Here is a 72,089-nt window from a genome sequence, read left to right as displayed (position 1 = left end):
CCCTAGCATGATGTCGGTCTTTCCTGCTTCGATCGACCTTGATATGCCTGCTTCTGTCGAGGGCCTGCTCCGTGCTTGCTCTGTTCGAATGTCGGTATTGCCGGATCGACTTTGCTATGCCTGCTTCGGTCGAGGGACTATTGCGCCTGCTTCGAACGTGGGCTTGATGTGCCTAATCGACGGACTGATGCGCCTGTATATGCTTCTACCAAACGGATGTGGAAGTACGCCAGGTGTGACGACGACCTTGGTGGGACATGTAACCATGAACGGATGTGGACCCCACCATGTATATGCTTCTACCAAACGTCACCCTGTTGCACCTGTTTGATAGGCATGTGGGCCCGCCTAATTTTCTCAAACGTGGGACTCATCATGCGCCTGCTAGATCGAACGTGGGCTTGTTATGCCTGCTTCGGTTAAATGTGGGTCCACTGTGTGCGCCTATTATACCGGCCTTATGTCCTGATCAATACCAGCCTTTGTGACTTGATCAATACCAGCCTTGTGAATTGATCAATACCATCCTTGTGACTTGATCAGTACCAGCCTTGTTTGCTAACGAGATATCAGTCTTGCTTGCGTGACAGAATATTATCCTTGCGATCTCGACTAATAACAGCTTCGCGGACTTGAGAAATATCGGCCTCGTTTCCTGACGTGGCCCAATACCAGCCTTGCTTGCTTTGCCCGTACGGTTTATGTGCTTGATCAATGTGGGACCCGACGCGTGCCTGCTTTGCTTGGGGCCGGCTGTGCCTGCTTTGAACAATCTGGGGCTGGTTGTGCTTGATCAATGTGGGACCTGCCGCGTGCCTTCTTTGACCAGACACCAAACCTGTTGCCTCACCCAACACCAGACTTGTATCTTGACCAACACCGGCCTTACCTTGACGAACACCGGCCTTGCTATCTTGTTTCGTTCGAACACCGACCTTGTCCCATACACCAGCTTTCTTACTTCTACCAACACCGGCCTTGTCCCATACACCATCTTTGTTACTTCTACCAACACTAGCCTTGCTGTTGTGACCAACACCGGTCTTGATGACTAATACCGGTCTTCCCTTTGCTCGAACGTGGGACCCAGGCGTACTTGATTTTCCCAAACGTGAACCTTGTATGTTCGAACGTGGTGTGGGTCCCACTGAGAGCATTGAAGCAGCTTCTGGTGGAGGGAGCATTGAAGAATCTCTTGATTGACGGCGGAGGAATGCCTCAGTCCCCAAGCGTGGTCTGAGTGGCTCTATCTTGTATGCCCGATGGGTCTTTTGTACGTAATGGTCATTGATATGGTGAAGCTCTGGACGGTATCAATCGACGAGCAACAACAATTCTTGGTAGCAGCTGTGCTCAGAAGAGACTGGCAGGGAGAGGCGTGATAGCTACGGGCACGAACTTGGCAGTCTTCATATAGTGGTAGAGCTCGTCTGGAACTGATGGATTACTTGACGTTTCTTCATGAAATAGAGAAGAGGGAGACAATCCCCTTCCCACGAGTATCCAGAGCTTTCGACTTGATAGGTGTTGTCACGCTAAATTCATGAGGATGTCTTTGAGATGGGAAATGCTAAGCAGTCCCAGTCATACTCCTTTGGTAACACAACTACTTCTTATATGGGAGAGCATCTCTCATTGATGTAGTTACCATCGATCCAGATATGGAATATCTTGGACGTTGTTTCACCATTACGGCAGTCGTGCATATGGTACTGGAGTTGGAGTTGGAGATTTTGGACACGCAGGATGTTGTATCTCGGTGGATTTCCTCTTGCTGCTTCGAAGATGCTTACGGAAGGGTGAAGGTTGTATGGTGGGATGTATGCTTCCACGAACATCATGAGGCTCTTCATTACTGGCAGGCTTGTTCTTCTAGCAGGGCAGGTGATGTCGCAACTAAGATTTTAACAGCTTTACGGAGTTCAGAGGATGTCTGAAAGCGCAGGTTCTTCGACAAAGCACGATAGACAGGTTCCGTAATATTGATGCACAATTACACCACTTGTTGTTCAGTCACATTTGGATCGTGACCCTCAAGTGTCTTGAAATCGGGACGCTCCAGTAGATCCAAAGATGTCCCTGGCTCGCTCTTTGTCCGGGCTGACATGATAGGTGAACCCTTGTGATGATTTGGAGATGACAATATTCGTTGAATCTTCCGAAACGCTTCCTGTTGTAGTGCGGTCCAGACGAAACTTTCTCGTCTCTTCAGCAAGGGAGTGAATGAAGCAACGAGCTGGGATAAGCCAGGTATAAAACGTCGAATTCACCTTTCCCATGAAGCTGTGGATCCCCTTAACGGTTCGCATCAGCGGAATTGTGAGGATAGCTTGAGTCTTGTTTGACTACTATATCGTCCACGTAGTCTTCAACTTGCTTATGCATCATGTCATGGAAGATTGTCGTCATAGTGCGTTGATACGTCGCACCGGCACTTTTCAAACCGAATGGCATTACGGTATAACAAAAGTTTCCAATAGGGTTTGAAAAGATGTCTTACTTGCACCATGATCATACATCCTTATCTATTTGTAGCCGCTACATCCATCCATGGAGGAGAGCATGCCGTGTTCGCTGGTAGCATCTACCAACATGTCGATGTTGGGTAGAGGAAATCGTCATTGGGTCAGCATTCTTTCAAGCCTCTGGAATCCATGCAACACCTGATCTCGCGCCTGAATTTCCTCGGAGATTGTTTGACCGGCTTGGATCGAAAATTGTATGAATGCTTACACAAGGTCGAGCTGATGGAGATAGGCCTAGGAGATTCCTCATCGTCGAGCTCATCAGTTGTGGAGTTGGTACCATCTTGCAGCTGTCGTGGAGCGTCTATCACTTTTTCTTGTGGTTGATCATTGTTGTAGCATTTCGTTGGGTGGAGAGAAGAATTAAGATGCCTCGTCAGCAAGGATGCATCATGGGGCCTAGCCTTCGATGATGCAGGTCGGTCCTCCTTCTGGATTGATGCTCACGTGGGGAGTGGGATGCAATGGATTTTGTTTGATCCTTCCCGCGGAGCTTCTCTCGGTTTGAACAGTTCCACTCCGCATATTCGTGCGTAAGGAAACAATGATGCAGGAATACGAATGACTTCTTTATTCAGCATAGTCTTCAGGCATTGGTGATATGTTGAAGGGACGATCTCGTATGTGCTGGTCTGGTTTTATTCAAAGTCTGTCATCGTGGTAGGATGCCATACGATCTTGCCTGAGATAACCTTGGCCGTACTGAGAGTCTTGAGAGTAATCACATTCGAAGACGCTCCCGTGTCGATGAGGGCCCTCTTGATCTCTGAATCCTTGATGCGTGCAGTACCGTGTAGGGCCCGGTTGTGACCTTCTTCTGGTTGATTGAAGCAAAACGTCTCTGCCTGTTGATTCTTCGAGAGGTGTAAAAGTTCGCATAAACTTTCCACTAGAGAAACCGCTTCCTGATCCACCGTCCTATGGCTCATAGTGAGACTATTGACTTGAGGAGAATCGTCGTGAGGATCAGTCCCCAGTGTAGGAATCTCCATGACAGGACCGTTCATATCTGATGTCACTTCTTTGATCAGGTCCATGTAGGTCTGCGCCGCTGAAGTACCTTATCCGGGTGCGTTGAATGCGTTCCTTGTTGGCTCCAGGGGATGTCGCGACTCTTGTGGCAATCGATCAGTTAATGTCTTAATAAAAGTGAGTACCTCTTTATGTGTTGTAGCCATATCCGTTTGAGTCTTAGCAAGGACTTCCTGCCTCTCCATGCGATGGTATTGGGAGCTGGTCCTCTTCTTGCTCCTCCAGCTCCTCGTTCTGATGAAGGGGTGGAAGTTGTTGCTCTGGTGACCGCCGGAGGCGTTACACTTGAGGAGATGTAGGGATTTGCGGATGCTCTGTCTCTGGTGATGGGAGGTGTTACACTTACTGGAACATCTCCTGCTCTGCTAGTGCTGATAGTAGAAGAAGCAATTCCACGAGATACATCAATGGTATTGACTGCCTGCACGGTGACACCTGGGATATCAACACCGAGAGTGTTGTCAACGCTAGTCCCGTCAGGATTGGCCGCTGATCCATACCTAAGATCCACCATTTTCGAAATTAGTAAAATTGAATTGGTATTGAAGTAATTGACTTCACAACCGAGAGATTAATCTCCCATTGTGGTCGCCAATTGTTTATGGATGAAAACTATTCCTGCCGAATTTGGTAATTTGGGGTGTGTGGATGAGGAATGAATCTAAACCCTAAACAAATGTACTGCGCGGGAGTTCTTTGTGATTCGAGAAATCAATTTGTACAATTCTGGCTTAAACCAAGAAATGGTCGTTCCAGACTTGCTTCGGTCACAAAGTGAAGGAGATGGGGTTGATCTTAGGGAGGGAAGCGAAGAAGGTGTTGAGATTGTGAAGGTGTTTTCTATGTGCGACTTGTATCAGAAAGCTGAACTGGCTTGAAGAATGTAAGCTATCAGTTCCGGTGTTTGAATACGGTTGTATCAATACTTACTTCTGTTGTCTTGTCTTGTTTGAAAATAGGGGGGAGAACCTATTTATACAATTCATTGAGCCTAACCCACGTCTCTCATGGGAAGTGGAAAAAGTGGAGTGATGGAGTAGTGGAGTTGCGTGTATTAGTGTTACACGATCAGCCTTGCCCACTTCTCCCATCATCACTAACCGTCCATGACTTCCTGACACGTTCTTGTGATGGCGCGCTGTGCGCTGCAAACCTCCATACCAATACCCCAGTATGTATCCCCCAGTTTGTGACATGATTGATGTCTCGAATGTGCGGATCGTGGGACCCACAAAAGCAGCATGTGATGCTATATTAAATAACTAAGTTATTTAGGAAATCGATACTTGTGAAGTATCGTGCGTATTCTATTCAAGTAATTCATCGAATATACTCAGCATGTTTGAAGCATCGCTGTTTGAGCATCTTAAAATAGCTTGATGTCCAGCCTACTTCATGTGATGATTTGGAGGTTGCGCAAGCAAGTCCTGACTTGGACGACCACATGGTGTGGTAGAGTGGCAGATGATAATCACCACGACACCTCATTGACCAGTTAACTCCTAACCAGGGTTGTATAACCAAGCAGGTGAAGTTGAACGGACGAGATGATCTTTGAGACACTCATCTGCGACCGTTAGTGGAATTAGGATTTATGAAGAGGTGCGCAAGCATCACTCTTAAGCTTGGTTGAAACCAATCTCGGGACGCAATTTTGGCCAGGCCGATTGTGCATGCGTGTAAACTGCATGCCGGTATAGGCACCTATACCTTGCTGCCCCATGAATGCGTAATCTGAACCGCTCAATCTGTCTGGTAAAGAGAAGCGGCTAGGATCGATTTGTGACAGAAATTTTGTGTCGCAAAGGCCACGCGACTAGCCTACTTCGGGCGCGCGTTTCGAGACGACCAAGCTTGGTCGGTCTTGGACGATCAGTCCGGCGTGCAGACGGCGGGCTGGTATAAATGCCTATACTTTACTATCCCATAGAAACGTGATCTAAGCCACTCAATTTGTCCGGCAAAGTTGAGTGGTCGAGATTAGTTTGCAATTGGGAGGTGTGACCACGCCTAGTTTGTGCGTGCGAATCGAGGCAACCAGGCATGATAAGCTTTTGCCGATCAGGTATGGAGATAGATGGGTCCACAGTGATCATGTTGATGCTCACCGGACCTGCTTAGTCTACTCCTAAACTCGTGATCGCAACACAAGTCCTAATTAGGGTTTTGCCGGCCGTGCGTCATGCCTTGTTTGGGCGCACGAATTGGGACGACCAACCATAGTTGGTCCTGACCTATTGGTCATGTATGTAGGCGGGACCACGGCGTTTGTGTTGACATGCTCTGGGCCCTTTGAATCTATATCTACACCCTCCATCTATGCCTGCGAAGATGGATGGTTGAGACCGATTTGCGACACATGTAATGTGCCGCAAACCCTAATTTAGGGTTTCACGTCCGCCCTGCTTTGGCTGGACGTATTAGCAAGATATGCTACCCTTCTGGGGAGGCCGACCATGCGGGGCCCCATTGGGTCGGTGGTGAATACTCCAACACCTGCCTGGGGGTTATAGATCCGATCTAAGCCATCCAATCATGCTGGTGAAGTTGGATGGTCGTGATCGTTTCTGAGACTGATACAGACAGTTCAGATGCTCGATCGGGCTAGTATAACACTCCGAGAGTTATAGCACGTATGGGTATTTCGTACGTGCCTCCTTATTTAATGCTTGGAGATTCGTGTTGCTCTGCTGAGAGCAACACTCAGTCGTCATGCCGCACCAATAATGATAAGAGTGAAGCAGTAAGGAAATACAAGGCTGGTCATGCATTAATTGGTAATGCTATAAGTTTATAGTGAAGAAGTATTCTCCACTTTATCAGTGGCTCTATCCTTTGCAGGATGTCAGCGCATAATTTTGGCTTTTACAATTTTAGCCCTGAACTAAAATCCACCATCAACAGCCGTGAAGTCTAAAACTCAACTACACTTTCTATCCTAATTCGAGACTTATCTATAAGTGGACTCGAAATCAAGACTTATAGTTTTGGCAACTAAACTTGACAAACAAGCTTGAGATAGCAATGCTTGCGAGTTCGACCGAGCAGTGCTCTAAAAATCTCCCCCTTTGTCAATTTTAGTGACAAAATTATCAATACATATGGATTACAAAATAAATAAACTCTGTAACTTCTCATCCAAATGCTTGATCTCCTTGGTTCTTCAACATTACTCGAAATCTTCGTCACTTCCAAGTACTCCATGATTCTAAAGGTGTTCTACTCAGCATCATAGTTGTTGAAGATCCGTAGCTGTAACAATGTATTAGAGCATAGCTTGGTTGAACCCACCAAGCGTTGGTATGTCAAGTTTGGTTGTCATATTTTAGTGAATCAAAACTCAATTTAAAAGTCGCTTGATTATATACTAGAGACGACTTCGTATAGGTTAGGATAGAAAGATTAGGATAATGAGACATACAAGTATTACTCGAAGACTTCAAGATGTGAAGAAGTAACAAGCTACATCGACGACATCATCCTTCCTCTTGAGGTTAGTAATATTTTGACTTGAACAGTTACATACCCAACGTATCTTTCAAGTCGTGCTTTATTGAAAACATAACTGCGAAGCTGTGAATGATTATACTCTAGTAGATATAGTGTTAAGGTATTAGAATACGAAGTATAACGCTTATCTTTTGAACTTCGTATATAAGACATCGACATAATCGTATGAATGCTATTATGATTATGTGTATATGTATGGGTGAAGATTTCGTCCTAGGAAACAATGTTTACATTCGTTTAAAAGAAGTACATTCATGAACTTTTTTTATGAATCGAAAGGGATATCGCTAGGCTAATTGGTATTGTTATTCATTACATATCTTTGGATTACCAATATGTGTGAGTTAGTAGAACCGATCATAACTTGTTATGTATCTTGGTAAAACTAGTCACAATGCCTGACTTATGTATTGGTATGACTTTTATTAGTGTAACCGATCCTAAGTAATCACCTAAGATGGTATGATCGATATATGTAATTGGTGTGACCGATCCTAGTAATTGGTGTGACCGATCCTAGTAATTGGTGTAACCGATCACAAAAGAGTGTGTAATCGATCCTTCTAATTGGTGTAACCGGTCCTGGTAATTGGTGTAACCGATCCTGGTAACTAGTGGGACCGAATCCGGACGTCATGAATGCTCAAACGTCCAGTACCTCGAATGCCCGATAATTTCAGCCAAATGCCTTAAGCCAATTCTCGTGAATTACTGGCAGGGTTCTGCCATCTGTGTTGATCAATTTTTAGTATCCTCCGGTTATGGATTTAGCAACCATAAATGGTCCTTCCCAATTGGAGCTCCTTGCAGAATAGAGATAACGTTTAGTCGCCTTGAGAACCAAATCTTCTTCCTCGAATTTGTTCGGTTTAGTAGTTCGCGCCTTGAATATTTTCTGCTGATTCCATGGTTGTGGTACATATGGACACTCACGCAAAGGGGAGTATTCAGCATACTATCGGTCATGCATAGCCATATATTCAACAATAAACCTATTGATAGAATGATCAATTTGGAGAGGCTCTGAGTGGTGTAATATTGCTGAGGTGAGACTATCCATTCGTAGCTTTTGGTAATCGCTAAGTTTTTAGTAGGGAGAAGTCCCCGGACCAGAGTAGTATATTTCAACATAGGTATTATTGACGCATGAAGAAGAATAAGACTTGCCTGAGTACGGAACCTCTTGACGAAAGAATGGACACTCTCTCCAGATTTCTGTGTGAGTTCTGTCAAGGCTTTAACTTCCTCCAGATGCTCGAACGGGGAAGTATCCTCCATTTTTTCTGAGTCAGATCCCGCTTCAACATCAGGACGTATTGAAGGCATTGGAGCCCTCTTTACAGCGTGAATCCAAGCTCGTCCAAGGATCATGTCATATCCTGGGTCTTCTCGGATTATGTAAAACTTGGTCTCAGTGCAGACCAAATTTTCTTTGACTTTGAGGATGATATATCCATACGTGTCTTTGGAAACCCCTTCGTGATCTCTGATTGCCATGGGATCATGAGTAGCCTCTTGTTGAGTAATGCCAGCGGTTCTGAGAGTTTTCAAAGGAATGATGTTGAAGGCAGTGCCGACATCAACAAATGCTATCTTGAATTTGTTTCCTTTAATATGCATTGTGGTGAGCAGTTCCCAGTCATACATTTCTTTGTAAGTGGCTGAAGGTTCAGGAGGTACTTCTGAAATCAACAGGCGTTTTCCAGATACTATGTAGTTCAAAGTTATGAACATGTCTCCCCTTTGCGCCTTTGACAGATAGATTAATTCACAGACATGCTCTATCAATGACTGGACTGCTTCCTTGACTGGTTCTTCAGAGATGGAGAAAGTTCTGACTGGGAGGGATCTCTGTGTACTCCTTCAGCCCCCAGATTAAGTTCTCCTGACTCAAACTTTTCCCTGAATATGCGTTTCAAAACTTTGCAACTACTTGTGGGGTGATTGACGAACCTGTGGAAACGACAGTAACGAGGATTTTCCATGTCCTCCTTAGTTGGTTCTCTCCTGACATATGGCAATTTGATTGCACCATCTTGGATCCAGGCATCCATTAGTTCGAGCACTTCTCCAATGGGGAGAGGAAAGTCAGGTGCCTCTTGATCAGGAGTCTCTGTACGTTGGACATGGGCCTGTGCCTCTGGTTTGTCCTTATTTTGTGTCTTTGGAGGAGCTGGGGTATGCTTACTTGGAGGTTCGGCCTTGCGTTTGCTCCCTTCTGCAACAACGTTTGTGGAGGGTTGCAGGTTGTACTGCTTGTTCATCAAACGTCTGCTTCCTCGAGTGTCTCGTGATTCTTCAGTCTTTGTAGGTTTTTCTCTTTCCAACAGAGCAGGTGTAGTAGTCCCCGATCTCTTCACAGCTTCGTGAAGCTCTGAGAAAGTCTGAAAACGGAGATTTTCCAGTAAATCTCTGTAGACCGGGATCATGCCATTGATGCATAAATCTACCAGCTGCTGCTCCGTGACATTTGGATCATGGCAGTCCAGATCCTGGACTCTGAATCTTTTCACGTAGTCATTGGGATTTTTACTAACCCTCTGAAACATTCTCCCAAGATCAGAGAGAGTGACTTGTTCTGACACAAAGAAGTACTTCCTGTAGAAGGCGTTAATCATTTTTCCCTAATTGTTGATAGTCCATGGTGCGATGTTGTTGTACCAGGTGTATGCCCTGCCTTTCAAATATTTTGAAAACTCCTTGAGGCGAACGACATGGTTGTGTTCATGTTCTCCCAAGGCTTCCAGGAAACGAGAGACATGTTCTCGAGCATTGCCAGTTCCATCATACAGAGTGAAAGTCGAAGAAGTGTAACCTTTCAGAAGAGGGATCCTTTGCTTAGCATCATGATATAGAGGCTGGTGACGATGGACATGTGATGTCTTATTATTTCCACGATTCTCCAAAAGGCGCTCCAAATATTCCCGAGTAATGAAATTTGATGGATCCTTTGCTGATGGATCGTCTGTGGCTTTGCATACTTCGTCGTCATCCACCGTATGAATTGGAACCACCTCAGGATCAACATTTGAGGATTTCTCCTTTTCCTTTCCTTTCCTTTTTCTTGAGTTCTCTCTGACATTTTGTCAGTGAGAGTCTTCAGATAATTAAACAGCTCATTTTGTGTAGTATCCATATCGGTTTGATTCTTTGTAAGAGTCTCTTGCACTTTGATGAGATCAGCAATGGTAGGTGGTGGGTTTCCTCTGACTTCCTCAGGGTGTCGGCCGAACAGAGGATGACCTTCCGTGTTAGCGTGAGGAGGAGTAACATCATCACCGCCAGTGTTAGAGGCTGGAATTGTTTCCGGGATATCCTCATTTTTGTTGTTGCTAGTGCTAGCATCGTTTGTGTTGGAACCTGTAACTAACCCAGACCTAAGACAGCCATCTTGTGAAATTGTGAGATTACAACCGAGAGATTAATCTCTCACTGTGGTCGCCAATCTGTAGATGGGGAAAAACGATTTGCTGGTTTTTACGGAATTGAGGAGACTTCCGTGTGGAGACCCCTTGAACCGAGCGAAATGTTGAACCTCACACAGATGCACTGCAATAAAGAAGTGCTTTAAGTTCGAAAGATCAATCTGTAGGACTCCGGCCTAAACCAAGAAAAATGGCCGTTCCAGAGTCAATCCGGTCACAAGAGAGGATGGGTTGATCTGTAGGAGGGAAGCTGAGAAATGTGTGGGATCAATGGTGATCAGAGATTGTAGGTGTTCTGTGAATTCAGCGTAAGAACGCTCTGAATGATTGAATTTTACTCAATTAAGAGTGATTGCTCAGACGATGAGTTCGTGTAGACGAAGGATTGTCTGTATGAACTTGCCGAGAAATTGTTTGTTTAGACGAATGTTCGAGTATTCGAATCTTGTCCTTTGAATCATGATTCAGAGGCCTTTTTATCTTACTAAATTAAAAACACCATGATCCCATGAAGTGTGACAGTTGCTGGAATCAGAGAGTGGGGAAGTGGGAAATCGTGTTAAAACCAGTTGCTCATCATTCGGAGACTTGGTTAATTTTCCACCCACTACTTTGCTGACTCTTCCAACTGATTCCACGACTTGCTCACATTCTCGTCATGGGTAAACACACGTGCTATAGACCGCCAGACCAAAACCCTAGTTAATATCCCCCCATGTGACACGATTGATATCTCGTGATTGTGGAGTCAGTTGCTAACTTTATGGGACGATGAGTCCATGTATTGCTGAGTTGAACATGATTTACAAATGTTCTGAAACTCATGAATTAAATATGTCTGCTGAGACGAGGTATTAATATGTTGATTACCTAAGACGAGCAAACTGTGTTGCTGAATTGTTGAATATTGATAGTTGAACCAATATTCTTGAATCTGAGCAAACATTGCTGGTTCGAGCAAATATTGCCGGTTTGAGCGAATATTGCTCATCTGATGAATTGTTGGTAGTAGGACCAAATAAAAATATTAATTTAAGAATATGAATGCTGGGTCGAGCATAATAAATAAAAATGTTGATCATGGAATCAACATAAAATTATTAGTTTTTTAATCTGCTCAGAATCATGTTTTTGCAGAGCCCTGGATTCAAAAACCCTAATTTTAATGAAATGATGATTTATTCAAAATCAACCGCCGAGTGAAGAAGGGACCGGCTACATGGGATGATGACTCCACCATGTAACGCCCAGATGCTCGAATGAGCAAAATACCAAAGTCTCTTGAGGACCAGTTGGTGAAAGAATGATTAAATGCTGGTTTAATCATTTATTAAAATAATGCTCGTGTGGGCGACAGATAACAAAACCTAGCCATGAAAAGATGAGGGACCGACCAAGAGGTGATGGAACCGGCTCTTGGTGACCGTGGGACCAATTGATGGTCGTTTGAGCAAACCCCCAATTGTTTGGAAAGAGTTTGAACCTAATATGAGCAATTGAGAAAATTAGGTTAAAATCATTAAAACGTGTGGGACCGGATGTTTGCAAGCCTTAGGGTCACCCTTGGTTGGTCAAGGGGATGTGCCCGTGTCACCATAGTGTCCATGTCTCAGTCCTGAGAGTTTCAATATTTTCCGATGCGCGTTTGAGCAACATTTTGAGAAAATATGCAGAATCCAGGGTTTTGCTGAAACTAGGAAAAATACATAAGATGATGAAAAATAATAAATAAAACAGGGAATTGCAAGGTGTGGGACCGGCCACGGCTAGGGCATGTCCGGCCGGCTGACAAGCACGGTCCCACACTTTTCCCAGTTTTATGTAATTTTGCGTATTTTCTCTGAATTGAGGGAAATCCCATGAAACCGGAGAGTTTTATGAAATTAGGGAACTTCCATGAGATGAGAGAAATAAAATAATAATAAAATAGGGAATGATGGATTGTGGGACCGGCAATGGCCAAGGCATGGCCGGCCGGCCAACGGGCACGGTCCCAGGGCACTCTTCCCATTTTTATGTAATTTTCATGATTTTAGAGATTTTTCATAAAATCAGAGAGATTTGTTGAAACCAAGGTATTTTGTTGAAATCAGGGAGTTTTCATGGAATGAGGAAAACAAAACAAATAACAATAATAGAATAAGAGGCGTGTGGGACCGGCTAGGGCCCGGTCCCACGAGTTTTCTTAATTTTATAATATTTTTCATGGGTTTAGGGAAAATTCATGAAATCAGGGAATTTTCATGGTTTTAGGGAAAATTCATGAAATAAGGGAATTTCCATGGATTGAGAGAAATAATAAAATAATGGGGACGTGAGGTGTGGGACCGGCCACGACTAGGGCATGGCCGGCCGGCTGGTGCTCGGTCCTGTGACACCTTTCCCTAATTTTATTATTTTCTTGACATAAAGAAATATCATGAGATTAAAGAATTTCCTTGAATCGAAGGAGATTTGCTCGAACGAGAGAATTTTCATGAGATCAGGGACAAATAATAAAATATGATAAAATATAAAATTGGGTGTGGGACTGGTCATGTCATGACCGGACGGATGGTGAGCCCAGTCCCTGGCGCCTTTGCTAATATTTTATTATTATTATTTTTCCTTCCTATTTTACATAGGTTCATCGCTCATTCATATTTTTGAGATGCTCGTTTGCGCATTCAAATGCTGGTTTGTGCATTATTGCTAAGTACACTTGCACTATTTTAGTCAGGGCTTATTCGATGCTCAGATGGCTGTTTCGTTGAATATTTATCACTAACCCGTGGAATTCTTCTGGGAAGAACCATGAATTGAAATGACGAAATATAAAGAAGAATCGTAGAATATTGCTGGATATTCAGGCGATTAGAGATAATTAACTGATGGATCTATACTAGCAGGGCTTCCTATCTAGGAACATTAATTATCTGAGAGTTGAGCAATATGAACTTGCTGGAGTATCATATTTCTCCTATATAGTCATGGAAAACCTGGTTGCATCCTGAAGACGTTGTCGCTCTATACTAGCAGGCATGCTGTCTAGGAGCCGTCCAATCTTTCTATTCTATAAAGAAATAATTACTGAAATTCCTCAGTATTCATGAGATGTGCCGTGGCCTCAGCTGGGAGACTACACATCTACAGATACTCTGAGAGACAGCCTTCTCAGTCAGAGATTTTATGGCATGAGCTTTCACGCTTTGTTGAGAGACACGAGTCTCAATACTCATCCGATTTCCGGATCCGGAGTATGTATAATTATGGTTTTACGATTTTGCCCTTGTCGAAAATCCACCATCTACAACTAAGTAATATTCAAACAACGTAGCATTGCCCTACTAAACTTAGCAAAGAGCTATGGGGAATCACAGACAATCTTCGCGGGGAACCACCCAACGCATATCACACAACATACCCATTCAATAACAAACAACATGCTCACAGAAAATAAGAACTCATCATGCTCGAAGATAAAGTAACTTAATGATTGTAGATGGGGAAAAACAATTTTCTAGTTTTTAAGGAATTGAGGAGACGACCGTACGGAGGAGACTCCTCGAACCGAGCGAAATGTTGAACCTCACACAGATGCACCGCTGCAAAAGGGGTGTTTTAGATTCGAGAGATCAATCTGTAGTACTCCGGCCTAAATCAAGACAATGATCGTTCCAGAGTAAATTCGATCACAAGAAAGGATGGGTTGATCTGTAGGAGGGAAACTGGGTAATGTGTGCAATCGATGGTAATCAAAGATTGTGGGTGTATGAATTCTGAATATGATAAGCTCTGAATGATTGAAATTTCTCAATTGAGAGTAGTTTATCAATTGATGAGTTGATGATCTCGTGTTGTCGATGAGACGTGAGATTGATGATACTGTTGATGCCGATGATTCAATCATGATTCAGAGACTTATTTATATTGCTGGAATTTTAGACACCATGATTCCGTGAAGTGTGACAGTTGATGGGATGAAAGAGTGTGGAAATGGAAATCGTGTTTGAGACCAGTTGTTCATCATGCGATGACTTGGTCGATTTTCCATCCACTACTTTGTGAACTCCTTCAACTGATTGCACGACTTGCTCACATTCCAACGTGTGTATGAACACACGTGCCGTAGACCTCAAGACCAAAACCCTAGTTGATATCCCCCCAAGTGACACGATTGATGTCTCGTGTGATCATGGAGTCTGCAGGGCAAACATGAATTTAGTTAGTCAGTTGCTGACTTCATGGGACGATGAGTCCATGTATTTGATGAGTTGAACATGAAATGTTCTGAGGCACATGACCTTAAACGTGTCTGTTGAGACAAAGGTATAGTTCTCATGACGAGGTGAGCAAGTATTTCTCGTTAGATGAATTATTGAACATTGATAGCTGGACCAATATTCCCTGATTTGAGCAAGTATTGCTCGTATGAGTGAATGTTGCTCATTTGATGATTTATTGGTAGCGTGGCCAAAATAAATATTAATTAAGATACTGGCAGCTGAACCGAGCATAATTAACAAAATACTGACCATGAGGTCATCGTAGAATTATTAGCGTTCGAATCTGGAATTATGATCCTTGGACTCAGAAACCCTAATTTGATCAATTGATGATCAACCGATGGTTAATTGAAGAATTAACCATGGAATGAAGGAGGGACCGGATACATGGGACCGTGGATCAACCATGTAGTTCCCATATGCTCACGTGAGAAAATACCAAGACCTCTTGAAGGATTGGTGAAGAGATGATCAAATGCTGGTTTAATCATTTATTCAAAAATGCTCGTCTGAGCCTTAGGTGAAAAAACCTAATTAATTATGAAGAGGTGAGGGACCAACCAAGGGGTCATGAAACCGGACCTGGGTGGTCACGGGATCGAATGACGATCACTTCATCAAAATCCAAAGTGTTTGGAAGAGTTTTGGACCTAATACGTGCAATTGTGCAAATTAGGTCAAAACTGTGAAAATTGATGGGACCGGCTTCTGTAAGCCAAAGATACAATCTTGGTCGATCAAGATAACATGCTCGTGTCCCCAAGACGCCCGTATCTCAATTCTGAGAATTTTGATATTTTCTGACGTGCAGTTGAGCGTCCATTCGAGAAAATATGCCAAAATTAGGTTTTCGCTGAAACTGAGGAAAACACCATGAGATGATGGAAAATAATTATAAAATAAAGGAATGAGGAGGCATGGGACCGTGAAACCAAGGTATGGTCGTCCAGTCGTGACCACGGTCCCGTGGTGCCTTTCACTTAATTTTATAATATTTTTTCATGATTTTATGAAAATATCATGGATTTAAAGAGTTTTGATGAATTTAGGGAGTTTCCCTGAAGTGAAGGAGTTTTCATGAGTTCAAGGAAGCAAAAAAATTAAAATAAAAAAAACAAGGGCGTGTGGGGACGTGGGAGGCATGGCTGGGCGGCTAGGGCCCGGTCCCACAAGTTTTCATAATTTGATATATTTTTAATGTATTTTTCATGATTTGAGGGAATTTTTCCTAATTTGAGAGAAATACCATGAAATCAAGGAATTTGATAAATTCAAGGAAAATAAAATAAATAATAATAAAATAAAGGGGCGTGTGGGACCGGCTAGGGCATGGACGGCCGGCTAGGGCCCGGTCCCAAAAGTTTTTCATAATTTTATATTATTTATTTCCTAATTTTTGCAAAATACCATGAAATCAAGGAGTTTTTTCATGAAATCAGAGAAATAATAATAATAATAAAATAATGAGGAACCATAAGGTGTGGGGCCGGCTGGGACCAAGGCATGGCTGGTTGGCCTATGGTCACTCTCCACACTATTTTGCCTTAATTTTATATTATTTTCATAGGTTTATGAAAACACCATGAAGTCGAGGAGTTTCCTCGAGAGGAAGGAGATTTGTTCAAATGAAAGGATTTTCATCATATGAAGGAAAATAATAAAAATATGATAAAATATAAAACTGGCGTGGGATTGGTCATGGCACGGTCGGCCAGTCAGTGAGTCCAATCCCTTGGCGCCTTGGTCAATATTTTGATTATTTATTATTTTTCTTCCTATTTTGCAATAGGTTAATCGTTTCATCGTATTTTGAAATACTCGTTCGTGCGGTAACTGTTTGTGCATTGTCGTTGAATACACTTCCACCATATAAATCGCGGCTTACTTAGAGGTAGCTCAGACGCCCGGTTGTTGATTATATATTATTAATTTATGAAATTCTGTGGAGAATAATTCATGAAACTGAATAATAAAATAAATAGACGTTTACTATTAATTCATAGGATCAGCTGAGGATTCGACTACGAATAATAAAGAGATCATTACCATTCCATGGGATCATAGATTCGATCACGGAGTAATTAAGATTTATCTATTACCATTTATGAGACCAGTTGTGGATTCGATCATGAAATCGGAGTAATGAGATAATATAGTTGTTTCATTATTATTCTATGAGATCAAGCCGTGGATTCGATCATAGAATCAGAACAATTGTTTATTGCCATTTCATGGGATCATGTCGTGGATTCGACCACGAAATAGGAGCAATTGTCATTGCCATTCCATGGGATCAGGCCGTGGATTCGACCATGGAATATGAGCAATTGTCATTGCCATTCCATGGGATCAGGCCGTGGATTCGACCATGGAATAGGAGCAATGATAGATTATTCTGGGAATTCAGTAGTGAATGTCACGGATGAATCCAAGAACTTTAGGAATAATTAACTTTGTGGCTCTATACTAGCAGAGCAAGCTGTCTAGGAGCATTAATTATCCCGATATGAGCTGCCGGTAAGTCATATCCTTTATATAGTCAGGGTAAACTCGTTGTTTGTTCCTGAAGTCGTTATCGCTCTATACTAGCATAACAAGCTGTCTAGGAGCCGTCCATCTCGTGATACTATATATAAATAATCACTGAAAGTGTTTAGTATTCATGAGATATGCCGTTATCCAGCTGTGAGACTACATATCTGCATGTACTCTGTGAGAAAGTATCCTCAGTCAGAGAATTCGATGAGAGACCCGGGTTTCAATACTCACGTCTGATTGCTGGACCAGAGGTTCGTATAATTATGGGTTTACGATTTTATCCTTTATCGAAAATCCACCATCTACATTAAGTCCCATGCTTAGTGAGGAAAGCCGTGTTCCTCACTCAGCATTGAATGGTGATTTTATGGTCATAAACAATATAAGTAATTGAACTTAGTTGTAAGTTAAGACGTTACCGGATTTCGATTGTACGAGTGAACCAGGACTTGAATGAAGGTCTCAATGGCATGATAGAGCGTCGTTTGATGGACATAAATTGGTGTTGAACCGCTGTTTGGACGATGGGACCATGGTCGTTTATGATTTGCGGGCCGGGCCCAATAAGGAAATCCTTAGAAAATTAGGTTTTAGAAATAAAATAGATATAAAAGGAATTAATCCCTCTTTTTTTTCACGACCAGTGCTTTGATCCCTTCATCATCTTCACGCTCGTTCACAGGGGAGGAGGAAAATTCCTAACGCCGGAGTCGCCGCCGATCGCCGTCCGATCAGCCGAAGTCCTGCCATTTTCCGGCCGACCGACCAGGTATTTTTTTTTGATGTTTGCTGATGCTTGCATGAATTTCATGGAGTGATCATGTTGAAATCATATATTTGTGTACGTTTTGGTGTGAGTTTTTTATGAAAAACCCTCGTTTTGAAAACGTATGTTCGTTCGATTGAGATTTTTTTTTTAATGTATGAACCTAGGTCCAATGATAAAACTTAGTTTATGAGCTTTCATGTGTACCAAGGTTTTATCATAAAAGAAGTGAATTTTCACGAAATCGACATAAACCTTCGTTTTAAAGACAAATAACGACGACACGAAGGAAAATATATATTATGAACATGTGTCCAGTGATAAAATTTTGTTTATGATCTTTCATGTAAATACAAAACTTTATCATATGTATAAATTGTGATCTTTCACAGTATTTCGAAATAAACCTTCGTTTTAAAGACAAATAACGACGATACGAAGGAAGATATATTATTTATTTATTATTATTATTTATTTTTTTATATATGCAGTCGTGACATATATTGTGAAAAATATGATGATATATTTTATTTGTATGAGTTTGTTTTCATTAGATAAAATCTTTGAGAATTTATGTGATCAACGATGCATTAATTGCTGTTTTGGAAAAATCAAAACGTGTGTTTTGAGGAACCTTCGAAGATAGACAATATATTTATGATGAAATATTTTATTGTTATAAACTTCATAGGTCAGTTTTGTGAATGTTCACATTATGAAAATTGTGTTCGCTATTTCATGAAAATCAGTTTCGGAAATTAATAAAGTCTCGTTCATTATCGCAGGTTTTAGGAAACGAACTAACTTTATCGTGTTAACTCTTACGGCATAAATACTACCATTAGTAGAATTGTAAAGAGGTAAGAGTTCAGATTTACCTTTTTTTTGCTGATGTTGGTTTGTTTACATAGTAGTAATCTTTGATCTTCCGGTTCCAGAAAATGTCGACCAACAACAACAGCAATTACGACTACTGGTATTCCTCTTCTTCCTCCGGCTCTTCTGATGAGGATTCCGACGCTCCTGTAGCGAAATCAAAGGCTAGGGTTTCCCATGAAGGGGAGAAGCCTAATGGTCCCTTAGGTGAGCGAAGAGTCTCTTTTGCTGACTCAAGAAAAGAGGAGTTGAAGACAAAAAAGAGGATGCCCGTCAACGTGAGAAAGATCGCACCCGACGTAAGAGACAGAAGGTTGAGGAGAAGCGTCGATTGTTGGATGGAGTGCCTTATGATTCTGATGCTGATGCTTCTGAAGGAGAGATCACATGGGAACCATCCGAGCGTTACATTAAGCCTGATCGATATGAAAGAGAGCATCAGAGGATGATGAAGAAAATTGAAGCTGAAGCTGCAGCAGAAGATGACTCGGTTTCAGATGATGATGATATTATCTTCCGTCCACCGGACTTCACCAATGATTCTGACAGTGACTCTGAAGAAGATGATTCCGAGAAGGATAGTGATGATGAATCTGACAATTCGGATGAGTCCGACAAGTAGTTTTACTTCTATCTTCTTTAAACGTTAGAGTATTCCCTTTTAGTCTTCATAGTGGATATCTTTCTTTTGACTGTTTAAATGACTTTACTTCAATTAGACTTTTCTTCTGAATGATGAACATTTTGTTAACGTCGATTTCTTCTAATCCATGACATGGACCAATGTACATACATCCAAATTCATCATGACTTGTCGATTTTCATGAGAAGTAACATAACACAAGGCTGAGAATTCATGACGTGTACAAGGCCGCGTGGCCTATCCTTTGACCCGTGATGGTCAGTCCCCAGTGCGTTATTTTCCTCCGCATCTTCAGTATCGATCTTTGAATCCTAGGGTTTCAGTGAAACTCGTAACTGAATTGACTATTCGCGAGCGATGACTATCGCCTGATATATATATCTTCAAGACTCCAAATCTATGATCAACGCAAATATTTCTTCCATTCCTGAGTCAGTTTCATCGTGCAGAGAAGTTTTGATCCTACCTCCTTGCCGTCATGTCGAGCAATAGCATTTCTTCTCAAGATGATCTTCAGTCGAAGCGTGAAATAGCAACGACTATCTCAGTAAGTTGTACACTTCTTGTTCTTATCCTTTCTTGTCTCTGTTCGATCGAGATTGTTGATCACAAGAGAATGATTTGTCGTAGGACTGTAAGAAGAATGCTACTCCTCATAATGCAAGGCGTAAGCGGACTATTAGAGCTCCTTCCCGGTATGGATCGGCTCTTGCTGAAGCTGGATCATCTGTAAGTAAACCTATAACTCTTGAGATTGTACTGAGTCCCGGGATTAACACTCCTTCGTTTCATCATAGGCGGATGTCTTTGTCGTCGTCGATGCTAGACGAAGAAAGAATGGAAAGTCTGTGACCGCGGTTGAGGTTGAGGAAAGCAGCAACCAGACATGTGAAGATTCTGCAGGATCCGTGGAGACTGGAGACAGTGTCCATGTTTGTGAATACCCAACCGCTGGACTCTTATTCGAAGCTCCATTGATTAATACCTTCCCAGACAATGAAGTGGTCGGTGGATTCGTGATTCCCAAATGTCATGCGCCTCTGTACACCAAGATTGGAAGAGTATGGTCACATTGCTACCACAGAAGTGTGGAAAGGTTTTTTCCAACCTTTTAACCACGGTAGCGGGGCTATTGCCGATCATCGAGGAAATGAATCAGATGCATTGCGAGACGTCAAAAACCATGAACTGCACAATGGGATGAAATGATCTCGAATTGTGAGATATTGCGATTCAATGTAAGCTGGCTCCGTCGTCGTCTTGAGATAATCAAGGTTCATAAGGCGGCAGAGGCTGCTGATGCAATTTCCATGAATGCCTTTACTGGATGAGGAGAGGATACTGGCTCTGGAGTCAGCAAGGGTTGAGAAAGCGGTCGAAGACTTGAAGGCAAAGACCAAGATTTTTCAGAAGAAGCTTGACGAGGCTTCTTACAGGGATTATCCGTTGCTGGATGGTTTGCTCTGAGTGAGCATTTGTGGTTGTTGTTTTTGAGTAAATCTGAGTTTCTAGTTAGGTGAAACAGTTGATCATGGTATGAACGAATTTTGCTCATTTATGAAATGTTTAATGAACAAAGGAGCATTCGCATGCTCTTTGGAGGAATGAAATTACATTTTTGAAAATGCTTGAAATGATGAAGAGGTAGTTTGTTTCATGGATCAGGCATAATAAGCTTTGAGCCATTTTCCATTGATGATGTTTCCTTCCTTTCCTCCATTGATTGCTAAAATTTTGTAGTATCCGCTAGACACTGCTTTGATAACAACATATGGCCCTTCCCATTTAGGAGAGAACTTAGGAGCGACATGTCTTGTTGAATGTGCTTTGCCGTCTTTAATACCAAATCTCCTACTTGAAATGTTCGAGGTCTTACCATTTTGTTGTAGGCTCTGGAGATCCTCTGTTTGTAAGCTTCCACATATTTTTCCACCTTGGTCTCCTTGATTCAGCATATCTAGCTCAGCGATTCTTGATCTGGAGATTTCGCCTCATCCCATTGTACACCACTGGATGCTGCAATCCTGGCTGAGGGAACTTTGATTTCTGCTGGAAGTATGGCGTCGGCTCCATAGACAAGGGAATATGGCGAAGTACCGATCGAGCTCCTTGGTGCAGTTCTGTAAGCCCATAGAGCCATGGGTAATTGCTCATGCCATGATCGAGGATTGTCATGAATCGTCCGACTGATAATCCTGACAAAGTCTTGTTGGTACTTTCTGCTTGACCATTTCCTTGTGGATAGTAAGGCGTGGAGAAGATTTGTTTGATCCCATATTTATTGAGCAGCTTCTCAACATCTTGATTGGCAAAAGGAGTTCCGTTATCTGTGATGATATGCTTAGGAACTCCGAATCTGCATATTATGTGCTCTTTGATGAAGGCAATCGTAACTCCAGTGGTGCTTCGAAGAGGAATAGCTTCGACCCACTTGGTGAAGTACTCTGTCGCAGTGATGATGTATTCATGTTGTTTTGAAGATGCTGGATTGATCTTCCCAATGATATCTAGTCCCCAGCTGTAGAAAGGCCACGGACTATTCACAGAATTCAACGGGAGACAAGGAGTGTGGATGAGATTACCATGGGTTTGGCATTGGTGACACCTCTGAACGTGTGCGGCTGCATCATCTTCCATGGTTGGCCAATAATATTTCTCATGAATTTGAAGAAATAGTTTCCTCTTTCCTTGATGTTCTCCATCATGTACTTCCTTCAGGATTGTAGGGATTTCATGTTCGGCTAAGCACCTCAGTAAATTTCCACCAAAGCTTTTGCGGTATAAGATCCCATCGAGATAGACGAATCTCTAGCTTTCTGAATGAGTTTGACTGCTTGCTTCTTTTCCAGTGGTAGTTCGTTGTCCCGGAGGTATTTGATGTAAGGCTCCCTCCAGTCCCCAGTGTGGTGGACGTCAAAACCTCCAAGTGATGAGGAGGTGTTTGGCATCAGGACAAGATCCTTGTAAAGCTCTTGACTGAGTCTCCATGGATGGCCAGTAGTACCCCATTCTTTGAAGCTTTCTGTAAAGTGTTACCACTAACGTTTGCCCGCAGATTCCTCATGTATGCGCTTGAGTTGTTCTTCTTCCGCTTCGTCGCTCCCAAGACATCGTGATAGAGATCCATCAGGGTTTCGATAGTATAGCCCTCCATGAAGCAAGAAGTAGTTTTCAATTCCTTGAGGCTGACTTGGCCTTCTGAAAGAGCTGCTCAATTCATGAATGATGGGTGCTCGCCAATCGTTCGCTGGAATGTCTTCGATCTGAGTGAGCCAAGTTGAAGATACGTACGCCTCTGTACAGTGATCGTTTTTCTCTCCTTCGAATTGCAGCTTGGAGGCGAGAGTTGCTAGGCAATCAGCATGCCTATTGTTAGTCCGTCCAGTATGGACGATCGTTGCGTCAGCAAAATAGGTCAACAGTCGCTGAGCTTCGGTTCTGAATGGAGCAAGTGTTTTCTTTGAGAGAATACGTTCCATTCATCTGGTTGACCAATAATTTTGAATCTCCCCTTATCTCGAGGTGTGTTGCTCCTGCTTGCTTGGCCAAGGATAATCCTAATAGGAAGGCTTCATATTCCGCTGAGTTGTTGGTGCAGTGGAAATCCAACTTGAACGAATGTGAGAAAACTTCACCAGATGGAGACACCAGCACTATGCCCGCTCCTCCGGTGTCACTACTAGGGGTGGCAGATCCATCAAAGTATAGAAGCCATGTTTCTTCCTTGATGACCAAGATGTCTGGGAATTCGCCGGGCACTTCTTCATGTAGTGTTGTTGTGTCTTCCCCTGGAAAAGCAGCGAGCAAGTCTGCGACCGCTTGACCTTTGATGGCTTTAGGTGGCGTGCAAGCTATGTCAAATTCTGACATCTGGAGTAGCCACTTCGCTGGTCTCCCTATCAAGGCTGGCTTTGATAGCAAGAACTTTATGGGATCAGCTTTGGAGATGAGTACGACCCTGTTAGATAGTAATAATGTCTGAACTTCTGGATTGCATGTACCAATGCCAGGCATGCCCTTTCGGCCTTTGGATATCGGAGTTGAGCATCTCTCATTGTGCGGCTGAAGTAGTAAATCGGTCGTTCGACGCCTTCGTCGTCTTCCTGAGCGAGGAGTGCGCCGATGGCGACGTCACTGGAGGCTGTGTAAAGAATCAGAGGTCGTCCCTGCACTGGAGACCTCATGACGGCCGGTGACAATAATATCTGTTGTATTTTATGGAAAGCTTCTTGTTGAACAGCTGTCCAGGTGAAGCTTGCTCCTTTCTTCAGCAGAGGTGTGAACGAAGCAATGAGTTGAGCTAATCCAGGAATGAAGCGTCGAATATAATTTACCTTGCCCATAAAGCTCTGTAGTTCCTTCACGGTACGTGGAGGAGGCATGGTGGTAATAGCTTTTTCCTTGTCTGGGTCGACTTTGATCCCTTCAGCCGTGACCAGGAATCCTAAGAATTTTCCGGAAGAAACTCCGAATGCGCACTTTAAAGGATTCATTTTTAATTTGTATTCTCTGCATCTTTCAAACACCTGCCTTAGAACTTCGAGATGAGATGCTCGAGTCTTCGATTTTACCACCACATCATCAACATAGTCTTCTACTTGCTTGTGCATCATGTCGTGGAATATGGCAGTCATGGCTCGTTGATAGGTGGCACCAGCATTCTTTAATCCAAAGGGCATCACAGTGTAGTGAAAATTCCCAATGGGAGTACGGAACGCAGTCTTGTTGGCGTCATGTTCATACATCTTGATCTGGTTGTACCCACTATAGCCGTCCATGAATGAGAACATACCGTGACCACTGGTTGCATCGACGAGCATGTCAATGTTGGGTAGAGGAAAATCATCCTTTGGACAACATTTATTCAAGTTCCTGAAGTCGACACAACATCTGATTTGACCATTTTTCTTCTTAACAGGTACCACATTTGCTAGCCACGTTGGATGAAGAATAGGCTTGATGAACCCTGCTGCCAACAGTTTCTGGATTTCGACCTTGATTTGCTCCTCGACTTCGTGTCTAAATTGTCTGGGCGGTTGTTTGACAGCTTTGGAACCAGGGACGATGTGCAGGTGATGGGTGACGAGTTTGTCATCCAGACCCGGCATTTCTTCGTACGTCCAGGCGAAGACATCTTGATATTCTTTCAATAATTTTACAGCTCGGTCCGCTCCTCTGGTGATAGCGCTGAACTGATCAGGATTGGCCTTGGATCGTCTTCAGTCCCAATGTTGATTGTTTCAAGATCGTCAGTGGTAGAGTCAGTGTCGTCCTGTAGTTGTCGTGGGGATCTTGGACTTCTTCTTCAAGTGATAGCTCACTCTGACACGATTCTTCATGGTGGGGAGACTTTTCATCGTTCTCCCCGATTAATTGCTAATCTTTCCGTCGGATAAATGACTCTCCCTTCTACGTCTCGATCGGTCGTGAAGTTTGACCCTGGAGTTGAGACTTGATCATTATGGCGTTTAGTCGTGTAGTAGGTGACTTGATCATTTTAGCAGCTGAGGATGACGGATCGTTATCAGCCTTCTCGATAGTCTTCCATCTTGGAAGTGGAGTACTGCGAATCCTGCTTGGAGGTTCCGGGACCCTTTTTGAGATTCAAGGAACTCAGTATCATAGACGGGAGCATAAGGAGATGATGAAGCCGGAATGCGAACGATCTTGTTGTCGAGCAGGCCTTCATGCATTGATGGTATGTTGAAGGAACCACCTTGTTATCATGGAGCCATGGGCGTCCCAGTATTATGTGGTAGTCAGGTTCTTGCTCGATCACATGAAACTTTCGCGATCGATCGGCCCCACCCTCAAATCTATGTATGCATATCCATATGTATGGCTTTGACTTCCTTCAAATCCTTTTATTAGGATGGGATAGCGAACGATTTTACCTTGTGGGAATCTGGCCATCCCAAGAGTCTTCATAGTGACAATGTTGGTGGAAGCACCGGTGTCGACAAGAGCTCTTCTAAATTCGGTGCCTTTGATGAAACCAGTGACATACAACGCTCGGTTGTATCCTTTATCCGTCATGCGATCTTCTTCTCCAAAAGAGATGTTGTCGATCGAATGCCCAGGCACTAGGGAGACTTCTTCAACTGATGGTGTTGGTGGCGTTATTTGGACGCTGGATGATATCTGGTTGAGTGCTGAAAATGTGTTTGTGCGCTGATCCCTGGAGAAGTGTAGGAGTTCACATAGATTTTCGATCAAATGTGTGACTTCTTGGTCCACCGGCTTTTCGTAAGTAGTGAAGCTGTTGGTTTGAGGGGTATCGTTGGAAGTAGCACTGGGATGATCTACCACTTCTGCTCCCAAGAGTTTTGTTAATTCCACCATACAGTTGAAGAGTTCATCGATTGATGCTCCTAATCATAATTTCTTGTCTCCGTGCCAATTCAGCCAATGATGGGATTTCTCCGTCGAACGCATCAATAGAGGGAAAAGGAGTAGTAAAGTAGGAGTGACGGATATTACCAGAGTCGCTCGGACGAGTATGAGGAATGTCTCCATTTGAAATACTCTGGTTAGGGTTTGGAGTTTCTAATGAAGACCTAAGACCAACCATCTTGTGAAAGCTTGAGATTACAACCGAGATATTAATCTCTCACTGTGGTTACCAATCGTAGATGGGGAAAAACGATTTGCTGATTTTTAAGGAATTGAGGAGACGACCGTACGGAGGAGACTTCTCGAACCGAGCGAAATGTTGAACCTCACAGATGCACCGCTGCAAAGGGGGTGCTTTAGATTCGAGAGATCAATCTATAGTACTCCGGCCTAAATCAAGACAATGACCGTTCCAGAGTAAATTCGGTCACAAGAGAGGATGGGTTGATCTGTAGGAGGGAAGCTGGGAAATGTGTGGAATCAATGGTAATCAAAGATTGTGGGTGTACGAATTCTGAATGTGATAAGATCTGAATGATTGAAATTGCTCAATTGAGAGTAGTTGCTCAATTGATGATTTGATGATCCGTGTTTTCGATGAGACGTGAGATTGATGATACTGTTGATGCTGATGATTCAATCATGATTCAGAGACTTATTTTTATTGCTGGAATTTTAGACACCATGATTCCGTGAAGTGTGACAGTTGATGGGATGAAAGAGTGTGGAAATGGAAATCGTGTTTGAGACCAGTTGCTCATCGTGCGATGACTTGGTCGATTTTCCATCCACTACTTTGTGAACTCCTTCAACTGATTCCACGACTTGCTCACATTCCAACGTGTGTATGAACACATGTGCCGTAGACCGCCAGACCAAAACCCTAGTTGATATCCCCTCAAGTGACACGATTTATGTCTCGTGTGATCGTGGAGTCTGCAGGGCAAACGTGAATTTAGTTAGTCAGTTGCTGACTTCATGGGACGATGAGTCCATGTATTTGATGAGTTGAGCATGAAATGTTCTGAGGCACATGACCTTAAACGTGTCTGTTGAGACAGAGGTATAGTTCTCATGACGAGGTGAGCAAGTATTGCTCGTTCGATGAATTATTGAACATTGATAGCTGGACCAATATTCCCTGATTTGAGCAAGTATTGCTCGTATGAGCGAATGTTGCTCATTTGATGATTTATTGGTAGCATGACCAAAATAAATATTAATTAAGATACTGGCAGCTGAACCGAGCATAATTAATAAAATACTGACCATGAGGTCATCGTATAATTATTAGCGCTCGAATCTGGAATTATGATCCTTGGACTCAGAAACCCTAATTTGATCAATTGATGATCAACCGATGGTTAATTGAAGAATTAACCATGGAATGAAGGAGGGACCGGCTACATGGGACCTTGGATCAACCATGTAGTTCCCATATGCTCACGTGAGGAAATACCAAGACCTCTTGAAGGATTGGTGAAGAGATGATCAAATGCTGGTTTAATCATTTATTCAAAAATGCTCGTCTGAGCCTTAGGTGAAAAAAACTAATTAATTATGAAGAGGTGAGGGACCGACCAAGGGGTCATGAAACCGGCCCTGGCTGGTCACGGGATCGAATGACGATCACTTCATCAAAATCCAAAGTGTTTGGAAGAGTTTTGGACCTAATACGTGCAATTGTGCAAATTAGGTCAAAACTGTGAAAATTGATCGGACCGGCTTCTGTAAGCCAAAGAGCCAATCTTGGTCGATCAAGATAACATGCTCGTGTCCCCAAGACGTCCGTATCTCAGTTCTGAGAATTTTGATATTTTCTAACGTGCAGTTGAGCGTCCATTTGAGAAAATATGCCAAAATTAGGTTTTCGCTGAAACTGAGGAAAACACCATGAGATGATGGAAACTAATTATAAAATAAAGGAATGAGGAGGCGTGGGACCGTGAAACCAAGGTATGGTCGGCTAGTCGTGACCACGATCCCGTGGTGCCTTTCCCTTAATTTTATAATATTTTTCATGATTTTATGAAAATATCATGGATTTAAAGAGTTTTGATGAATTTAGGGAGTTTCCCTGAAGTGAAGGAGTTTTCATGAGTTCAAGGAAGCAAAAATATTAAAATAATAAAAACAAGGGCGTGTGGGGACGTGGGAGGCATGGTCGGCCGGCTAGGGCCCGGACCCACAAGTTTTCTTAATTTTATATATTTTTTAATGTATTTTTCATGATTTGAGGGAATTTTTCCTAATTTGAGAGAAATACCATGAAATCAAGGAATTTGATAAATTCAAGGAAAATAAAATAAAGGGGCGTGTGGGACCGACTAGGGCATGGCCGACCGGCTAGGGCCCGGTCCCACAAGTTTTTCATAATTTTATATTATTTATTTCCTAATTTTTGCAAAATACCATGAAATCAAGGAGTTTTTTCATGAAATCAGAGAAATAATAATAATAATAATAAAATAATGAGGAACCATAAGGTGTGGGGCCGGATGGGACCAAGGCATGGCCGGTTAGCCAATGGTCACGCCCCACACTATTTTTCCTTAATTTTATATTATTTTCATGGGTTTATGAAAACACCATGAAGTCGAGGAGTTTCCTCGAGACGAAGGAGATTTGTTCAAATGAAAAGATTTTCATCAGATGAAGGAAAATAATAAAAATATGATAAAGTATAAAACTGATGTGGGATTGGTCATGGCATGGTGGGCCAGTCAGTGAGTCCAATCCCTTGGCGCCTTGGTCAATATTTTGATTATTTATTATTTTTCTTCCTATTTTGCAATAGGTTAATCGTTTCGTCGTATTTTGAAATACTCGTTCGTGCGGTGACTGTTAGTGCATTGTCGTTGAATACACTTCCGCCATATAAATCGGGGCTTACTTAGAGGTAGCTCAGACCCCCGGTTGTTGATTATTTATTATTAATTAATGAAATTCTGTGGAGAATAATTCATGAAACTGAGTAATAAAATAAATAAACGTTTACTATTAATTCATAGGATCAGCTGAGGATTCGACTACGAATAATAAAGCGATCATTACCATTCCATGGGATCGTAGATTCGACCACGGAGTAATTAAGATTTATCTATTACCATTTGTGATACCAGTTGTAGATTCGATCATGAAATCGGAGTAATGAGATAATATAGTTGTTTCATTGTTATTCTATGAGATCAAGTCGTGGATTCGATCATAGAATCAGAACAATTGTTTATTGCCATTTCATGGGATCATGCCATGGATTCGACCATGAAATATGAGCAATTGTCATTGTCATTCCATGGGATCAGGTCGTGGATTCGACCATGGAATATGAGCAATTGTCATTTCCATTCCATGGGATCGTGCCGTGGATTCGACCATGGAATAGGAGCAATGATAGATTATTCTGGGAATTCAGTAGGAATGTCACGGATGAATCCAAGAACTTTAGGAATAATTAACTTTGTGGCTCTATACTAGCAGAGCAAGATGTCTAGGAACATTAATTATCCCGATATGAGCTTGCCGGTAAGTCATATCCTTTATATAGTCAGGGTAAACTCGTTGTTTGTTCCTGAAGACGTTATCGCTCTATACTAGCAGAACAAGCTGTCTAGGAGCCGTCCATCTCGTGATACTATATAGAAATAATTACTGAAAGTGTTCAGTATTCATGAGATATGCCGTTATCCAGCTGTGAGACTACATATCTGCATGTACTCTGAGAGAAAGTATCCCCAGTCAGAGAATTCGATGAGAGACCCGCGTCTCAATACTCACGTCTGATTGCTGGATCAGAGGTTCGTATAATTATGGGTTTACGATTTTACCCTTTGTCGAAAATCCACCATCTACAATGATTACAAAAAGGTTCCAAAGTTCCCACCTGAATTGATGACAAGCCATGCCATGCCTACCTCGAGATCCATGATCCACGGGTTCATCCTTTGAATCGATCATTTTTAATAAAGACTAACTGTTAATCACACAATCACTCTAAGAGATTAGCCAAAAGGCTTACACAAGGCTCATAACATAATTCCATACAAGTCTCTAGTTAAAGACTAAATGAACTATCTAATTATTTTAAGCCCATTTATGGTTCTACACCTTTCCATTATCTGACTTTAACATAGATAAGGTATACTTATTGAATTGGGTTGGTTCTATAGTCCATTCGATAGGTCTTACAAATATCTACATCTGTGTAGAAGGAATCAAAGGTCAATTCGGCCCATAAGGGTCTGATACATCAAAATAAGAAAACTAGGCCTAAGCCCAAGTCCACTAACCAAGTCCATTACACAAGATCTAGTCCATTCAGGTCAACAAACGGTCCAACAGTCAAAGGGTCAACTGAAGGTCAACGTCCAGAGTCAAGTCAAAATCCAGGGTCAAAAGTCTAGGTCAATCCCACTGAGTCGACTCAGGTCAAGATAGGGAACTCAGTGAGTTAACACCAATTCAACTCAATTAGATTAACAGAGTCAGCTAGACTAAATCAGTCTGACATCTAACTGAACAGAAAATCTCAAGGCCAGAGCTTTTGCTCAGGCCAAACTTCTAATGCACAATCAAGATGCAATACAAATGCAAACACCCAAACACCCAAACCGTGTAACTCTATTACAACCTAATCTACCACTGTAGCATCTACCATTTCAACTACACAAACATTCTTATCTGCAAGACCTTTATCTCAAATGAGTATCATCAACAATTCCAGTTTAGACCCATTAAAACTCTAGCAAGCCACCTCCACCTAATTCAGATTCAAACACCACCAGATTCCTTAACAACATCATTACAACAATCATGCAACACCAGTAAACATATAGCCAATACATCTTCATATATATACATTCCCTTGCACTAGCAACAACACAATTCTTCATCTCCGACCAAGCATTCAACATACTTAATTCAACAATTGTAACCAAACCATGAATATGTTAGTTCCAGGGGACTGTTTTGGGTTGCAGAACTGAATAAGAGAATTGAGATAAGTATTAGATAGAACTGCGGTTGTGAATTAGGGTAGAGTTAGATCACATGAAGGAAGGAAGAATGGTGTTATTAATGAATATATTGAGTTTTAGATGAATACTAGGTGGTGGTTGGGAGCAGAGTGTGTTTGGGGTTGGAGATGAAATGAGATAATGATGATGTTGTTGTTGCAGCTGGAGAAACAGTATGTGGTGTTGATTCTACAGATGATAGTTTTGAGAATAATGGTGGAGATGTTGATATGGCGGAGTCGCAAAGGTATTGATTTAAAGAAGTTGAAGTTGCAGGGATATATGTATGAACTAAGATGGTGTTGATTAGGATGTGTGGTGGCTTGATGTTATGTGGGTGGAGGTCTTGACTTGAAGTTGTAAAGGAGTTAGGCCATGTTTAAGATGAGCTGGTGGTATTGGGTGAACAAAATTAGAACATAGGCACAAACTAATTCTAACTCAACTCTAGTTCCATTCACTTGAATCATCACTTCTTCTTTTTATTGACTCCACCAACAGTACAACCTCAAATTATCTCAGGTCACCCTTGAACCGCAACCCCTTCAACTCTGTAATTAAGTTTCATTCCCAAATCACCAATTCTGCTTCCTTATAATATTAATCGACTGATTCTCATATATAAACTAAAATCCTAATTTCTATTCGATTAGGGAAGAACAGAAAACCCTAATCTTCTAGAAAATCAAATTAAACTTCATGCAATCAACTTTGGTTCAATTAAAAACGAACCCACCCAAAATCAGACGAATCACAACAAATTCATGAAGAATAATCAAGCAGTTCAAAACCTTTTAACTTACCCTTTTCTTTTTTTTTCCTATAATCAAACAACTTCAGCACCATCACCTTCATCTTCTATCAAACAAGTTATCACGCTTTCAAAGATCTGCTCACAAGATTTAACTCAATCCTCTGATTCGAATTCAACAGAGAGGCGAAGAAGAAAAAACAGAGAAGAATAAGAGAGAAGAAAGGGAAAGAAAGGAAAGAAAATGGTTCTCTTCGATCTGGTCTGGGAGATAAGACCAAGGAAAATTATAAAGACACCCATCATTTGGATATGGGCAGCCGAGCGGTTAAGTGCAAGAAAACTATTTTTCACTTCCTACAAATTTGATGAAGTCTTCTTCGTCCGACATTCAAATGACGCGTGCGAGCATTCTATATCACATAACTTTTCGAGATCTATCTAGTGATACTAGTTTCGTATCTAGATCGTTGTTAGATTAATTTCTATTATTTAAAATCTATATTAACTAATTGAGTCATTAGCGGCTAAATCGTCTCTTGATCATTACTATACCAGTCAAATAGCATTGACGAGCTTGAGGGTCCTTACAATTGTTGTCAACTCTATACCTTTTATCCGAACATGGCAAGAAGGTATTCAGGTACGGATATAGAATCAATTCTTAAATCACTTGTTTGTTAACCTCAAATGATCTTGTACCAATCATAGTACGAAACGTACATCCTTCAAAATTCATCTCATGCATGTTAGCATAAAAAAGCTTTACAAGGTCCGGAGTAGCCTTGAATGAGCTTTCATGGATAATACCCCGTTCGTGATTTTTCACAAAGTTCATATAATTTCTTTCCGAAACTTTGACAAAAATCATCTCCATGATGGGTTCTTTGATTGAATCGAATTTCATAAGGCATTCATCATTCACAAAATAATTTTGAGAATTAACATCATAGGTGAGACTAGACATGTTTTCATAATCGATATTCCTAGTTGTGTAGAGCATATTATTCCTATTTGAGCTTTCTCCAATATTGGAATTTCTTCTACTCCTATTAGCCATTGAATCAACAAAAAGAGTAGAGAGCCACTTACAATCGATATTCCCTGTTGAGTGTTGATTCTCCTTGCTTGAGTTTAATTGGAACGATTTGAGAGAAACCTTTGTTCTTGTTGCAACTTAGGATTGATTGAAGCAAAAATTTCCACTTGAATCGAACATGCAAAAATCACAAGTGAAGAATTTTCGAACCCTTGTTTGTTGTAGAGTTCTCTTTATGGGCGAAGAAGATAGAGAAAGAAATATTCCCAACTTTCTTTGTTTTTTATCACCAACACTATCTTGTATTCGGATGTGGATCCGGATCCAAATAGGACCAAACACCAAGTACCGAAACTTGATAAGGGATAGCCAAAAATTGGTCTTTTGACCAATATCAAATTATCCAGGTCTTGACAATTTGGACATTCTAGGTATCGACATGAAGTTATCAGTTAATGATATTTCACTGGACAAGTCAAGACCAGTTTTAGTAGGCTCACAATTTATATCTGAGACATTATAACTTTCAAGAGAAAGTTCTTCTGAAGAGTTATATAAAGTGTCTTCTTGATAGATATCAATTTCTTCTGATGTATAATTCATCAAATACTCATGAATGAGATGATTCCCTTTGGAATTATTAGTTTTCTTTGAGTTTCAGTTCTTTGAGAAACTCATCAACCTCATTTTGAACTCTACTAGAGTCTTTAAGGATCGATCTTGAGTGTTTTAGATAGTGACTCATCTTCCTTGTGTTCATATATATTAATCTCATTTTTCAAGCCAGAAAGTTTCCTTTCCATATAAGCAAATTATGATAATTTTCTGTTGATTTTGCTAGAAGCATCTTCTGTGAGATTAAGATATAAGCGACATTGATCGAACGTCCAAAATTCTTTGGATCGAAGAGACTCAACAATTTCTGTGTTTGTTTTTGATTCAAACAACTTTGAGTCATCTAATCATGCAAACACGTTAACTGAATCCGTCATAGATTCAATTTCTTATAGGTTGGATCGCACCAAACACAGTTTGTTAGATCTTTTCGTGTTTGTCTGCTCTGATACCAATTGAAAAGACGAGGGCACCCAAATATACCTCAATCTAAAACTTTTCCACCTATAAGTCCTTTCTCCGAAAATGATTGTCTATGGACTGAGTCGAGAAAATACAACTAATTGGTTCACACTTCGTGTGATCGTCTGTGGATACGAGATCGAGACAATACGACAACAAGATAACTTGCGTGATTGAACTATAGATACAAGATCAAGACAATACAGCAACAAAGTATGTTTACTTGATAAATGGTTTGGACTTAACTAAACACAATAGGATTGCTATCAAGTAAATAGGAATTAACGTTTGTGTAATTTAATTTAAATTATAATAACAATAATTATAATTGCGGAAAATAAAAGTAAATGACACAGCAAGATTTTGTTAACGAGGAAACCGCAAATGCAGAAAAACCTCGGGACCTTGTCCAGAATTGAATACTCTCAGGATTAAGCCGCTATATAAAATCTAAACCAACTTCGTATAGTTGAGACCAAGCAACTAAACCTATAGTTCACCTAGTTCCGTCTGTATCCCTGCGCCTCCAACTTGCAATAAGTCACGCACTTGGAACAATTCCTTTGATTCGTATTCCAAACAGTAAAGGAACAACAAATCTGTTCGGTAAAAACTCTTTTCAAACAACGTGATATGAGTTTGACAAAAGGCTCTTCCGTTTATCCTAATAAACTCCTTTGTCAGGTCCTTAGATCTATCTTTTCAACAACTACCAAAGTAATTGTTAAGATTATGCAATCAATACTTTGAATAACAAAGAAACGTATTGATGTCGATCTACTCAACTAATCAATCCAATCTATCACAAAGATAAACCGATTATAGTTGGATCCTTTTCAGCCGAAACAAGTTTTGTGCACACCAAAGATTATGAACCCAAATATCTTCTTTGTTTTCAAATCTTCTATGATCTTCAATAAACACCTGCACACAAACAACTTGAATTTCTTGTCATCAATCACACATGAAACGGAGTCTGTTAACAATGGACTATCACAAGACGTCTTTAGATCTAAAAACAGTCTAAAGATCCCCGTCGAAACTTCGATCTAGTTTGAGTGAATCTAATATCAGAAGAGAAGATTCTCAAGCATAAACAAACTAGGTGCAATCAAAGTTCAACAACCGTTAGTTAATCAAATAAATCGAAAATTAATAATACACTGCAATTATCTAGTTTCCTACCAACGGTACTAATAGAGCTTTTCAATCCCAAAGAAGTCTTTAAACCGAGTGGCCGTAAGAGATTTCACCTAATTAGGGTACTTTCCTCTCCGAATAGGCGGCTCCACCAGTAACGACATAACTAGGTAGTTTTGCTGGATATGCAAACTTTAATATTTATAGACCAAGGAAGTTTGAACACCAAGGAATTTCCAAAACCGAATATTCTCAAAGATATGAAATAAAGCCAAAATCGGTTTTCATAATTCCTGGAAATGCTTTGTCCAATTAATGACGAAAATCTCAGTAGAAAATCTCCAACTAGTAAATGCACATTACTAATTTTTATTTTCTAAAGATATGCATTTTAATTGCTGGAAACTAAAAGCATATAAAAACTAAAAATCTTAATTAAGATTCTCAATTTATTTCGATCCGGGATTCTCCTTTAGATATTAAGGAATATCTTTGAACAATAAAAGATAAGAGTTACTGCACATGTTCAAAGTATGTCGACATCTTTACTTTGTAAATCCTTTTTCATATTTACAATGTTGGAACCGATTTTCCACACTTCCAAACAAGTTTAGAATTGGTTCATCTGACTTCCAAGAACTATGTGATTGATTGTCCTATCAAATCACCATTAATGGGTTTCACGGTTCTACCTCAACATAAAGTTTCGGTTCTACCTCCAAGTGGGTACTAGGATCGGTTACACTAGTTACCATAAAATGGCTAACTAAGTACTAGGATTGGTTACCACTTCTTATGGTAAAACTTGTGATAGGTTGACCAAGTTATAGGATCGGTTACACCAACTTACTAAAACTTGTTAAACCTCTTACAAGGATCGATTACACTCTCTCTTGTTATCGGTAACACCTATTACTAGGATTGGTTACCCAATGGCTAGTATTTAGTCACACCGAATTCAAGATATCGAACTTACCATCTTAGGTGATTACTTAAGATTGGTTTCACTAATAAAAGTCATACCAATACAAAAGTCAGGCCTTGTGAATAGTTTTACTAAGATACATAAACAAGTTATGAGCAGTTATACTAAACACACATATTGGTAATTCAAAAGATTTGCAATGAATAACAATACCAATAAGCCTAGTGATTTCCCTTTCGATTCACAAAACAAGTTTATGAATTTACTTCCTTTAAACGAATGTAAAACATTGTTTCCTAGGACGAAATCTTCATCCATACCCATACATAATCACAATAGCATTCATACGATTATGTCGATGTCTTATATACGAAGTTCAAAAGATAGACGTTATACTTCGTATTGTAATTCCTTAATACTGTGTCTAACTAGAGTATAATCACTCACAGCTTCGCAGTTATGTTTTCAATATGCACGACTTGAAAGATGCGTTAGGGAATGAAACAGTTCAAGTCAAATATTACTAACCTCAAGTGGAAGGTGATGTCGTCGTTGTAGCTCCTTACTTCTTCACATTCTTCAAGTCTTCATGTAATAATTGTAATGTCTCATATCCTAATACTTTCAAGCTAACCTATACGAAGTTGACTCTAGTAAATAATCAAGCAACTCTTTAAATGAGTTTTGATTCACTAAATTATGACAACCAAACTTGACATACCAACGCTTGGCGGGTTCAACCGAGCTATGCTCTAACAAATATCCTTCAACTGTTAGATGGTCTTGGCTTGTTACACACAAATGAAATGTACCTTCATCTAGATATAGGTAACTGTACCTAACCGTGTACAGTTAGTTGGATCAACAATAGTTAACCGAAGTTAGTCATATGAACACTTTCATATCAACCTTGCTTATCTTAATCACAACTAGTTCAAATGACTCAAATGAAACTAGTTATAGAGTTGTTCAATTTTTTATATTCTCATAGAAGTATACAAGACGCAATTAAAGCAAAATTGGTTTTGCTTCACTCGAATCAATTCATGAACATTATAGCCACGGTTTGCAAAGATTGCATTCCTTATTATATAAATGTATTTGTTCATGAGTATGTAAACATACTTAACCGATTTTAGAACTTAAACCACTCAAGTATGCAAACGGGTACGCATATTTAAGTTCCCGGACTTGGTCTTGTTCACCAATATGCAAACGGGTACGCATACTGTCGTTCATGACCGAACTCAGTTGAAATCAGTATGCATACGGGTATGCATACTATAGTTCCCGGACTTCAACTGTTGAATCAGTACGCATACGGGTATGCATACTAAATTACCGGACTTGGAATACACTTGCAACAGTTAGCATACAAGTACACACACTGTGTTATATCCAATCAATAGTTAATTGTTCTAAACTCCCATAAGTAGAGTGCACGTGCGTTGCACGTAAAAAACCTTAGTTTTTCATACGAATTATTCATTTTCCAAAAATTATGACGCTCTACAACAAAGTTCATTATAGCATTCATGTGTGGGTACCATATTTTTTTCTCAAATATTCTAGTCTTTCTCTTTTTTCTATATCTATAAACTCTGCTTCCATCTACTGGACTTATTCGTAATGGTATTTGAACTGGATTACTTGAGAAGTGATCAAATGTTCTGGTTGCAGGTCTAGTGTAAAAAATCAAGATATAACTCATTCATATACTGGCAAAAATTGATGATACTAAAACCTGATTTTACAAAACAAATAAGATAAACAACAATATATAAGCATAATCTAAAGGAATATACTAATGTTAAGTATTGTGGCTGATGTGCACTCGAACATTTTTACAATCTAAAAGGTCACAAAACAAGTATATTTTACAATCTAATGAATAATGATATCTAAACCAAGAAGCGAAGACCGCGAATAGGTCCTAACTATAGTAATGACCTATTATTTCACCATGTAATTATCAAAATAGCAATGACAATACAAAATCTCTCAACTCAAACAACTGTCTACTGACAACTGTTCTTGAGAATCCATCTCAGTTTTCTTCAACAATATGGGTTTGTTCTTAAAATGCATAATTTCTCCAAAACAACTATTCTTAACATGAAGGGCCGGACTTTTGGGGTGACATGAGAAAACAACTCTCTCGGCATTGAAAGAGCAAAACACATTGGATAAGAAAAAAAAATAAAAAATCTAACTTGTCAAAATCGAACGGAACCTGATGATAATGTTGATGAATTGGTGAATTGAAATTGAAACTCTAACTTGGGTGGAGATGAAAATCATTGTTGTTGCCTAAAATAAGTTTGTGGGAGAAGAACGGGATACTATTAGGAGTGCATCGTCATCATCATATCTTATTTCAACTAATATTACATCTTCTCTTCTATCTGTAAGTAGAATTTGGGGATTCATAGGGTTACCAATTCCTCACCTCTCTCTTTAATACAATTCCGTTTTTCTTTCCCCCTTTTTTTTAGTCTTCCATTTTGGATTTTCAATCGATCAAATCCCAAACCAAACTCTAGAGATTTCAGGTTGTCTCCCTATTTTTCTGATCTCTAAGAGAAGTACGAAAATTTTTCGATTTTGGGTGAGCAGAAAATCGATTTGGTATGTTGTTTAGATGAGATATCTAATGGCTGATTTTTAATTATTGTTTAATGGCCGAGATTAAATGTGCTGACTTTGAAAATATTCGGTGAACGAAAAATTGGTTAACGAATTTGGGTTGTGACTCAGTTTCCTTGTTGTTATTAAAAGGGGGAGATTTTAATCATTGAAACATTCTTAGAAGACGAGAATAACTGTCTCACACAAACTATTAGCTTCAAAGCAATTTTCAAGTGATCAAATGATCAATACGAAACATTCCGAGTCTACATCAGATGATTGTCTCACAGAATTCATATAAGATGTTACCAGGCGATTTTCACATGATCATCTTTTGACTTTCGTCCAGAATAAAAGATGAACTTGGTTAAAGCGAAATCTTACCAACACATATTTCGATAAATATGTAAGCGAGTTAAACTCAGCTCGAAATATCAAATGTGTATAAAGTAAAGTCTATATAGCTATACGACTTTTGTCTCAATAGGAGATAGAATAGAAATAGACTTCTAAGTGATAGATGAGTTCAAGTTTCCACATACCTTTTGTTGATGAATTTCCACAGGCTCCCCTTAGTAGTTCTTCCTCTTCAATCGATGAACGCCGTGAAGTCTAAATCTCAGCTACACATTCTATCCTAATCCGAGACATGGCTATAAGTATACTAGGAATCAATACTTATAGTTTTGACAACTAAACTTGAAAAACAAGCTTGAGATAGCAACGCTTGCGAGTTCGACCGAGCAGTGCTCTAACACAAAGAACCAAGCCAATCCATGTGCAACTGAGTGCACGACCTATGAACAACCATATGTCCATATACAATTATCCAAACCGCAACAATGCCTTTCCTTTTTTTTTTTTTTTTTTTTTTTCTGAATCACATATTCATTAATAAGAAAAATTAAGGATTACAAGGAAAAGGCACACAAAAAGGCAGCCTACAAATGAAATCCCAGAAAATAAGAGAAAACCAAACCAAAAAAGCAGCCCACTAAGGCATGCTCAGAAAAGGAATGAAAGAATGAAAGTTCAATTACAAATGAAACATAAAGAACAGAAACTTCTCATTAGCAGGATCTGTAACAGCAACTCCTCATTAGCAGAATCTATAATATGCCACCTCTGGAAATTCAATTTTAGTTAAGAATGAAGGTCTTCCCATGATGATCTTCCTTTCACTAGTTGCTAAAGTGGAACCTTTCTTAGCTGCAGTATCAGCAGAAAAAATTGTTTCTCTGAAACTATGCTTGTATATGATAGATTCAGTTTTACTAGTGGCTTGCCTCCATCTCATGTAAACAAACCAAGGAACCTTCCCTTGAGCAAAGTCTTCAATTACTGTTTTTGAATCTGAGCATAATACAATCTTATTCATTCCCCATTCCACTGCTAGTTCTGCTGCACTTACCACACCATACACTTCTGCAATGTAATTTGTTCCAATACCTATACCCCCAGATAACACTCCAAGCACTTGACATTTGTGATCTCTTACAACAACTCCAAAACCAGCTGCTCCTGGTTACCAAAGGATGAGCCATCACAACAGAACATAATATATCCAAGATCAGGAGGATTCCAGTAACAAGTGATAATGCTCTGAAATTTACTGTGTCTTACACCAAGATTGAAGAAGTTAATTATTTGCATATCATAATTTTGGTTCCACATATTACTCTTCATCCTGTATCCTCCCTCAAGAACCATCTTCTTTATCTTAGATTTGAATTGATTCTCATTTGGTTTAATGTCTTCAAAGAGCCTTTTATTTTTTGAAAACCATAATTCCTTAATAACTGAACAAGCAACCGTTATCCAAATCTCTCTAATTAGAGGACTGCAATTCCTGGCTCTTGTCCAAATATCATCAAAATTACTGGCAAACTGAAACGAAATATAGAACAGATCCATCTCCAAATTTTGATACTAAAATTAGAGTGCAATAGAAGATGGTTCATGTTGCCTTGTTCATTTTCACAGATACAACATCTTGATGCCAGACTGTAACCTCTATCTACCATAACTGAATCATCAATAAAGATACCCTGTACTATTTTCCAAATGTTGCCTCAGGTACTTGGATGCAAATAAGAATTCCATATCTTTGTAGAACAATGCATTCTGGGTTCTTTATGTCTTATCATGGAAATTGCTGAAGAAGTAGAAAAATTACCATTTAAAGTGCTTTTCCAAAAGAGCTTATCTTGTCCTCCTCCTATGTCAGGTAGATTGAAATACTGAATTAATGGTTGTAATTCTTGTGGTATGCTCCAGTTGCCATCCTGAATTATATCAGCTACCTTCATTTGCATATTATTTCTCATATACTGAGTCAATTCAGTTTAGTCACTTAAAGGGGTCTCATGAATCTAATTATCAAACCAAATACTCACATTTTGCCCGTGCCAATGCACCATTTGATGTTATCTTTTAGCACACTCCAAGCACACTTCAAACCTGGCCAAATAGAGGATAACTTCCAATTTTCCTTCCATTGCCCATTTGAATTTTTTTATTTAGCTTTAATAAATAATGCCCACTCTTCTTCTGAATTAATGATTCTCCACATCATTTTCATTACGAGAGCTTTGTTAATTACTTCTAATCTCTGAATTCCAAGCCACCTTCATAAAAGTGAGTACACACTTTCCTCCATGCTAGAGTTTTATTTTTCCTCACTTCTCCATCCCTAGACCAAAGAAAATTTCTTATGATCTTTTTCACAGATCTCAATTGCAGAAGAAAGCCATTTATAAACTCCCATATTATATATTGGAATGCTGCATAAGACAGACTTTACAAGTACCAGTCTATCTTGAAATGACAATAACTTCCCTTTCCAAACTGCTAACTTCTTCTGAAACATCTCCATCATAGGCCATATTGTAGATAATTTAACTTTTCCAGGAGAAAGAATTACTCCTAAGTATTTGTCAGAAAACTCACTCAATTCAATTTGCAGTAAATCTCTAATTTGAGTTTTTCTAAGAGATGAAGTACCTTCTATAAAGAGTCTGCTCTTATTTTTGTTAATTATTTGCCTTGTACCCTTCTGAAGTACCTTTTTTTTCAAAAGATTTGTAACATTTTTCTTTGCACCATTACAGAAAATAAGTACATCATCTTCAAAGAACAAATGAGTAGGATGAATACCTTTTCTAAAAACCATTGGAGTTAAAGATCCATCCTCCACCATTTTATGAATGCACCTACTAAGAACATCTTCCATTAAAACAAAGATAGTTGGAGATAGAGGACCTCCTTGTCTGAGTCCTCTACCAACTGAGAAAATACCATGTGGACCTCCATTAATCATCACTGAATTTTTTTGCAGAAGCAAAAAGAGTATGCATCCATTGACACCAAGAATTTGAAAAACCATATTTTTGAAGTACTTGAAAAAGAAAACTCCAACTCACTGAATCATAAGCTTGAGAGATGTCAAGCTTGAGAGCTACATTTCCTCCTCTTCTCTTTTTCTTCATTTAATTAACTAATTCAGATGTCAGAAGAATCTATTCTTGTATGCTTCTACCTTTAATGTAAGCCACTTGTTGAGGAGTGATAAGCTTATTCATAAGAGAACTCAATATGGTATTGATGATTTTTGTAAAGATCTTATAACTTACATTTCTTAGGCCAATTGGTCTAAAGTGATTTGGAGTTTTTGCACCATCAATCTTAGGAAGTAACACCAAAAAATTTGAATTGAGACCCTTTGGTATAAATCTTCTTTTCCAGCATAATTGCACAGCTTGAATTACATCATGTTTTATTATGTCCCAACATGACTTGTACAACCATCCTGAGAAGCCATCAGGACCAGGTGAGCTGTCTGGATCCATATGAAAGATTGTACTTTTTATTTCTTCTTCATCTGGAATAGCATCAAGCATTTGTTGGTCTTCTTCATTTATCACTTTTTGAATAGCTTCAAGAAGAGTGTCATCATTTACTACATCTTGAAATTGAAACTTCTTTTGAAAATGTTGAATTAAGGTATCTGCAATTTTTGCTTGATCTGTTGTAATATCACCATTATGATCTTGAAGTTCACTAATGAAATTCCTTGACTGTCTGATCTTAAAGTTTGTATAGAAGAAACTTGTATTTGCAGACCATTCATTTACCCATTTAACTCTTGCTTTTTGCTTGAGCATTGTACTTAGATGAACTTCTTTTGAATTTAAGTTATTTTCAGCAGTAACTAATCTGTCCAAAGCTGCAGTGTCAAAGGGATTGAGATCAGAATCTATCATTGCTTCTTTAACTTCTTCTTCAGCTTCTTTCAATTTCTTATGAACATTACCAAAGACATTCCAGTTCCAGTCTTTGAGAATATTTTTTAATTTTTTAATTTTTGCTGGTAGATAAAAGCTGGATCACCAATTACTTCTTCACTCCAACATTGTAAGACAACTTCCATGAAGCCAGGATGAGATGACCACATTTTTTGGAACTTCCAAAGGACATTTTTTGGCTTAGGAACTGCAACATTGCCTCCAAGTAATGGAGAATGATCTGAAGCAATTCTCAAACCAACTTTATAACTCCAATCTTCATTTTTTTGAAACCACAATTGGTTGTATACAACTCTATCAAGATTACACAGAATTCTTCTATTTCCATGCTGACAATTTGACCATGAATGCTGCAACCCATTTTTAGGAGCTTGTATCAATTCACAATTTGCTAAACAAGTGTTAAATTCTTGCATGGATTTTCTATTAACTGTTCTTCCACCAATTTTCTCTTCAGAAGAAGTAATGGAATTAAAATCTCCAATGGTCATCCAAGGTTGTTTCAAATCACTTATAAGCTCCATCTTTGTCCATAGAAATCTCCTTTGAACAACACCTACATGAGCATGAACACCAGAAACAAGAAATCCACCTACACTTACTGTGATCATCTGACTTGACATTGAAACCACGGTTGGTTCAGGAAGAGTCTTACTCCAAAAAAGCCATATATTGCCTTTCTTATTTGAAACTGAATTATGAATAACTTTATTTTGCATGCCAGGTAAATTTAGTTTATTGCAAAAGGAAGAACTACAAAAAAAATTTAGTTCAACTATAAAAACTAATGAAGGCTAAAACTGATTTATTAAGGACCTTAATTTATTTTGAGCCCTAACTCTGTTAAGGCCCCTCAAATTCCAATAGAGAACTTTCATTGTTGAGGTTGGAGACCCTTAGTGCCTCCTTTATTTTGATTTTTCCTAAAATTATATTTGACAGGATTTTGTTGAGATGCTACCTTTGAAGCTGCCACAGTTTGTGATGCAATAGAAGAGGATCCTTGTTTTGTTGTTGAAGGCTTTGAGATGATTTTAGACCATGTAGTAGTTGGAATTTGCTCTTCAGTCATTGTACCATCCTTTCTATTGATGTACTTGATAACACTATTTTCCATAGCATTTTCCTCCACAATTTGTAATACTTTTGCTGGAGATAAAGTAACACTATCTTCATGTATTTCAATAATATTTTCAACAACAGTTGTATCTTGTAAAGAACCAAACATCCCTGTAGTAATATTAACTGGATTCAAATGATGACCCACTCCAACAGACTCATTAAAATACATAATAGGAGTTTTACAATTTCCATCTTCTCTTGAAGATATATCTGAAGTAAAACCTTTTGCTTGACTGCTAGAGCTAATTGATGGATCACAAATATCAAACTTCATACTGTGTGGAGTATTAGTGCTTTTTGGTGTAGTCTTAACTGATTGTTTTGGAACTGATTCCTTTGGAAGAGAATTCTTGACCCTGCACTCAATCTTCAGATGCCCAACAATGTTATAGTGGTCACAAAACTTTTGAGGTTTTATTAAGATCACACTTTGCATAAATCCTCCAAACTTGGTTTTAATCCATAGTTTGTTTGGGATTTTGTTTGCAAAATCAATATTCACCAAAACTCTAGCATAATAACCATTATCATAATTCAGAGTTGCCTCATCAACCTTTACTGGAGTTCCTAGAGCTCTGTAGATTGTAAAAAGAGTTTTCTCATTCCAATATTCCAAACTCAGTCCAGGAAGATGAACCCAGACCATTGCTGATGAAGTTCTATGATTTTCTGGCCTAAAATCAGGGATCCAATTTCGAATCCAAAGAACTTGATCTCCAACTTCCCATTTACCAGCCTTAATACTCATTCTATCTTTCTCATTATGAAGTTTAATAGTAAAGAAACCTTTACCTAATGGAATCATTTTACAAGTACCTTCAAGTTTCCATTGATTCTTCAGATTTGAAATAGCTTCTGAAAATTTCAATCGAGCTAAATCCAAACGACCAATTAATGAGAATTTCCAAGCATCACAACGTTCTTCAGTATTATTTATTAGATCAATAGATGGACGATCCACTGGAGAATTACTCAAATCAACAACTGATGAATCCATTTCTGGATTTGAATTTTTTCCGTGAAAGATTAGAAAAACCCTAACTAATGCTTGAATCAAAGAAAAAAGAAGACCGAATGATTTTAATGATGAAGTAAAACACCAATCATTAGATCAAAAGAAAAAACACCTGAAAATTCACCTGAATTAATACTTGGATGCACTGAAAATGAAGATTGACGAAGAAAAAAATTTAACTGAGTCGATCGCCCGATTCGCAGAGCTCCGAGTCAGTCGATTTAATCAATTTCGTTTGAACAATGCCTTTCCACCTGCTAGCTTTTGTGTTGGCTTGCAGAATTATGCCACACATGTCCTCAACGGTTACTGAATGGAAAACTCGGTTAGAAAGCCACTTTATAACCGTATCAACCAACTCCTTTGCTCTGACATGCGTGTGATGCACACAACATGTAACTGACAACCTGAACCAATATACAGTTAACATCGGCCTGAGCCAATGTACAAATATGATGCCGCTACAATCAACTCGGCCTCTGCCAATGTCCAGCTATGATGGTGCTACAATTTTCTCGGCCATGTACTTAGCTCATTTGGATGCCGACATCCGAGTAAAGTCATGCCAATCAAGTCTTGCCTTACTGCTTGGTTCAGCTTCATACTTTAGGTGCATCATTTGCATTCTTTTTACCGAGAAATATACAACAATGTCGCATTTGGCAACGCCACTGTTGCATATGCATTGTCCAAGCCTTGGCCAATGCTTGGGACAATGTCTAAGTCATTCTATGACTATCATTGCATCCCTAATTATTTCCTTGAGCTGGGCTAACCCTGAATCAAGGATATGCATCACTATCACATAATATTGCATGTGCTAAGTAGCATTACTTGTCTCATGGCGCTACATTGCCGTGTTATGCAGATTTATTAACCAAGCCACTGACTTCAGTAATGCGTCATCTTGGCGCTTCACTGTTGGGACCATTAACAAACCTCCCCCATCCAATCTATTCAACGTCCTCGTTGAATGTAAAATCAGCTCAGGGTCTATTGAAGTACTTGTCCTTGTACGCATCTGAGTCATTCTTAGAAATCATAAAACTTGTTTGACCTACATTCTTGCAAAAGCTTTCTTCCTAGTACCATATGACATCACTTAGCTTATGCGCCTTGCCATTAAGCCTATGAATTCCATCTTCACTGTTGCATCGTCGACTATGCTTCAATTCCACTTCCTCGATATCTTAACACCCAAAAGCTATTACAAATATGTTATTATGCCCTTGCATCAGCACACAAATATTTTCTCAGGCATTTCGTGCCTAAGTGTACACGCAAAATAACCAACATATCATCCTGATATGCATGGCTTAGTTTACTGCCTCTAACTCCGACTTATGTTGCAATCTCGCAACTCAAGATGCCTTATTGTAGACTAAGCATTCTTCAATCACTTAGCAACTCACTTATGAAAATACAACTGAAATGAATGATTTTAGACATGACTTAGGATACAATCCACCGTCACTTTGGACAAGATATACTCTTAGCGCGCCTTTAAAACTAACAAGGCTTCACTTGTTCGTTTAAACTGCTACACTTTAATGTAGGGGAAAATCAATATCATGTTCTTCCTAAATACGAGTAAATTTTAACTCATATTCTTGATGGACTTAAATCTTCATTCTTGTTGTGTTACTCCATGCTATCGGTGCCAAATGTTGTCACACTTCCACGTAACTCTCCCATCAGCAAACTCGCTTATGCCACCAACTTCTCTTACTTTGTTTTTGCTTTCAGCGTCTCTTATTATATACTTTGTCTTAGTATACTTGAAGTGCTTCCATAATGAACTAGTTTTATGTTAAGCAAAGAGAGACAAGGTTTTTGCTTAAACACCACATTCATTCATTGTACTAACCTTACATAAGAGACTTAGGACTCTTTCCAATTTACACCATAGGCCAACACATAGCCTTACTGAAATCACACCAACAAACAAAGCAAATACATCAACACTCACTTCTCTATCTTTTAAGACCATAATGTTAGTAACACCCAACTTAAACTTCAAACAGATAAATGCTAAAGCTTCCATACTTCAGTAAACCTTGCAGGTTCAGGCACTTGCAAACAACACTGCAATGCCCCTGCTTTGTAGATAAATCATTCACGACGAACAATGGATACTAAGATCCATAGGATATCCAAACTCCTAATGAGTCTCATCTAAGCTTTCTTCGAATGAGCGGACAAGGGAAAACTCACTTGCTGTCACACCCCACTAATTCTGGCACTAGAACCTAGCACAGAATCACGGAGCGACACTATTGTAGGTCCAGATTTTTCCTTTTAAAATAAGAATACTTTAGAACTAAGAAAGAAAATTCAATAAATATTTTTAATAATTAAAATACCTACAAAACAATTTTAAATGATTACAATCCATAATTAAAGTAATAAAAAATTCAATTAAAACACATCGACGATATAAAAATACTAATCCCCAAATCCCCGTGATAAATTATACGTTCTTATCTTCAGCTAGTATTTATGTGGAATGAGAGGGAGAAAGGGGTGAGCACAACATCCCAGTAGGAAATCTCCAAAACTAATATAGTGCATCGGAAAAACAAACCAAACAATGCATCAAAAGCATAATTAAGTAGCTGCATTTTTTTAACAATTAATTTACTGATTTCTGTTTCGATCTTTTACTCATTCAACACTCCAAATTTAAGTACTAAATATCTTAAATTATTTTAGAACATTTTATTAATTTTCGTTCAACCAAATATCACTTAGCAGTGTCTTTATGTGTGTTCCAAACTTCGTAACTTTTAGATATTTCTCACATTATTGTCTTAACTAGACTTTTCCAACAAATCCTTAGAATTATGATTTCCGGAATGTCAAAATAGTGCACATTATTTCTAGCAGCGGCACACACTATTTGAATAGCTATGGTCCTGAACTCAACAAGCTCGAAAACCCCAATTTTTATCCATGGACCGCATCCCAAATCATAAACCTTTAGAGAACTCCATATCATTATCCATTGACCGCATCCCAAATCATAATCAACCTATAATTTTCCGCCGGTGCTCACAAGGTATTTCTTTCGATTGTGGTCCTGATCTCTTGGCTCTAATATCATCTACTCCACCGATGCAACGAACTATTTGAATAGTCGAGGCCCTGCTCTCTTAGCAAGTAGATTACCCAAAATTTACTATACTAACGACCAACTATTATTCCTCATACCAAAATATTACCATTAATTTATATTTTACTTGAAATTAATATCTCATCTAATTTTCCATAAGTAATTTTCTCAACATAGGCCCAATTTTTAACTCTTTTAGCTTATTTACTTTTGTTATTAAACCTGACTTTAATTATTAGTGCATTGTTACTGTTAAGCAACATGATAGTGGATCATGCTATACCTGCTAAGATCAACTTTTTTTTCTTGTCCTTGTTTAACAAATTAAGATGCACATTCCAAGTACATTTGTAAATCAAAATTTCTTTTGTATTTACGTAAAAGAGTCGGTGGTTGAAACGACAAGGTAGAGAAATCAGAGGATTTTCTTATTATGAAAAACTTGGTTACAAAATCTTATTCTCTTAGGCTAAATAGGAAGATGACTAAAAACATATTTGCTAGCATTAACTCAAAATAATATCTTTCCTAACTATTGTACTTCCTAACCATATAAACAGTATATACATAAATATACAATATCTCCTAATACTCCCCCTCAAGTTGGAGCATGGAGATCGCGAATGCCCAACTTGCGAAGAAATAGCTCAAACTGAGGACGACCCAAAGCTTTGGTGAAAATGTCTGCAAGCTGAGCGGTTGTGCGAACATGAGAAGTAATAATAGCGTCAGACTGAATTTGATCTCGTACATAATGACAATCAATCTCAATATGTTTTGTGCGTTCATGAAAAACAGGATTAGCAGCAATATGAAGTTCGGATTGACTGCAACAATAAAGACGCATAGGCTGAGAGTGAAGCACACCTAGAGATTTCAATAATTCCTTTAACCACGTGAGTTCACTACAAGTATGAGCCATATAACGGTACCCGGCTTCAGCAGAAGAACGAGGTACTGCTTGCTGCTTCTTTGTCCTCCAAGATGTAGGTGAGCCTCCCCAAAAAATAAAATAACCAGTAAGCGAATGACGACTAAGTGGGTAGGAGGCCCAATCAGAATCACAATAAGCAGTAAGTTGGAGAGCACTATCCTTATGTAAAACAATCCTTTGACCCGGATGTCCCTTTAGATAACAAAGAACTCGAAGAGCATCTTCCCAATGAGATACCCGAGGATACTGGATAAATTGAGCCAACACATGCACCGAGTAACACAATTCAGGACGTGTAATTGTCAAATAAATCAAACGTCCAATAAGCCAACGATACTGAGATGAGTCAGAATAGAGATGTCCATCATCTAGAGCTAGACGATGATGTTGATCAATGGGTGAAGAAGCTGGTTTGGCTCTAAGAAGTCCAGTCTCAGACAGAATATCCAAGGTGTATTTCCATTGAGATAAAAACAAACCATCAGCTCCTCGAGACATTTCAATACCAAGAAAATACTTGAGATTGCCCAAATCTTTCATATGAAAGTAACGACTTAAATATGCTTTAAAAACAGTAACAGCAGCGGAATTATTCCCAGCGATAAAATCATCCACATAGACAAGTACATTAATTGAGTTCTCACCTCGTCGTAGGGTAAATAGAGAGTAATCAGCATAAGACTGTACAAATCCAAAAGCCTTAAGAGCACATGCAAGCTTAGCAAACCAATTACGAGGAGCTTGACGAAGACCATACAAAGATTTATGGAGTAGACACACTTTACCAGGATATTTAGTCGAATATCCTGGAGGAAGTCGCATATATACTTCCTCATCAAGATCCCCATGTAGAAAAGAATTATGAACATCTATTTGATGTAACTCCCAATCACGAGCAACTGCGACTGCTAAAAATGTTCTAATATAAACCATTTTAGTTACGGGAGCAAATGTTTCATGATAATCCATCCCTTCAACTTGTTTATTACCAAGAACAACCAAGCGAGTCTTGTACCGCTCGACACTACCATCGGAATTATATTTAATTTTGTAAACCCATTTACAACCAATAGCTTTCTTCCCTGGCTGCAGATCAGTAATAGATAACGTACCATTCTTATTAAGAGCACCAATTTCCTTAGACATAGATACGCGCCAAACCGGAAGACGAACAACTTCTGCATAACTCGTAGGTTCTTTAAGAGTAGTTATCGCCGCCAAAAAACGAGTATGATTAGCAGAAAATTTTGCACAAGACACGTAATTAGATATGGGATAAGACGTACCTGAGGACGTTGAATAATGGGAATGGAGGATCCGGGGTCTATATATTTGACAGTATTACGTATATAATCCTTTAACTGGGTATTAGGAAGCCGAGACCGAACACTTCTTCGGATTGTTTTATCATAAATGTCACTGATAGCAGCCTGTCTGTCGGTAGAAGGCAATAAAACTTCATCGGAAATATTATCAGGTATGTGTGCACTGTCAGGCACTAAACCTGCATCAGAAGACCACCCTGCCAGTGACTCCATCAGGTGAGTTAAAAACATCACCGTCTGACCCCGTCGGTGAAGGTACAACACGCGGGACAGTATCATAATGTTCTGCACATGGGACGACATCAGAAGTGACCTCCCTTGTCACATTTTGTGATGGTATAGCAGTGACGCCTGGACTCCCGTTAGAAGCAACGCCACCTGTCACGTTTTGAGAAGGAATAGTAGTGACTCCTGGACTTCCGACAGAAATGACTCTGCCCGTCACGTTTTGAGAAGGTGTAGCAGGGACGCTTGTAGTTCTTTCACCCGTGACCTGTTGAATGTTAACAGTTTCTGAAATATTAACTCTATCAGACGACAGTAAATCTGTCTGTGTTGCTATCTCATGAACCTTCTTATTCGGTCTTGTACAGTCTCCCGAAGCTGATATCCCTGCAGTTCTGCCACGTTCTTGTAGATGGTGGATTTTCGACAAAGGGTAGAATTGTAAAACTATATTCCAGATTCGGCAACCGGATGAGTATTGAGGCTCATGTCTCTCATCAAAGCATGAAAGCTCATGCCATAAAATCTCTGACTGAGAAGGCTGTCTCTCAGAGTACATGTAGATGTGTAGTCTCTCAGCTGAGGCCACGACACATCTCATGAATACTGAGCAATTTCAGTAATTACTCCGGATCTGGGAATCGGATGAGTATCGAGACTCATGTCTCTATGCATGAAATCTCATACCACCTCTGATGGAGAAAGTCTCTCAGAGAAGACGTAGATGTGTAGTCTCTCAGCTGAGGCCACGACACATCTCATACTGTATAGATCGAAAGATTGGGCGGCTCCTAGACAACATGTCTGCTAGTATAGAGCGACAACGTCTTCGGGATGTAACCAAGTTTTCCCCGCCTATGAAAGAGGAATAGGACACTCCAGCAAGTTCATATTGCTCAACCCTCAGATAATTAATGCTCCTAGACAGGAAACCCTTCTAGTATAGAGCCACCAATTAATTATCTTAAATCGTCTGAATATCCAGCAATATTCTACGAGCCATCGCCTGAATATCTAGCAATATTCTACGAGTCGTCAATCAATCGCCTGAATATCCAGCAATATTCTACGATTCCTCGTTATATTTCGTTACTTCAATCTGTGGTTCTTCCTAGCAGAATTCCACAGGTTAGTAATAAATATTCAACGAAACAGGCATCTGAGCATCGAATAAGCCCTGACAAAAATGGTGCAAGTGTAAATAGCGGATAATGCACAGACCAGCATTTTGAATGCACGAACGAGCATTTCAAAAAAAAAAAACGAACGAGGAACCTATGCAAAATAGGAAGGGAAAATAATAATAATAAAATATTAAGCAAAAGCGCCAGGGGACTACGCTCACCAGCCGGCCAGTCATGCGGTGACTAATCTCGCGCCCAATTTTATATTTTATCATATTTTTACTATCTTCACGATCTCATGAAAATCCTCTTGTTCGGGCAAATTTCCTTTATTTCAAAGAAATTATCTAAATCACATGATTTTATCAAAAATAATAAAATTAGGGAAAGGTGTCGCGGGACCGAGCACCAACCGGCCATGTCTTGGCCGTGGCCGGTCCCACACCTGACGTCCCATTATTTTATTATTCCTTCACAAATTATGAAAATTCTTTGATTTTATGAATTTTCCCTAAAATCATGAAAATTACCTAATTTCATGTATTTTTATCTAAATCACATGATTTTATCAAAAATAATAAAATTAAGGAAAGGTGTCGCGGTACCGCCGGCCGGACGGTCATGCCTTGGCCGTGGCCGGTCCCACACCTCACGTCCCATTATTTTATTATTCCTTTTCAAATTATGAAAATTCCTTGATTTTATGAATTTTCCTTAAAATTACCTAATTTCATGTATTTTCTCTAAAATCATGGAAAATATTAAAAAATTAGGAAAACTTGTGGGATCGGGATCTAGCCGGCCGGCCATGCCCTAACCGGTCCCACACGCCCATTATTTTATTATTATTTGGTGTTTTGTTTCCTGATTTCAACAAAATATCTTGGTTTTCAACAAATCCCTTTGATTTTATGAAAATTATCTAAAATCATCAAAATTACATAAAATTGGGAAGAGTGCCTTGGGACCCGCGCCCATTGGCCGGCCGGCCATTGCCGGTCCCACACTCCCATTCCCTATTTTATATTTTCATTTATGTCTCTCATCTCATGGAAGTTCCCTAATTTCGCCAAACTCTCCAGTTTCATGGAATTTCCCTTAAATCAGAGAAAAATACATAAAATCACATAAAACTGGGAAAAGCATGTGGGACCACGTGTCAGCCGGCCGGCCATGCCCTAGCCGTGGTCGGTCCCACACCTTGTGATTCCTTGTTTATTTATTATTTTCATCATCTCATGTATTTTTTCCAGTATCAGCAAAGCCATGGATTTTTCATATTTTCTCCAAATGTTGCTCAAACGTGCACCACAAAATATCAAAATTCTCAGGACTGAAGCACGGACATCATGGTGACACGGGCACGTCCCCTTGACCGACCAAGGGTGACCCTGAGGCTTGCAAACAGCTGGTCCCGCATGTTTTAATGATTTTAACCTAATTTGCTCAGTTGCTCATATTAGGTTCGAACTCTTTCCAAACAATTGGAAGTTCACTCAAACGACCATCTACTGGTCCCACGACCACCATGAGACGGTCTCATGACCTCTTGGTCGGTCCCTCATATTTTCTACATCAGGTTTTATGATTTGTCGCTCACACGAGCATTATTTCAGTAAATGATTAAATCAACATTTAATCATTCTTTCACCAACTGGTCCTCAAGAGACTTTGGTATTTTTGCTCATTCGAGCATTTGGGCGTTATATGGTGAACCCGTCATCCCATGTAGCCGGTCCTATGTGATTTGCAGTAAATCATCATCTCGGTAAAATTAGGGTTTTGAATCCAGAATTCTGCAGAAACGTGATTCTGATCGAACACTCTGATAATTTTATGTATTCCATGATTAACATTCGTATTTATTTTGCTAGACTCAACAGTCAGTAACTTAAATTAATATTTTATTTGGTCCAGCTACCAAAAATTCATCAAAAGAACAATATTTGTTCAAACTAGCAATATTTGCTCGAACTAGCAATATTCGCTCGAACCGGAAATATTTACTCAATTAGCAATATTCGCTCAGTCTAGCAATATTTGCTCAAATCAAAGAATATTGGTTCAACTATCAATATTCAACAATTTAACAACACAGTTTTGCTCGTCTTAGGTTATGATGATACCTCGTCTCAGCAGACACATTAAATTCATGAGTTTCGAAACATTTGATAATCATGTTCAACTCAGCAATACATGGACCCATCGTCCCATAAAGTCAGCAACTGACTCCACAATCACTAGATTTCAATCGTGTCACATGGGGGATACTAACTAGGGTTTTGGTCTTGCGGTCTACGGCACGTATGTTCACCCACGATGAGAATGTGGGTAAGTCGTGCAATCAGTTGGAAGAGTCAGCAAAGTAGTGGGTGGAAAGTTAACCAAGTCTCCGCACGATGAGTAATTGGTTTTAACACAATTTCCCCATTTCCACTCTCTGATTCCAGCAACTGTCACACTTCATGGGATCATGGTGTTTCCAACTACGGCATTATAAAATGTCTCTGAATCCTGATTGAAAAGACAGAAGTTTTCGAACACTCGAACAACATTCGCCAAGACGAGAAATTTCTCATCAAAGTTCATACATACAATCTTGCGTCTACACGAACTCATAGAAATTACTCTCAATTGAGCAAAATTCAATCATTCAGAGCATTTTCACGCTGAATTCACAACACACCTACAATCTCAGATCACCATTGATCTCACGTATTTCTCAGATTCCCTCCTACATATCAACCCATCCTCTCTTGTGACCGAATTGACTCTGGAACGGCCATTGTTCTTGGTTTAGGCCGGGGTCTTACATATTGATCTCTCGAACTTAAAGCACTCCCTTCTTGCAGTGCTTCTGTGTAAGGTTCAACATTTCTCTCGGTTCAAGGAGTCTCCACACGGTCGACTCTTCAATTCCGTAAAAGCCGGCAAATCGTTTTCCCCCACTCACAGTTCTGTACTGGCTGGTACCCCATCAGAATTTTCCGTCCTTGCACTTTCCGCAGAAATCACCGACCAGTCTTCCAACCTTAATTGGCATTGTTCATTATTATTATCTTCATTATTGTCATTATTTTCCGAGGAAATAACCGTGTAAGGAAACTTATCTTCAAAGAAAATAACATCACGAGACACAAAAAATTGTTTCGTTTCCAAATCAAATAACCTCCAACCTTTTTTTCCATGAGGATAACCAAAAAAAAATACAACGACGACTTCGTGGATTAGACTTATTTCGATCACGAGGTATAATACTTGCATAACACAAACATCCAAATACTCGAAAATGAGTATAAATAGGGGACTTTACATGTAACAATTCATACGGAGTTTTTCCATTGAGCAAGGGAGTAAGCGTGCGAATAATAAGATGAGCAGCATTTAAGATACATTCACCCCAAAACTGAAGAGGTAAATTTGCTTGAAATCGTAAAACACGCCCCACATTCAATATATGATGATGTTTACGTTCAACTCGCCCATTTTTCTATGGTGTATCCACACATGAAGTTTGAAATTCTATACCATGTTTAGCAAAGAAAGGAATTAATGGAAGAAATTCCGTACCATTATCACTGCGCACCTTCTTAACTTGTCTATCAAATTGTGTCTTCGCTATAGCACAAAAATTCTGAAAATTTTGCACCACCTCAGTTTTCTGTGCCACTAAATAAACCAAAACACAGCGAGAATAATCGTCGACAATGGGAAGAAAATAATGTGCGCCACAAGAAGATGGAGTACAATAAGGTACCCACAGATCAAAATGAACTAAATCGAATAAGTCGTCAGCTTTATTCTCACTAACAGGAAAAGTAGTCCGAGTTTGTTTAGCCTTAAAGGAAATATCACACGGTTCATTAAGAAATTTCTGACAATCAACTTTATTCATACCCGGAAGTAAAGAAACCACCTTATTAGACGCATGACTTAAACGTTTATGCCACAAACAACAATCTTCTCCAATAGATATCTGATTTTCCATGATAGGCGTTCCACTGTGGTAGATATAGACCTCATATCGTTCCTCACCCACTCCAATCACCGTCCTCGTAGTGCGGTCATGTATCACACAAAACTTATCAGTCAAAGTGACAATACATCTCAAATCTATTATTAAACATGCTAAAGAAATCAAATTGCAGTGGAGATCAGGAACGAATAAAACACGAAATAATTTTATATTTTTTTCAAACACCACGGTGCCTTCGCATGGAGCATGACAGTATGTGCCATTCGGAAGCTTCACGGAAGAAAAACCTATTTCATGAGTCTTAAACAAAAACTATTTACTTCCTGTCATATGTCGTGAAGCTCCTGTATCAAGTATCCATTTACCAGAAATCTTCTTCTTCGAATTATTATTCGAAGTTTTCACCATTTTCACAATGGTTTCCTATTGGGTATCAGTAAGAATATCAGCAAGATCCAGTCGATCTTGTGACGATAGAAATCCTCCACCGGAGTTAGTGGTTGTGATCGCTAAATTAGCAACAACAGCCATGGTATCAATCTTCAGCACAAATTTCTGATTTTAAAATTTAAAAAATAGATAATTATGTCTTTTCTGGTTCAGATGCCATGAAACGACAAGGTAGATAAATCAAAAGATTTTCTTATTATGAAAAACTTGGTTACGAAATCTGTGTTCCCTTAGGCTAAATAGGAAGATGACTAAAAACATATTTGCTAGAATTAACTCAAAATAATATCTTTCCTAACTATTATATTTCCTAACCATATAAACAATATATACATAAATATACAATATCTCCTAATAGTGGTTTATCATGAGAGTAATGCTAGCAAGATGACATAGAAAATTAACAGTGACATTAGTGTCACCAGAGAAGATTTAATTTAAGACAAAGAGTCCTTCACATGGACTCATAAAGGTTAGGTTACACTTTTGTTTTGAAAGTAAACATCTATTTTTGGTTGTTAAGCTTTTGTCGGCTTTGAAGATGTGTGGCTATAAAAGAAAAACAAGATACCAGATTTCTCTTTGAATTCCTTCAAAAAAAATCACGCATTTGGGTTGTGTAAAACGAAATCAGATCAAAACTCATTTTTATATGCAATATCATGGTGATGGATTTAAAACTTACTCTTCTAAACATTTCGGCATTATAATTCATAGCATACGTATCAAAACGAATATCAGTCATCATACTATATAATGAAAAATCCAAACAAACATCGTTAATGCTAAAATAAATTTTAGTTTGTATTACACGAAAATTTCCTACACATCAAAAGGTAGAGATACGATGCAAACGTAACCCATGCAAAAATAGTTTAGTTTTTAATATTACGTAGAAACCTCTACCTCGAAATCGCTTAGACGCAAAAGAAAGCTAACATATTTTGGAAATCCTTCGTGGAAAACTTGACAGGATCCGCCTCCCGAAACATTTTGCATTATACACTTCCTCGAGCCAAATAGGCTTAGTTTTCTTTTGATTTTTAAGTAAAGCTATGGAACACAGATGGGACCAAAAGCAAAAGAGATAGTAATGATGGTTGTTGTATCTTAGGTTTTGTGTTTTCACTTGAGAACAAAAATAAAAGGAAGGGAAAAGAAAATGCTAGGTTTCTTTCTCTAAGTTTGAAACGGCACATATGTATTTGCATATTTAGGTTAAGGAGGAAACTTTATTGGGTTCACGTAAAATATTGAATAGTATCATGACGGGTTGACTAAAAGTCAACTTGGTATATTTAAAAAAAGATAACTATATTAAAATATTAGGATAACAATGTATTGGTTTTTGTTTCTTCCCCTCTTTGTTATTTTACTTGGATTTTATTTAGAAAATACACCATAAATATATATATATATATACTCATTTTTATTGAAAGTTGGTTTTGATAGAAGCGCATTTCGAAAAGACAGCTTATGACATTCTTACCATCTTGAAAAGGATTTCGTCCTCGAAGTCTTCGTAACAGACTTCCAAGCAGTTTCCAAAATTTTAATTTTATTTCAATTATTGAACCTATAATAATCAATATATATTTTTATGATAATGATTTATTCATTTACCCCCTTCCCAGAATTAAACGAAAAGTGCGAGACGACATTTCAACACTTTGAAAACATTGAGAAAATCTCTTAAATCGTTCGATCAGTCAAAACAAAACTGACACTACGTACAACAAAGTTCAAATTTTAGAAAACACACGATTTTGGATAATGGCAAGTCCATCATATGCACAGTCCGAGTAAATCGGAGCCATGCTCTGATACTAACTTGTCACACCCTACTAATTCTGGAATTAGATCCTAGCACAGAATCACGGAGCGGCACTATCGTAGGCACAAATTTTTCCTTTTAAAATAAGAATACTTTAGAGTGTTAATGATAAAATATCCCTTGTTCTGATGGACTTCAAAAGTATCCTTATCACATAATAAATATATCCCTCTCCATCTGTAAGCCCGTCAAGGGTCCACTAATGTTTTTCATCGTTCCAAATTTACCCTCCCTATCTTCTATTCCTACTTTATCTTTTATTCCTTCTTTATTTATCGATGAATTTCCCCGAAACATTAAAACTCTATTCATCTCCACCGCCATCAACTCCGTCGCCACCATCACCACCTCCATCTCCTACCGTCACGAAAAATCCATCGAACCAAACTCCACCACCATCATCTCTAGTACCGCCTCCTACTCCATTGGATCTACATGTTCCATAATCAGCTCCATCACTACTTAGAAAAACTTAAATCTGGTGATGAATCAACGAGAAAATAATCTTCAAAACCTAATTTCGAGAATCAGATCATTATATTCATTTTGGGTTCAACTCGATCCGAATTGAAGAACGAAATCGTCATCAATAATTGGATCTGTAGATTCAATCATCAAAACGGATAAAAAGGTAAGGTTTATCTTTGATTTTCATTGTAATTAGTGTTGATAATTAATCTTTGAATTTCAAAATGTAAAGAAGACAAATTAAAATGATAAATTTAAGATGTATGGAAGATAACTTTTTTGGTTAATTTGATGATTTATGCATAGATTTTTGCAATTTGTGCTTAACAATCTCTATGTAAGGTGGTGGTGGTGGTGTTGGTGGCGGTTGTTGGGAGATGGTGGTGGTGGTAATTATTTCATGCTTCCAATGAAAACGGGTAACAAATGATGGTGTTGGTGGTGATTTTATGGGTTCGGTATGTCACCACAGTGTAACTAACGGTGTTGTTGGTGGTGGACTTGGTTTGGAAGATAAATTGGAAGTGATACTAGTTGTAACATAGGATTAGGTGGTGGAGCATGAGGTTCTTATGTGGTGGTATGATAAGTATCTAGTTTATATTGAGTTGGTTTGCATTTTTGACTTAATTTTTGAAAGTTAGTGCAATATCATAATTTTGATTTTTATTGTGCAGGCATTGTGATCAACTGATGCTTCATTTAAGCCTATATATGTATCGATTGGCCACTGATAGCTTGATAGTGGAATTAATTATGTGAAGTACCTGCAAGTATCGAGTTCCAGATTCTGTACGTTAGGTAACTTTTACCTCGACTACTGCAATATGGAGTATTCGTTACCTCAATGATAGTAATCACTCATAAGCCGAAAGACAAACTTGTAGCTTTAGTTTGTGTAATGCATGGGCATTGGTTTTTTTCTCAATTATTATAGATTTTTATATTTTTCTTCCTAGATAAATAAAAGTATCTTCGGTTGACGTTAACCATTGATTATGCTTTTGTAGTTTCATTGATTTTGTTTTTTATTGATTAAACTAACAGCCCGTTCGTTTGGGAGAATTAGAATTCTAGGAATTCAATTATGGGGTATTCCAATCCAAAAAATTCATGTTCGGTTGAGATAATTCAATTACCTTTGTTATTACCACGGAATCCAATTTCATTGCATCATTAGACCAATGCAATGGAAATCTATCATTTTGGATGGAATTGGATTCATAGAAATTGAAATTCCCAATTATATAGAGTTCATTTGCCCCGTTCGGTTCAAAGAATTGAGCGCATTTCCTAGGAATTGGATTCCTACGATTCTAATTTTCCCAACTGAAATAAGTGCTTGTGTGTTATATATCAGTACATTGCATACAAATATTTGTATTCTTTTTACTGTGCACATATGACATGTTGAAAGGAATTAAATTTAGGATTCAGTTTTGTGTTCTTAGTTTGTGTTCTTAGTTTGAGTGTGAAGTTTTGTGTTCTTAGTTTGTGTTATTACATCGCTACAGATGATAATCAATTTTTGTTGTTTATATGTTTTTTATGGGATCAATAGTTGCTGATCCAATTTATGGATCAACTACGGTTGTTGACCCAATTTTTTATGGGATCAACTACTATTGTTGATCCGATCAACTCCTATTGTTGACAACATATCCTTGGATTAGTATAATCATGCTTGTAGTTTAAATCATGTAATGCTTGTAGTTTAAATTTCTTCCAATGTTGAACTTGTATTGCAATGGTAGCATGACTGACTCCATGTCGGATGATGCGTGTTCGACTCACGCCAAGTTCACTCCATTTGCATGGATCAACTTTCATTATGATACAATTTAGGGGATCAACTACCATTGTTGATCCCCTAAATTGGATCAATTTCTACTGTTGATCCTTTTTTTTGGATCAACTACCATTGTTGATCCCCTAAATTGGATCAACTTTTACTGTTGGTTCTATTTTTTATTTGGATCAACTACTGTTGTTGATACAAAAATATCTGAACCAGTGGCGATGGCGGCGGTGGTGGTGGCGGCGACGGTGGCGGCGACGGACTAGTGGTGGTGGAGGACTGGTGGTGGAGGACTGGTGGTGGAATATTAGTAGTGGTGGTGGTTGGTAGGTAGTGGTTGTTGAACGGTGGTGGTGGAATGGTAGTTGAATGTTGGTGGTGGTGGTGCTAGCGGTGGTGGTGAAGTGTTAGAGGAAGAAATTTGTTCCATTTTGAAATAAAGAAAAATATTACATGCGTGAGGGTATTAAGGTAATCTAATTTTAAATGGATAAGGTTATTAAAAAGTAGGGACATATTTATTGTTGTATAAGGATATATTTATTGGGTTTCAAAAGTAAGGAGATGTAAATAATGTACCCTACTTTAGAACTACGAAAGAAAATTCAATAATATTTTGAATAATTAAAATACTTACAAAACAATTTTAAATGATTATAATCCATAACTAAAGTAATCAACAATTCAAGTAAAACACATCGACGATATAAAAATACCGAGCCCCAAATCCCCATGATAAATTATACGTTCTTATTTTCAGTTACTGTTTCTGTAGAAGGAGAGGGAGAAAGGGGTGAGCACAACAGACCAGTAGAAAATCTCCAAAAATAATATAGTGCAGCGGAAAAACAAACCAAACAATACATCAAAAGCACAATTAAGTAGTTGCACTTTTTGAACAATTAACTTACTGGTTTCTGTTTTGATCTTTTACTCATTCAACATTCCAAATTTATGTAGTTGCACTTTTTGAACAATTAACTTACTGGTTTCTGTTTTGATCTTTTACTCATTCAACATTCCAAATTTATGTGTGTTCCAAACTTCGTAATTTTTAGATATTTCTCACTTCATTGTCTTAACTACACTTTTCTAAAAAATCCTTAAATATTTTAGACTTACAACCACTATTTCAAGCAGCGACACACACTATTTGAATAGTTGTGGTGCTGTACTCAACAAACTCGAAAACCCCAATCTTTATCCATGGACCGCAGACCAAATCATAAACCTTTAGACAACTCCATATCATTATCCATTGATCGTAGCCCAAATCATAATCAATCTATACTTGCCCACCGGTGCTCACTAGGTATTTCTTTCTATTGTGGCCCTGATCTCTTGGCTCTAACATCATCTACTGCCCACCGGTGAAACAAATTATTTGAATAATCGTGGTCATGCTCTCTTAGCAAGTAGATTACTTAAATTTACTATACCAACGACCAACTATTATTCCCCAGGCCAAAAGATTATCATTAATTTATCTTTTACTTGAAATTTTCCATAAGTAATTTTCTCGACATATGCCCAATTTTTAAACTAGTTTAATTGGGGGCCCCAAAAAACAATTAGGGGCCTCTCACTAGAGGACAAAAAAGTCATTAAAACCTAATTTGAATCACCCCTTGATCAAAATATTTTTAAATGGCTAATCTGCTCTTGAATGATTAGTATTAAAATTTCATTAAGTTAAGTTAATTAGTGTTGTTAGATTATGTTAGATTAAAATCAGATTTTAGAATCATTTTTTTTTTGAGTTAAGAAGAAAAATATGAGGTTTTAGAGAAAAAATTTGGGATTTTAGAAATGAGTAATTCAAGTAGGGGAAATGATGTTGGGGAAGGTTCAAGCAACAAAGATGATTGTGTTGATGGTAAGATTATCTTAAATTCTCCCATGGATTGGATATATGTCACAACACAGAGAAAGAGTCGTCCATGTCGAGGGTTGTATACCCCAACAACTCTATAAAGTCGTCAATGTATTGACACCAAAAATGACGACTCAAACCTGCAACTTTTCCAGGTTATGAAAAATCGTCAGGGTAATATGATATGCCCTGACGACTCTTAGCTTGGGTAAGAAAGAGTCATTATTTTGTGTGTTTATACCAAGACAACTATGAAAAACATTGGGACATAGAGGTTGTTTGTTTTTCACCTGGGTCGTTAACGTTTAAAAAGGGTCGTTTATAGGTTTCTATATTTTGTTAACGACTCTAATGTAGGGTAAAAAATATGAAAACCAGAAATATGGTCGTTATCTTGACCAGCATATACCCTAACGATTTTTTATGGTCTCTACATGCATATGAAAAATCGTTAGGGTTTAGGCTTGTCGAATTGACGACCCTTTTACTATAACTGAAATTTTTCGGGTGAAGATTTTTCTTTTTCTTTACTTGGAGTCGTTAATGGTGGAAAAGAGAAGAGTCGAGAGTGTGAGAGGGGAGGGAGTAATTTTTTTGTTTAGAACTAGAAATGAATTGGGGCTTAGAATTAAGGGTTAATAGGTTTTTAAGATTTATTTTTAGTGAAGAGTAAAATAATATTTTTACAAAATTTAATACACCCCTGAAAAATTTGGGGTACAAATAAAATAGGTGAGGCCCCTAATTGTTTTTGGGGCCCAATTAAATCCTGATTTTTAACTCTTTAACTTATTTACTTTTCTTATTAAACCTGACTTTAATTATTAGTGCATAGTTACTGTTAAGCAACAAGATAGTGGCTCATTCTATACCTGCTAAGATCAACTTGTTTTTTTTGTCCTTGTTTAAAAAATTAAGATGCCCATTCCAAGTGCATTTATAAATCAAATTTTCTTTTGTATTTACGTAAAAGAGTTAGGGGTTTATCATGAGAGTAAGGCTAGCAAGATGACATAGAAAATTAATAGTGACATTAGTGTCACCAGAGAAGATTTAATTTAAAATAAAGAGTCCTTCACATGGGCTCATAAAGGTTTGATTACACTTTTGGTTTGAAAGTAAACATCTATTTTTGGTTGTTAAGCTCTTATCGGCTTTGAAGACGTGTGGATAGAAAAGAAAAACAAGATACCAGATTTCTCTTTGATTTGCTTCAAAACAAATCATGCATTTGGGTCGTGTAAAACGGGATCAGATCAAAACTCATTCTTATATGCAGTATCATGGTGATGGTTTCAAAACTCACTCACCTAAACAGTTCGACATTATAATTTATAGCATACGTATCAAAACGAATATCAGTCATCATAGTATATAATGAAAAATCCAAACAAACATCGTTAATGATAAAATAGATTTTAGTTTGCATTACGCGAAAATTCCCTATACATCAAAAGATAGACATATGGTGCAAACAAAACCCATGTCAAAATAGTTTAATTATTAATATTTCGCAGAAACTCTTATCTGGAATCGCTTAGACACAAAAGAAAGCTATCAAATCTTGGAAATCCTTCGTGGACAACTTGACAGGATCCGCCTCCCAAAACAGTTTGCATTATACACTTTCTCGAACCATATAGGCTTAGTTTTCTTTTGATTTTTAAGTAAAGGTATGGAACACATATGGGACAAAAAGCAAAATAGACGGTTAATGCCGGTTATTGTATCTTTAGGTTTTGTGTTTTCACTTGAGAACAAAAAGAAAAGAAAGGGAAAAGAGAAGGCTAGGTTTATTTCTCTAAGTTTGAAAGGGCAAATATGTATTTTCATATTTAGGTTAAGGAGGAAACTTTATTGGGTTCACGTCAAATACGTGAATAGTATCACGATCGGTTGACCAAAAGTAAACTTGGTCTATTTTAAAAAAGATAACTACATTAAAAAATATTAGGGTAAAAATGGATTGGTTTTTGTTTCTTCCCCTCTTTATTATTTTACTTGGATTTTATTTAGAAAAGACACCATAAATATATATATACATACTCATTTTTATAGAGAGTTGGTCCTGGTAGAAGCGCATTTCGAAAAGACGGAATATGACATTCTTACCATCTTGAAAAGGACTTCGCCCTTGAAATCTTCGTAACAGACTTCCAAGCAGTTTCCAAAATTTTAATTTTATTTCAATTATTGAACCTATAATAATTATATATTTTCTTATGAAGATTTATTCATTTACTCTTTCCCAAAATTAAACGAATAATACCAGACGACAATTCAACACTTTAAAAACATTGAGAAAATCTCTTAAATCATTCGATCAGTCAAAAACAAAATTGAAATTTCGTACAACAAAATTCAAATTTTAGAAAATACACGATTTTGGATAATGGCAAGTCCATATGTACAGTCCGAGTAAATCGGAACCATGCTCTTATACCAACTTGTCACGCCCCACTAATTCTGGCACTAGATCCTAGCACAAAATCACGGAACGACACTATCATAGGTGCAAATTTTTCCTTTTAAAATAAGAATACTTTAGAACTACTAAGAAAATTCAATAAATATTTTGAATAATTAAAATACTTACAAAATAATTTTAAATGATTACAATCCATAATTAAAGTAATCAACAATTAAAACACATCGACGATATAAAAATACCAATCCCCAAATCCCCGTGATAAATTATACATTCTTATCTTCAGCTAATGTTTATGTGGAAGGAGACGGAGAAAGGGATGAGCACAACAACCCAGTAGGAAAGCTTCAAAAATAATATAATGCGGCGGAAAAACAAACCAAACAATGCATCAAAAGCATAATTAAGTAGTTGCACTTTTTTAACAATTAATTTACTGGTTTCTGTTTCGATCTTCTACTCATTCAACACTACAAATTTAAGTAATAAATATCTTAAATTATTTTAGAACATTTTATTAATTTTCGTTTAGCCAAATATTACTTAGGAATGTCTTTATGTGCGTTCCAAACTTCGTAACTTTTAGATATTTCTCACATCATTGTATTAACTAGACTTTTCCAACAAATCCTTAAATACTATAGACTTACAACCACTATTTCCAGCAGCGACACACACTATTTGAATAGTTGGGGTCCTAAACTTAACAAACTCGAAAACCTAAATCTTTATCCATGGACCGAAGAGCAAATCATAAACCTTTAGAAAACTCCATATCATTATCCATTGACCGCATCTCAAATCATAATCAACTTATACTTGCGCACCGGTGCTCACAAGGTATTTCTTTCTATTGTGGCCTGATCTCTTGGCTCTGACATCATCTACTGCCCACTGGTACAACAAACTATTTGAATAGTCGAGGCCCTACTCTCTTAGCAAGTAAATTACCCTAATTTACTATACCAACAACTAACTATTATTCCTCACACCAAAAGATTATCATTAATTTATCTTTTACTTGAAATTAATATCTCATATAATTTTCCATAAGTAAATTTCTAAACATAGGCCCAATTTTTAACTCTTTAACTTATTTACTTTTGTTATTAAACCTGACTTTGATTATTACTACATTGTTACTGTGAAGCAACATGATAGTGGCTCATGCTATACCTGCTAAGATCAACTTGTTTTTCTTTTCCTTGTTTAACAAATTAAGATGCCCATTCCAAGTGCATTTGTAAATCAAATTTTCTTTTGTATTTACGTAAAAGAGTTAGTGGTTTATCATGAGAGTAAGGCTAGCAATATGACATAGAAAATTAACAGTGACATTAGTGTCACCATAAAAGATTTAATTTAAGACAAAGAGTCCTTCATATGGGTTCCTAAACATTTGGTTACACTTTTGTTTTGAAAGTAAACATTTGGTTGTTAAGCTCTTGTTGGCTTTGAAGACGGGTTGCTAGAAAAGAAAAACAAGATACCAGATTTCTTTTTGATTTCCTTCGGAACAAATCACGCATTTGGGTCGTGTAAAACGAAATCAGATCAAAACTCATTCTTATATGCAGTATCATGGAGATGAATTTAAACCTCACTCACCTAAACAGTTCTACATTATAATTCATAGCATACGTATCAAAACGAATATCAGTCATCATGGCATATAATGAAAAATCCAAACAAACATCGTTAATGCTAAAATAGGTTTTAGTTTGTATTACGCGAAAATTCCCTACACATTAAAAGATAGAGATACGGTGCAAACAAAATCCATGCTAAAATAGTTTAGTCTTTAGTATTACGTAAAACCCCTGCCTCGAAATCGCTTAGACGCAAAAGAAAGCTAACAAATCTTGGAAATCCTTCGCGGACAACTTGACAGGATCCGCCTCCCGAAACAGTTTGCATTATACACTTCCTTGAACCAAGTAGACTTGGTTTTCTTTTGATTTTTAAGTAAAGCTATGGAACACGGATGGGACAAAAAGCAAAGGAGATAGTAATGACGGCTGTTGTATCTTTAGGTTTTGTGTTTTCACTTGAGAACAAAAAGAAAAGGATGGGAAAAAAGAAGGCTAGGTTTCTTTCTCTAAGTTTGAGACGGAATATATGTATTTGCATATTTAGGTTAAGGAGGAAACTTTACTAGGTTCACGCTAAATACGTGAATAGTGTCATGATGGGTTGACCAAAAGTCAACTTGGTTAATTTTAAGAAACATAACTACATTAAAATATTAGGTTAAAAATGGATTGGTTTTTGTTTCTTTCCCTCTTTATTATTTTACTTGGATTTTATTTAGAAAATACACCATAAATATACATATATACTCATTTTTTATAGAGTGTAGGTTTTGTTAAAAGCGCATTTCGAAAAAATAGATTATTACACTTGCCTTTCCTTTGTTACGCCTCATGTCATACAGACTGGTACCTTACATCTTTCACAAAACATGGTGCATTTAGACTTTGAGTGAAAATCCCGTCAAGGTGAGACATCACTGTTGCTTCTGCAATCATGAAAAGGTTGTTACCGAGTATCATCTCAAAGTCATTGAGATGCATTACCATAATTCTTATTCGACCACGTCATTCTCCCACTTTAACATTTGCCACAACTATTGTGACGGATCGAAAAATTACGCCTAATGCGCCAGGGTGCGCAGGCCATTAATCCCCCGATGCCCATGATGCTGCTTCCGGGCCTTAAAACTAGGCAAATGCACTTCCATTTTCCCTTGCAAGCATGCTTGGGGAACATGATGCAGCTAACTTAACTTCTGCACCGTTCCAACTTACCATTGTTTTGCGAAGGGCTTAAATCCTTGAAGGTTATGGCCGATGCACCTTACATGCATCACTGGCTTCCGAGTCTTGCCCAGGCATAAGGCATGCCTTGGACTTACGCATTAGTCATTGCAGGCCTAATACCCCCTCTTCAATTAGCTTAGGCATTGCTGAAAGCATGCACTCGCCTCGCTCATTCCGAGGGTGTATCAATTAGGCTCACGCCGTACTTTCCTTAGGCTTATGCAAGCTCCGCTAACTTGCATATCAATGTAGCTTACTTTCGAGGCCATGCCCAATGCGTCATTCGTATGTGCCTAAGTCGAACGCCTTGATAGGAGGTATGAGCATCCAAAGACTGGAATACAACTTTCCTCATCATGTTTGGCCACAATCATTTCTTGCGTCGAACTGCCGAGCCAGATGATATGAGAGGCCAGTATGCCGTAATCATCTCTAAATTAGATCATATGAGCGACAAAGTGTTGGACCGGAAATGCTGCAACTCATTGCGGCTACCTACGTACCCATCCCTACTCTAAAGGGATCAAGCACAAACCATAGTTCATTCACGAAAGGACATAATCTGAAGCCAACTCGTTTGCAAGTCGTTGCCAAGCAATAATGGTAATGGCCTAGTCCGTGTAGGTCTCTCCGTCAAAATGCATCCAAGTGATGCATATTTGTCCCACGGCATGGCATAATGATTTCCATGTTTAATATGCTCCATTGTCAAGGCTACGCAGCTATAAATGAGGCCTAAGCATCATTCAAACTCTTTCGGCTAAGCTATGAAGCTTACTTGGTGCATGGTACGCATATGCACCTTCAACCAACTACCCCTCCCTATATATGTTTTAAAGACAATTTTACAACTTAGATTAGGGGAGAAAAATGACTTCACCAAGTCCCAAGGCCGTGATGCCTGTACATTACTACCCTGGCCAACTGAAATGTACGGCTGTGATGGTTGTACATTCATTTCTGGCTAACAGGCCAGTTCCAATGTACGGCCATGATGGCTGAACACTTCCTGAGCCAGGTCCAGTGAAGGGTCGTGATGGTTGTATTTCCGGATTTGTCCAATTGAGAACTCCAACGTCCAGCCGTGATGTTTGTATTTTCGGCTTTGGCTCATAGGCCACTCCAATGTGCACCCATGATAGTTGTACATTGGCAAGGCAGCCTGCTCTGGCCTGTTGTGATATTGGTCATATGCCAATGACCAACGTAATGCACCATTGTGGCCCTACTTTGTTCTAATCCACCCACCCAACTGGCCTGCTCGTGCATGCTTTCAGCAATGCCTAAGCTAAGTGAAGAGGGGGTATTAGGCCTGCAATGGCCTATGCGTAATTTCAAGGCATGCCTTATGCCTGGACAAGACTCGGAATCCAGTGATGCATGTAAGGTGCATTGTCCATATCCTTCAAGGCTTTACACCCTTCGAAGAACAATGGTATGTTGGAACGCTGTGGAAGCTAAGTTAGTTGCATCATGCTCCCCGACCATGCTTGCAAGGGAAAATGGATGTGCATTTTCCTAGCTTTAAGGCCCGGTAAGCATCATCATCATGGTGCACCGGGAGAGTTATGGCCTGCAATGGCCTATGCGTAACTCTAAGGCATGCCTTATGCCTGAACAAGACTCGGAAGCCAATGATGCATGTAAGGTGCATCGGCTATAGCTTTCAAGGATTTAAACCCTTCGCAGAACAAGGGTAAGTTGAAACGGTGTGGAAGCTAAGTTATCTGCATTATGCTCCCCAAGCATGCTTGCACGGGAAAATAGACGTGCATTTGCCTAGCTTTAAGGCCCGTTAATCAACATCATCATGGTGCACCGGGGGAGTTATGGCCTGCACGCCATAGCGCGCTAGGCGTAATTTTACGGTCTGTCACAGCTATCCCCTTGATTGGTTTAGATATATCATTCACAGTATTCATGCAGTGATCAGGATGATATAAATATAAACCCAAGTACTCTGCCATAGACAAGCTCATTACAGTGTGCGAAGCACCTGTATTGTCCATGCCCCATAGACGATGGTTGTGAATGGCAACCTATAAATAAGCTAGGACGGCGCCATTCAGCCCTTGCTGTGCTGCTGCCTTTTGTGCTACTGAAAACACAGGGGATACCTTATATACCCAACTTTTTGGTTTGGCAATCTGTATAGACAAAAATTAATACAATGACAAGTAGAACAACTTAATGATCCTTGAAAATATGTATATAGAGTTTTAAATCTCAACCTCTACTCAATCAGTACATGTTGTTAGTACCTAAAAATTACTTCTAGGCAAAACAAATGTACCGCTGTGGTACTTTCTTTTTAGGTTCGAAAATCAAAATCGAACAAGACAAGCTTAAACTACGATAGTAGGTATTTCATCCTGCTTCAGTCACGAGGAGAGGAAGATGGTTTGATCTTAGAGGAGGGAAGCAGAAAGGTTTTTGAGAAAATGGTAATGGTATTGAATTGTGTGTGTGTTGGATATGGAAAACTAAGAATAACAGAGCTTTTTGAGAAAAAACGTGTTATATTTTCTGATTAGGCTAAGTAACCTATTTATAGTAGTTTTAGAATACGAAATGCCAGTCTCATAAGTAATGGAGGTCGTGAGTTTATGGAGAGATGGATATGATGGGATAGTACGAGATAATTTAGGGAAGTTTCTAGAAATCCCTTTATGTTGCGCCCGTTATCTCTCCAACTGTTTAAACCGTGCTACTACTCTAACATTTCACATGGGATGTTTCCACGCTGCATGTTTCCGTAGACTACCAGACCAATACCCCATGAAGAATCCCCCCATGTGACGGATTTTGATGTTTCTTAGGTGTTTTTGATGAATCATATATCTCATCTTAGGCTAAATCGTAGCCGTTGATATGCCATATGCCTTATAGGCGCGTTAAATTGGAGTTGTTGTGAAAACATCTTAGCCAAGACTATCTGTGGGATTAGGGCGTGCTTGTTGAGGCGTACTAGGATAACTTAGCGCATTGGCGGCTAGTTAATGCACTATAATTTAGCATGGCAAGCTAATGGCATAAAAGTGGCAAAGTGCGCGCGTATTTATGCCACAAGAAAAATCCCAGGCCATAATCTATACGTGGGACACTAGAGTGCTAAATTACCATGTGTCCTTTGAATGACCTATTTATGGAGATAAAATAGCAAGTGGCGTAGTGGCCCAAAATGGCGCGCACATCAGCGCCTGATTTGGTAAGTTACGATTTTATAGCAATTTTTCCTTAGACACGTCCAATAAGAGAGAGATTATCGAGCCATTACTTAGCCACGAGCTAAATATGGCGATATATGGTCCAAGGAACTGTAGTGGCGGAAAAATGGTGCTAGGCCGTGGCTATAGAAGTGGTGCGCCATGCCAAAATTGTCGGACCTTACCCGAGCCATAGACTTTTATAATATGTGTATGAAATAGTAGTACATCCATGTCCTTTTATGGGGTTTGAACTAGTGCGCGTTTAGCTATGACTTGATATTGGTCGGTTATGCCATAGGAATGATGTGAATAGGCCATGGACATGAATTATGGTTTATCCTTAACTCGGACAAAGCCATTAAAATAGGATTCTTGTTTCAACTAGGTTAGCTTGGTTGGATATGGAATAGAACTAAATTATCATGGGAAAAGCATGAATTAAGATTGGATTCTTTTTAGGCCATTGATTGGCCATGGACGTGCAAGTTGTAATGACTATGTTACAGAGCTAGAAAAGATCCTAAAACATCGCATCTTACACTTTGGCATTGGTAATGGGTTTCAGGCGTGAGGATGGTAAATGACATGAGCCATTGCTTTGGCCGTGACTGTCAAGGGTCAAGAATAGCGCGCGGACCATGTTGTGGATTTGGCCATGTTGCCAAGGTCGAAGATAGTGTGCGGGGTCTTTCCATGGCCTTGGCCATAGCTGCCAAGGCCGAGAATGGCGCGCGAGACCTTGTCATGGCTTGGCCATATTGCCAAGGACAAGAATGGCGTGCGGGACCACGCTGTGGCCTTGACCATATTGCCAAGGCCGAGAATCACTCGTGGGATCATGTTGTGGCCTTGGCCATAGCTTCCAAGGCCGAGAGTAGCGCAGAGATTGACGTGGCCTTGGTCATAGCTGCCAAAGACAATAATAGCGCACGTCACCTTGTCGTGGCCTTGGCCATAACTGCGAAGGTTGGTTGTAGCTACCAAATCCGGGAATGATGTGCAGCTTATGTTATTAGCACGGTAGTGGGTATGCCATGGGCCATACTTCGTCAAGTTGTGTCTTGGCATGTCATGAACTTAGACGATGGTTTTGAGATGATTTCATCCGGGCCATTCGGCCATTCTTAACCTTTCCAAAGCGCTGTAAGCTGTAATAGTATCATGGTCTTAGCATGGGATATGCAATCTATGCCATGGGCTTGTCTATGTCTATAAAATATGCCAGAATACTTATCATGTGATTACTATATAGCTGTAATCTATGGTTTAAGTTTAGGGAAATATGCCACGCCTAGATTTGAGGTTTTAATGTTATTCTAGTATGAACTTGAATACAATAGTGTCGCTATAGTATGTTCAAGAACTCGGCCGTGAGAGTTTGCGACTTGAGACGAAACTAATATGAATATGTACTAATTATGATATTCTCATAAGCATGTTAATTAAAGAATGACATTCAATCCTATTCTGAATATGAATAATGCAATGTATATGGCATAAAAGGTATGTGTATTGACGTACATCA

General features: G+C 38.9%; 2 protein-coding genes and 1 long non-coding RNA gene across 3 annotated transcripts; 1 reads left to right on the top strand and 2 right to left on the bottom strand.

Annotated features, from left to right (window-relative positions):
* Positions 1-42,066: 42,066 nt before the first annotated feature.
* LOC113316214 lies at positions 42,067-43,571 on the bottom strand. Its single transcript, XM_026564432.1, has 2 exons — positions 42,945-43,571; positions 42,067-42,846 (listed from the first exon to the last, which is right to left on the bottom strand). Exons 1-2 carry the CDS (start codon positions 43,569-43,571, stop codon positions 42,067-42,069), a joined length of 1,407 nt encoding a protein of 468 aa, XP_026420217.1.
* A 155-nt stretch (positions 43,572-43,726) lies between these two features.
* On the bottom strand, positions 43,727-44,971 carry LOC113316213. The gene has a single exon (XM_026564431.1). The coding sequence runs from the start codon at positions 44,969-44,971 to the stop codon at positions 43,727-43,729; it is 1,245 nt and encodes a 414-aa protein (XP_026420216.1).
* Positions 44,972-58,272: 13,301 nt separating this feature from the next.
* LOC113317261 lies at positions 58,273-59,426 on the top strand. Its single transcript, XR_003343369.1, has 2 exons — positions 58,273-58,600; positions 59,115-59,426. It is a non-coding gene; the product is annotated as an uncharacterized LOC113317261 (long non-coding RNA).
* The last annotated feature ends 12,663 nt before the right edge of the window (positions 59,427-72,089 follow it).

This window comes from Papaver somniferum, chromosome 10 (assembly GCF_003573695.1).
Source record: "Papaver somniferum cultivar HN1 chromosome 10, ASM357369v1, whole genome shotgun sequence".
NCBI classification, from domain to species: domain Eukaryota; kingdom Viridiplantae; phylum Streptophyta; class Magnoliopsida; order Ranunculales; family Papaveraceae; genus Papaver; species Papaver somniferum.
This window is presented reverse-complemented; position numbering and strand designations above follow the sequence as displayed.

What these genes read in the sequence shown, in the direction of transcription:
- LOC113316214 (XM_026564432.1), bottom strand. Translation starts at nt 43,571, where the DNA reads ATGCAAAATAAAGTTATTCATAATTCAGTTTCAAATAAGAAAGGCAAT. An exon ending in TACAATGTTGGAGTGAAGAA is followed by an intron (nt 42,847 to 42,944) that starts GTAATTGGTGAT and finishes AATGTTCATAAG; the next exon opens with AAATTGAAAGAAGCTGAAGA.
- LOC113316213 (XM_026564431.1), bottom strand. Translation starts at nt 44,971, where the DNA reads ATGGATTCATCAGTTGTTGATTTGAGTAATTCTCCAGTGGATCGTCCA.